This window comes from Euleptes europaea, chromosome 3 (assembly GCF_029931775.1).
Source record: "Euleptes europaea isolate rEulEur1 chromosome 3, rEulEur1.hap1, whole genome shotgun sequence".
NCBI lineage: Eukaryota > Metazoa > Chordata > Lepidosauria > Squamata > Sphaerodactylidae > Euleptes > Euleptes europaea.
Genome location: NC_079314.1, coordinates 35,079,024 through 35,149,690, shown reverse-complemented (window position 1 = coordinate 35,149,690; position 70,667 = coordinate 35,079,024). Strand labels below are relative to the sequence as shown.

The 70,667-nt window shown below is 49.7% G+C and overlaps 2 protein-coding genes across 2 annotated transcripts; one reads left to right on the top strand and one right to left on the bottom strand.

The window, feature by feature from the left end:
- Window positions 1-21,545: 21,545 nt before the first annotated feature.
- Window positions 21,546-34,368, bottom strand: UTP11 (UTP11 small subunit processome component). The gene is made up of 8 exons (XM_056846050.1): window positions 34,284-34,368; window positions 32,828-32,889; window positions 31,956-32,058; window positions 27,023-27,136; window positions 26,503-26,596; window positions 26,130-26,260; window positions 23,528-23,638; window positions 21,546-21,629 (listed from the first exon to the last, which is right to left on the bottom strand). The coding sequence occupies exons 1-8, from the start codon at window positions 34,344-34,346 to the stop codon at window positions 21,546-21,548; spliced, it is 762 nt and encodes a 253-aa protein (XP_056702028.1). The 5' UTR covers window positions 34,347-34,368.
- A 26,254-nt stretch (window positions 34,369-60,622) lies between these two features.
- FHL3 (four and a half LIM domains 3) lies at window positions 60,623-64,847 on the top strand. The gene is made up of 5 exons (XM_056846040.1): window positions 60,623-60,790; window positions 62,544-62,718; window positions 62,850-63,019; window positions 64,326-64,512; window positions 64,596-64,847. The coding sequence occupies exons 1-5, from the start codon at window positions 60,635-60,637 to the stop codon at window positions 64,748-64,750; spliced, it is 843 nt and encodes a 280-aa protein (XP_056702018.1). The 5' UTR covers window positions 60,623-60,634; the 3' UTR covers window positions 64,751-64,847.
- The last annotated feature ends 5,820 nt before the right edge of the window (window positions 64,848-70,667 follow it).

Here is a 70,667-nt window from a genome sequence, read left to right as displayed (position 1 = left end):
TAGCAATTGCCATTTTAAAAAAATCCCAAAAGCTCACTGGTGGCACAGTGTGAATGGCTGCCTCAGGAGACTGGGGAAGGGGAAATGCTGGTAAACCCACCATGTGCAAGCCTCATTGCTGCTGGACTTAATCAGCTGCCAAAGAAGCAATGAGAAAACCTCAGGAAATTATTGCCGTAAGGAACACCGCCCAACATGTGCTATACAATGCCGAGTACATCTGTTTACAACTAGAGGATACAAGTGTAGACCTGCAAAACATGTGGGGGATATCCCACGCTTTTCTGCCCCTCCTTGCTCCCTTGCAGGGCCACCAGCTCTCCAAGCAACCCACTCACAGGCCAACATGCCCATCCCCATGCAACACCACCCGCTCTGCCTGCCTGGCTCATGTGGTGAATGGGGGGGGGGGGGAGTGGGAGGCAGCAGTTCCTATCTCCTCCCCAACCCTGCTGTGTTCCACACTGTACCTGCTCAGACTGGGCCAGGTGTGGCCCTCCATTGTCTGCCTCTGCCATGAGGAGGGTGGATGAGGGGGCGTCGGGTTCACGCCCCATCTGGAGGCTTGCGTCCTCAGTTTGGGGTTACTCCAGGGCCACCCACCATGGGGGTGACCTGGTCAACTTTGGCTGGTCTCACAACCGCAAGTCCATTGTTGGTGGAAAGGGACTTGGAGTTTTTGTAAACCCCTCAATTAAAGTCTCCTCCCCTGCAAACCTGGGTAATCATCCTTCCCCCTGGTTTGCAAAAATATCTTTGTTCTGTGTACATAGCCCTAATCTGAGGATATAACAATCCACATCGGGGGCCATGTTGAGAATGACATATAGTGTATTGTTCTAGGACAGCACACTCTCAACCCAACAGAATTTTAAGATTTTGTGTTATTTAGCTCAAATTCTCATTTCAGAACCTAAGCCTGGCCAAGGCTGGGGCACTGGCTGCTTAGAATCATAGAGTTGGAAGGGACCACCCGGGTCATCTAGTCCAGCCCCCTGCACAATGCAGGAAATTCACAACTACCTCCCTCCCACACACACCCAGTGACCCCTACTCCACGCCCAGAAGATGGCCAAGGTGCCCCTCTCATGATCTGCTTAAGGTCATATAATCAGCATTGCTGACGAATGGCCATCTAACCTCATCTTAAAAACCTCCAGGGAAGGAGAGCTCACCACCGCCTGTTCCACTGAGGAACCGCTCTAATTGTTAGAAAATTCTAGACGGAAACTCTTTTGATTTAATTTCAACCCGTTGGTTTTGGTCCGACCTTCTGGAGAACAGAAAGCAACTCGGCACCCTCCTCTATATGACAGCCCTTCAAGTACTCGAAGGTGGTTATCATATCGCCTCTCAGTCTTCTCTTCAGGCTAAACATACCCAGCCCCTTCAACCTTTCCTCATAGGACTTGGTCTTGTAAGGAACCTTCTCCCCTTATTGGCACTTCTGAAATACTGTAAATGGCCTCTGCTACACACAGCCTTTGTAGCTCACTGGTTAACTGCATCCCTGCCTTCTGACGACAGCCCGGCATGCTGCTAGGCGGGGAGCTGCGTAAACAGGACGGTTTCCTGCTTCCGTTCATTCAAGGCCTTCCTCTCAAAGTTCAGTGCTTCCCTCCTGGAATGCAGCTGGAACACGGAGCGCATTCAGCTGGTGCCGGGGCAGGGCATTGAGTTGCACCCAGATGTCCAGCAGCCCGGCTATTCAGTCTTACAAGCCCCCTGTTCCTGCAAGGAAAGAGGTTTCTATCTCTGTCCCACGCAGGGGGCTAATGGGTCGAATGGCATTTGCCTGCTTGTGCCTTGGGAACAAAGCAGCCCCTGTGCCAGAGGCACTGGGCAAATTCCAGCTGCAGTTGTAAATGCTAGAGGATCTGTTGGCAGCTAGGCTGAAGGACTCCTCGCTCACCCCTGCCCAGCATGCTGCATTCGGTAGGATCTGGAATGATATGAAATTGGACTGGCATTGCTCTCGCTCTCCCCTGGGGGCCTCGGGTGGGCACTTGTTTTCCCAAAGGGCGTTCTTTTACGGGGTTGCTGGGTGGAAGTAGGGTTGCCAGTCTCCAAGTACTAGATGGAGATCTCCCACTATTACAACTGATCTCCAGCTGATAGAGATCAGTTCGCCTGGAGAAAACTGCCGCTTTGGCCATTGGACTATGTGGCATTGAAGTCCCCTCCCCCAAACCCCGTCCTCCCCAGGCTCCGCCCTCAAAACCTCCCGCCAGTGGTGACCTGGCAACCCTAGATGGAAGCCACACCTCCTCACCTGGAAACTCCACTTTTTACAGGGATAGGCTACTCTTCCTTTACGTGGCCCATGGCTGAGCACTGACTTTTTCCAAAACAAGAGGTGGTTGGGCTCCACACCTGCCTACAATTGTGGTTTTTGCTCAGGAAGCTCTTTATTCTGGCTAGATGGGATTGCTTGGTGCTACTCAGAGATTTATTTATTGATTTATTGATATCCTGCCTTTCTCCCCAACGAGGACCCAAAGCGGCTTACATCATTCTCCTCTCCTCTGTTTTATCCTCAGAACAACCCTGTGAGGTAGGTTAGGCTGAGAGTGTGTGTGACCCGCCCCGGGTCTTCCAGCAAGCTTCCATAGCAAGAGTGAGGATTTGAATCTGGGTTTTTCCAGATCCTAGTCCAACACTTTTTTACCATTAGGTCTGTGTGTGAAGAACTCTGCACATGCTCCCGCTCCGTGTCTGTTCTCATGCTTTTTAGATACTAGCCAGGGTCAGGGCTGAGAGTGACTGGCCCAAGGTCACCCAGCGAGTTTCCATGGTGCAAGTGGGGATTCAAGCCTGGTTTTCCCAGGTCCTAATCTGACACCTTAACCACTACACCAAGCTGGCTCTCCATTAATTCATAGGGCTTCCGTAAGTTGAAAGCGACTTGACAGCACTTAACACAGAGATACAAATATTTCAAGACTCCCCTCAATCTTCTCATCTCCAGGCTCACCCATGTCTTTCAACCTTTCCGCAAATAACTTGATTTCCTGACCCCCACACACCCTCCTTTGAATGATTTACCTTTGGTTACCTGGCTATTAAGCTTTTATTAATGCAGCCTAAAATGGCATTGCCCTGACCTGGATGGCCCAGGCTAGCCTGATCTCGTCAGATCTCAGAAGCTAAGCAGGGTCAGCCCTGGTTAGTATTTGGATGGGAGACCACCAAGGAAGTCCAGGGTTGCTGTGCAGAGGAAGGCACTGGCAAACCACCCCACTGTTAGTCTCTTGCCATGAAAACCCCAAAAAGGGGTCACCATAAGTCGGCTGGGACTTAAAGGCACTTTACACACACAAAATGGCATTAGCTTCTTTCGCTGCTGCATCACACTGCTGACTCTGGTTTAGTTGTGAAAGGCTATCCTCTCCAGATCTTTTTCACATGTCTCCTCCCAAGCCAAGTCTCTCCTATCCTGTACCACCACCACCTCCTTCTCCTCTTCTTTTGCCTAAATGCAGAACTTTGCATTTGTGTCCGAGGAATTTCATTTTGTCTCAGCCCAGCTTTCCAACTTATCAAGGTCATTAAAAATTACTTCTGCCTTCTAAGGCTGCCCCTTTGCTAACCTGCCCAGTTTTCTGCCATCTGCATGTCTGAAAAGGATTCCCTAAACCCATTCATCCAAATCACAGATAAATACCCACTCAAGCTCTTTTTCGGTGTCATTAACAAGCATTCTCTGAGTGTGGTTCCCCAAGCAGCAATGAGTCCACCTGACCTTATGATCAATTGACCTTACGTTCAATTAGTTTGTTAACTCAACTATCTAGGGAACTTTGTCAAATTTCTTGCTGAAATCAAGGTATGCTACATCCACAGCATTCCAATGATTTCTTATACTGAGGTGGTGGAAAGTGCCATGAAGTCACAGCTGTCTTATGGAGACCACATAGGGTTTTCAAGGAAAGAGAGGAACAGAGTGATTTGCTATTGCTTGCCTCTGCATAGCAACCCTGGACTTGCTTGGTGGTCTCCCATCCAAATACTAACTAGGGCTGACCCTGCTTGGCTTCCAAGATCGGGTGGGCTAACCTGGGACATCCAAGTCAGGGCACTGGACTAGTAATGTGCTTTTAAAAACAATTGGTTGAGTAGGATTCGTTGTCGACAAATCCATGCAGGCTTCTGCCAATCACTGCATTGTTTTCAAGAGGCATATAAATGGACTGCTTTATACGTTTAAATCTATTTATTTAAAATGATTTAGAAGCCAAACTTGGGATTAAGGCAGATCAGTAGGGTTGCCAACCTCCAGGTGGTGGCTGGCCATCTCCCGCTATTACAAGTGATCGCCAGGAGATAGAAATCAGTTCCCCTGGAGAAAATAGCCGCTTTTGCAATTGGACTCTATGGCATTGAAGTCCCTCCTCCCTCCAAACCCCACCCTCCTCAGGCTCCACCTCCAAAATCTCCAGGTATTTCCCAACCTGGAGCTAGCAACCCTACAGATCAGTCTATGAGCATCTTGGAAAGAACAATCTCTTCTATCATTTTTCTGGCTGTCGAAGTCAGGCTAGCCACCCTGTGGTTTCCCAAATCCGTCTTTCCCTTTTTGGTCCTTTGTGAAATGTAGGGAAGTCCAGTGTTGTTTCAGGTCCCCCTTTTCCACATGTGTTCTACTGAAACCTCCTGGGGATGGGGAGAGAGCGAGACCAGGCCTCTGAAAGGCAGTGTTGCCTCCTGTCTTATTATTCTTTCCTCTGTGTCGCTTTTATAAACTTGTTGTTTGGGGCTTTTGTGCATGTTCCTTGGGGGCAAATCAAAGGGGCACTAGACTCTGCCTTGGTCATCCCGGGACAACAGCCCCTCCATTCCGGCTGCCTAGAAACAGGCTGGCGCATTCTCCCCTGCTGCCCTGTCGCCCCAGCATCTCCCCCAAGAGCGCATTTCCCAGGCTCCCTTGTTGTTCACGACAAGTCATCTTCATTAGAGTCTTGGCAGAGAGAGCTGCCATCTCCCCCAAATGCTCGTTTGAGGCAGAGGGATGTGGGCCAGAACACTATGCAAGCAGAGGCTGTGTGGCAAAGGGAGAGCATTTCAACATCTCCTGTCAGACCTGGGGGAGAAACTCTGGCACTCCTTTTTCCAGATAAATGCAGACAAGTCTGAGGGGAAAAAAACAGCTTCTGCTCTTTGTTGCAAAGTGGCAAGAAACTCTTCAGGTTTGCCTGTAGGGCCTCGAGGTGGCAAAGACACCCTGCAAGTTGGGTTGCCAACTCTTGGTGGGAACTTCCTGGAGATTCAGGGGCTCGGCCTGGGGCGGACAGGGTTTGGGGAAGGGAGGGATCTTAGCAGAGCATAATGTCACAGAGTCTGCCTTCCACCACAGCCATTTTCTCCATGGGAACTGCTCATATGAAGATCAGTTGTAATTCCGGGAGATCTTCAGGCCCCACCTAGAGGTTGGCATCCCTACCTGCACTGTCATTTTCCCTTCGATCTCAAGACAAGATATAAGTAGAGCTGATGCCCTACTGGAAGGATTAATGGAAATCACATAAAATTTACTTTCTCTATGGTCTTTCAGGTGAGTAGCAAAGTCCCATGCTGGTTATTGCTAAAGCTGACCCCTTTGCTTCTTTCCCCACACCACAACAAGCCCACTGGTCCCACTGGGAAATAAACATTGATTTTTTGAATTTTTGGAATCAGTGTCCACATTGGGTCAATCATCAGCTGAAATCTGGGTGATGTTGAAGATATTTAAAGCTGCCCCTATGTTCCGGAGTGGTGGCAAACAGCAAAGTCCAGCTGGTCTAGCCCAGTCCAATCATAGGCTTGACTTCCCAGGAAGATCCCCTCTGCACTGCCCATAGCCCCAGTTGCTGGCTCTTTTCCTGTTGATATGATATACAGAACTGTAAATGTATGCACTATTCAGTTGGTTGGGGCATTAATTTGTTGAACATCCACGCAGTTCGAGTCAGGAGACTTCTTTGGGAACAAAGCCCATGTGTTGCCATGATCTGGTAAAGACAGCCCCCTGTGCAAGCACCAGGTCAATGTTGACCCATGGGGTGACGTCATATTACGACGTTTGGCAGACTATGTTTACGGGGTGGTTTGCTGTTGCCTTCCCCAGTCATCTATACTTTGTGATTAGAGTGTCAAGGTAAGATGAGAGAACCCGTTTCAAATCCCCCTTCTGCTGTGAAGCTCACCTTGGGCCAGACACACTCTCTCTCCACTTAACCTACCTCACAGTTGTTGTGAAGATAAAATGGAGTACATAAGAAAGGTCATGCAGGGTGTTAGCCAAATTGCTCGGTTATGAATATTTATGTGGGGAAATTAGCATTCAATAACTGGCTATGGGCATAACCTTCAGGATCTAACCTGTGTCGATGGGAGTCCAAACTGTGATTCAAATAATAAAGCGGAGTCAATGGATTTAGTTTCAAAGGTTTACTTATTAAAAATGTATGCACAAACACTCTGTCATATACACACCAACATCAAAGAGAGGAGAATCAAATAATCAAAGAGAGGAGTATAGAGACGTCTGCCAATGTGGCAGGCCCTTCAATGATGGGAAATATTGCACCTGTCCTGAAGCGGAGTTGCCCTGGGTTCCATAGGCTAAGATACTGAGAAAGAGGGGCAAGGAAGAGGGGTTCCTGGGGACTCGACCAGCGAGGCGGGAGGGTAGCGTGGTCAGGCTGTGCAAAACCCAAACCAACAGAGTGACGGCAAGTGTGCTAAGGGAAGACCTAAGGTAAGGTATGGATTGTGGGGACCCCAGATATACTCTTTACCGGGGCGGGGTAATGAGATTACCCTCTCGTGATTCCCATTGTAAACAAAACTTGACAAAAAGACGAATGGTCGGCTGTTGGGGTGAGGTGAGGGGGCAATTGAGAAACTATCCTATTTCCATTGATTTGCGCAATTCCGGGAGGACCGGGAGTTGCTTGCAGATGGGATTAACAATCTTGAACAAAGGCACGCATAGCTGTGGCCAGGGCGCGTCATTTTGCATAGCCGGGGGAACGATCCTTCGTTGGTATCTCAATGTTCTCTGATGGGCTATTAATCATGCTGATGAGGTTGGGGAGGGGAGGGTTGGCTACGTGCTTGACAACTCCCTGCAAGATGGCTTCTGCTGGAACGGGGCACACAGGAAAATGGATTCCCTCTGGTTCACTGGAGGGGTTGACTTGACCGCTGTTTCTTGACTGCCGGTTTCGCGGGATGAAGAGGCGCCCTTTCCTCGGCAACTCGCCGCTCGGTCTGAAAAGGCGGAGGCATGCATCTGCTGGGGTTGCCATGACCAGTCCGGGAGATTGGCAACCCATTTGCTCACAAGGGAGAAGAGGGAAACCATGGCTCATCAAGGCCAGCAGGCTGTTCACACAGTGGCCAACCAGGTGCCTTTAGGAAGCCCACAAACAAGACAACTGCAGCAGCATTATCCTGCCTGTGTTCTACAGCACCCGATATAATAGGCATGCTCCTCTGATCCTTTGGAGAATAGGTATGCATCATGGCTAGTATCCATTTTTACTAGTAGCCATGGATAGCCCCTCTCCTCCCTGAACATGTCCACTCCCCTCTTAAAGCCTTCCAAGTTGGCAGCCATCACCACATCCTGGGGCAGAGAGTTCCACAATTTAACTATGCGTTGTGAGTAGTGGCAACCATGCACAGCCCCCTAAGCTCCTTGGAGGTAGGATGGGATACAAATGTACAAAATAAACAAAATAAGCAAAGACATATTGAGAAGCCCTTAAAGGATGCAGCCTGAATAACTTAAACTAGCCCAAGCTTGTCAGAGCATGGAAGCTGTCAGGGTCGGCCCTGGTTAGTATTTGGATGGAAAACCACCAGGGAAGTCCAGGGTTGCTACGCAGAGGCAGGCAATGACAAACGACCACCTCTGTTTGTCCCTTGCCTGCCTTCAAAGGGGCTCTTGGCCACTTTTGTTGAATTCCTTGTAATGTGTAAGTGGCTTGCTTGGTAACCTGGGCAAACATGGGGCCAAACTAACAGATGTGGATAATGTTCACCTATAGTTGCCAGCCTCCAGATGGGGCCTGGGTCTCACCAGAATTACCACTGATCTCCAGACTACAGAGATCAGTTCCTATGGAGAAAATGGCTGGTTCGGAGGGTGGACTCTAAGACCTCTCCCCAGCTCCCTGCCCCAAATACCCAGGAATTTCCCAACTTGAAGTTGGCAACCCTACATTCACCCAACATTTCTTAAGCAAAGCAGCTTTGGGAGGCTGCACTTCAGCAAGGGTGGGGTGAACACATAATAGGTGAAGTTTCCTTCTACTGAATCAAACCCTTGGTCCATCGAAGTCAGTATTGTCTACTCAGACTGGCAGCGGCACTCCAGGGTCTCAGGCAGGGAGTCTTCCACATCACCTACTTGCCTAGTCCCTTTAACTGGGGGTGCCGGGGATTGAACCTGGGACCTTCTGCATGCCATGCAGATGCTCTACCACTGAGCCACAGCCCTTCCCCTCACCAATTCCTTTGATGAGCCACCCATGTTGGTCAGCAACAGAAATCCAGCTACTTGGGTCCAAAGTTTCCCTTCCCACCAAGGTAGAAATCTTGTGCTGGAGGAAGAATCAATCCATCGGAAGAAGAACTTCCACACAGAGAGGACCCTTTCCTTCACCAAGGGTGGGGGTAGAGAAGAGGGAGAAAGCTTAACTCTTTCCCCGACCTCCCATTTTCCTGCTCTAAATCTATTCTCTTCCCCTATGCTGGTGTGTGTGTGTGGGGGGGAGTTGTATAGGAAAGTGACCAAGGGGTGAAGTGTGAATGCACATACACACAACAACACCTTGCTCAAGACTGAAGCTCCTGAAGTTTTATTTGCATTAAACAATGGGAGAAAGTGAAATGCGTCTGCACAGAACATCAAGTTTGTCCTAGGGATCAAAGGCTCCAAAAGGAACTCGGCAGAGACCAATAGCCTGGTATCCAGGAGGCACCTGCTCTTCTGGCTCCGCCTGAAGGAACCCAACAGAGGAAGGCTAAGGCAGGCTTCTCTTCCAGGATTCCAGACAGCCTAATGTTTTCCTTATGCGTGACTGAGGTACCTAGCCTACTGAATGAATACCTTGAAGAGCCAGCGTGATGCAGCAGATAGAGCGTTCCAGGATCCTGGGCAACCCATGTTCACATCCCTGCTTCTCCATGGAAGCTCGCTGGGTGACCTTGGGTCCATCGCAAACTCTGAGCCTGGCCTACCTCACAGGGTTGTTGTTGTGAGAGAATAAAAGAGGGGAGGATAACATTCTAAGGCACTTTGAGTCCCAACTGGGGAGAAAAGTGGGATATAAATAAATAAATGCAAAGGCAGAGGGTTACCACAGGTAGGGTTGCCAGGTCTCTCTTCACCACAGGGGAAGGTTTTTGGGGCAGAGCCTGAGGAGGGCAGGTCTGGGGAGGGGAGGGACTTCAATGCCATAGAGTCCAACTGCCAAAGCGGCCATTTTCTCCAGGGGAACTGATCTCTATCGGCTGGAGATCAGTTGTAATAGCAGGAGATCTCCAGCTAGTACCTGGAGGCTGGCAACCCTAACCACAGGGCAGTTTCCAGTAGTGTGTCTACCAGTTTCCAGTGCTGGCAGAGATCCCTTGGCCAGGACTTTAGGGCTGCTTGGTGATTATGGACAGGACCATCAAGTTGCAGCAGACTTAAGGCAATTCAAGGCACGAGATGAGCAAAGGTGGTTTGCCACTGCCTGCCTCTGCATAGCAACCCTGGACTTCCTCGGTGGTCTCCCAACCAAATACTAACCAGGGTTGATCCTGCTTAGGTAGCCTGGGCCATCCAGGTCATGGCACTCAGGTTGCTTACCTGAGAGTATTTGGCTACCTTTGTACCAGTTCCTGCTGCCGGGTAGGACTCTGCTCCACACAGCCCGAAGTAGGCCCTAAAGAGGAAACCAGCTCAAGTTCCATTTTTAAAAAAATATACAAGGCATAGAACATTCTTGTCCAAATGCCCAAGGAGCAGCCGGGCTGCTAAGCTCTCTTTGTGTGGCCACAGCCCGCGTGGGCCGGGGCAAGGATCGGGGTCCCTTCGCCCAGGGAACACAACAGCCACCCTGTGAGCAGGAGGGACCTGGGAAGGGGCCAGCGGGCGCGGAAAGAATAACGGCTTGTTTCAGAAGGTCAGAATCCAAACATGTAGGTGGGCAGCACCAGATAAGAAGGAAACATGATCTCTCGCCAGGCAGGTCTCCGAGGCTCTTTTAACCACGCGGGCATCGGCCGTAGGGCTCCAAAGCGGCTGGCAACAAAGCGCCCAGTGTGGGGCCTCAGTGGAGCCTTTTCTTCCCTCGAGGCATTGGGAATGTTCGGCCAGAGAGGCAAAATGCATGCGCTGCGGCCGGGCACCCCACAAAGAACACTTGATCTTCAAATCAAGACCCTCACAAAAAACATTATTGTCTCTGTATCCTGAGACATTCGGGCAATCTGTGACTCTCCAAGTGGCATTTAGCACCCCTGCGTCACTTTGGAGGAAGGGGGTCGCTGGAGGACACACATGTACCCTTTCCTGTCCTAACATACTCTGGACAAACGTGGCCCTTCCTCCTCCACTAGCATTGCCAACCTCCAGGGGGAGCCTGGAGATCTCCCAGAATCACAACTGATCTCGAGATGACAGAGATCAGTCCCCCCTGGAGAAAATGGCTGTTTTGGAGTGTGTTGTATCCCACTGAGGCCCTGCCCTTCCCCAAACCCTACCCTCCACATGCACTACCCCCAAATTTCCCAGCCCAGAGTTAGCAATCCTACCCCCCTCCCAATAACAGGCTAGGAAAGGCCCTCCACAGCTGGGCACATTTTCAAGTTCACCTTCTACCAAGGAGCAGAAGTTACAAAAAAAATCCAACACAGATAGGGCATACAATGACCACAACTCAATATCAATTTTAGCATATATAATCATACGTTGGACCTACAGTATTACAAAATAACAGATAATTAATCAGTTCATATCAAAGAATCTCATCCAAGTCCAAAATAATGTTCTCTAGTCACTCCAGGACCGTCTTCCTTCTGAATACGTCACTGTACCCCCATGAAATGAGGAACTGAACTATTTTCTTTGTATATACCCGTATACTCCTGGAGTGACTAGAGAACATTATTTTAGACTTGGATGAGATTCTTCGAAATGAACTGATTAATTATGTTATTTTGTGATACTGTAGGTCCTAAGCATGATTATATATGCTAAAATTGATATTGAGTTGTGGTCATTGTATGCCCTATCTGCGTTGGATTATTTGGTAACTGTCATTATAACACAAAGGCATCATATTTTTGTTAAGGAGCTGAAGTTGGCACCCATGGCTCTCTCCTCTTTCATTTGAACATCACAACAACCCTGTGAGGTAGGTTAGGCTAAGATAGAGCAAGAACAGGCCAAGGCTATCCAGGGAGTTTTGTGGCAAATTGGGGATTTGAACCCAGAGGTCTCCAGTGCTAATTTGACACTCTGGGCACTACACCACACTGGCTGGTCCATAAACATTGGGGAGGGGGATCCTAGGGGCCCTCTAGCATACTTCAGAACACCCACCTACTTTCAGCCACACAGAAGCCATGCTGAGCAATGGGACTGCCACCTGCTTGCCCCCCCCACACACACACACAGGGGTCTTTAGGGTTGCCAACCTCCAGGTGGTGGCTGGACATCTCCTGGGATTAAAACTGATCTCCAGGTGACAGAGATCAGTTCACCTGGAGAAAATGGTTGCTTTCGAAGGTGAACTCTATGGCATAAAACACCACTGAAGTCGCTCTCCTCCCCAAACCCTGCCTTTCTCAGGCTCCACCCTCATAATCTCCATGTATTTGGCATCTGGAGCTGGCAATCCAATCCTTGGTCCATCAAAGTCAGTATTGCCTACTCAGACTGGCAGTGGCTTCCCAAGGTCTCGGGCTAAGATCTTCACATCACCTACTACCCGATCCTTTCAGTTGGAGTTGCTTGCGAGGGATTGAACCTGGGACCTTGTGCATGGCAAGCAGATGCTTTTCCACTGAGCCATAGCCCCTCCTCCAAGGGATTACAAGCTGGGCACGGCTGCCAAGGAAAGATGCGCCTTGAGCACCTCCCAGCTGGAGTGGGGTTGCCAGGTCTCTCTTCTTCACTGGCAGGAGGTTTTGGGGGCAGAGTCTGAGGAGGGCGGGATTTGGGGAGGGACTTCAATGCCATATAGCCGAATTGCCAAAGCAGCCATTTTCTCCAGGTGAACTGATCCTATCAGCTGGAGATCAGTTGTAATAGCAGGTGATATCCAGCTAGTTCCTGGATGTTGCTGAAATAAATCACACCTCTATACCTAAGGATAATGCAAGCCAACACACACAAATACCACTCTGCCATTGCCACAAGCATGACATAGCATTCCAAGATGCAATTTAGCATGTGAGCTATTGAGACTGGATATGAGTTATAAGTAGCACACGGAAGAAATGGAATTGAAATGGTCTATATCTAGAAAGATCGTCTGTGCATGCGTGTCTACACTTGGAAAGTGACTGCTTTGAAGTGGATCGACGTCCTGGAACTGACATGAATTTTTGCTCCACTGGGATCTCAACAGTTCACCGGCACCTATGTGTGGAGTTGTAGTGTGTTGCTGGGGACTTTATTGCGAGTAAATACTCTGATCCTGTGGATTTGTAGATGTAGTTATATGTATTTGACAGGATCCTTTCTACATGTACTTGTTATATACTTTTTTGTATTTAGAATATTTTGACAAACTATATGTGATATTTTGGTTATAATCTGATCAAGAGTGTTGAGTGGCATTTTTTGTCCTATACTGATTTTAGTTCCTGGAGGTTGGCAACCCTTGGTCCTGGCCTGTGCGTCATTCTGTCTTTCCCCTTCTGCCTGTACACATCAGCAGCTGCGAGGCTGGGGCGGGACTCGAGGGCCACGCCCGGCTCCCTGCTCTCTGGGAAGAGAGACGATTCCTGCACTTTTTCTCTGGAAGAGAAACCGGCCAGCGCTGCCAAAAATAAACGAGAGCGTTCCAAAGGCCCGCTCGGCTCGCACCAGCTCATTAGAGATGCATCTCGCTTGGCTCGCATCCCACACCTTCCAGCTCATTAGACGTATGCAGTCTCTGGCTGGCTCGGCCCCAATCTTCTCTGCAATCAGAGCTTTTAATTAGGTTAATTAAATTGTATCAAACCTCGCAGGGACATAGTTCTCCGATGCTGATGAGGCAGCCCAAACAGACCTTTGCGCCGGCACTCACTCAGTCCCACCCGTCTGCCTACTGCAGCCAAAGGTTGAATGAAGGAGGGGAGGACTGACTCTGGCTCTGTCTCCTGCTGGGGCATCCAAAAGGAGCCTAACCTGACTAGGGCAATCCCAGCCCAGCTGTGGAAGGCGAGGCTTGAATGGGCTGGCTGGCACTCCCATCCAGCTGCAGAGGCCTCTCCCCCTCCAGGGTGTTACTGTGTGATGATTTCTTTCAGCTGCCCGCAGGTTTGCAAAGGGCAAACAGGGAATCCTGCATGGGAAATCAATTCCATCCAAGGTGGGAAACATCCCTGGCCTGTTTGCAGAGGGTAGGGTTGCCAACCTCCAGGGACTAGCTAGAGATCTCCTGTTATTACAGCTGATCTCCAGCCGATAGAGATCAGTTCACCTGGAGAAAATGCCCAAGTGATATTGGTTAGTACTTGGATGGGAGACCACCAAGTAACTCCAGCGTTTCTACTAGGGTTGCCAACCTCCAGGTACTAGCTCACTGCTTGTCAACCTTTTTTGCTCCATTCCCCCCTTTCACCATTGTTCAGAATATAATTCCCCCCTTCCCAAGATAGTCTAACTAAAAAAAAAAAAAAAACACTACAATTTTACAGATTGTACATAATCTACAGGACATCACACTTTGCTGAATAATGGTCCCAATTTCCCCCCTGGAATCCTAAAATTCCCCCCGAGGGGAATTCCCCCCTTGTTGAGAACCCATGTTAGCTGGAGATCTCCTGCTATTACAGCTGATCTCCAGCCGATAGAGAGCAGTTCACCTGGAGAAAAATGCCCCCTTTGGCAATTGGACTCTATGGCATTGAAGTCCCTCCCCTCCCTAAACCCCGCCCTCCACAGGCTCCACCCCAAAAACCTCCCACAGGGACCGGACAACCCAAGTTTCTATGCATAGGCAGGCAATGGCAAAGCAACTCATCATCTCATGACTTCAAAACCCTATGGAGTTTCCACTAAGTCGGCTGTCACTTGGTGGCACTTTCCACTCGCTGATGCCTGGGCTGGAAGCGAAGTACTTTTGGCTGAATCGTCTCGCCAGACTGGCTAGCGGGTTGTGTTGCACTGGCATCTTGGGAATTTGAGGCGCACAACTGGCAAAACCTTCCTGCCCAATTTCTAGCCTCAGACAGGCCAACGGGAGGATTTCCTCTGCAGCAACAGCTCCTGCTTTCAAGCATTGTCAGCTGTTGGGAGTGCTGCCATTGTGGCCATTGTCAGTGGTAAGGAATGGGCAATTCGCTTGCTCTTGGCTCAAAGGTCCCTTCGACAACTCACTGGGTGAGAGTTACTGGCGACATCCCCCCCCCCCAGCATTTCCCAGATGGAAATAGGGACAGTCCTGGACATCAGTGGTTGGGGCCTGGCAGCAGACAGAACGAGCGGGTGCGTTAGAGCAGTGCTGGGCAAATGCAGCAATATTGTCGAAGGCTTTCACGGTCAGAGTTTATCAGTTCTTGTAGGTTATCCGGACTGTGTCACCGTGGTCTTGGTATTTTCTGCTGGCGAAACGTCAGAAAAGAAAATACCAAGACCATGGTCACACAGCCCAGATAGCCTACAAGAACAAATGCAACAATGCTCGTTTCTAAGTGCCCTTCGTGTGTAGGTCTAATAGCGTCCTTGAGGTGCAGTTTGAACCACCAGGAAGCCAGGCTCTGTGCTCTAAGCAAGTCCCACACGGAGCAGAGAGATACAGCCCCCATGCTATGCTCAGTGTTCTCGATTATCCAGGATAGGTGTTGCATAGTGTTGGGTAGAGGAGCCCCGTGGCGCAGAGTGGTAAACTGCAGTAGTGCAGTCAAAAACTCTGCTCACGACCTGAGTTCGAGCCCGACAGACGCCGGTTTCAGGTAGCCGGCTCAAGGTTGACTCAGCCTTCCATCTTTCCGAGGTCGGTAAAATGAGTACCCAGCTTGCTGGGGGTAAAGGGGAGATGACTGGGGAAGGCACTGGCAAACCACCCCGTAAAACAAAGTCTGCCTAGGAAACGTCGGGATGTGACGTCACCCCATGGGTCAGGAATGACCCGGTGCTTGCACAGGGGATCTTTACCTTTACCTTAGTGTTGGGTGAAGGGGCTGGTGGCTATGGAGGGATGTGACTGGCATTCTAAATTATGCTGGGGGGAGGGGAAGCTGGCGTTTTTCTTTGCATGGGCCCCCACGGGATTGACCTGAACTATGTCAGCAGAATGTTTCACCAATCTCAGGGACATAACAAGAGAGTTAGGAAGCCAACCAATTTCTGCTCCATTCACAGCATATCCAGTGTGTGCCAACGTACCAGTTCCACCAGCACAATGCTGGGAGGGGGGGGAGATTGCCACCAGAGTATCTCGCCATATGCCTGAAGAAAGTCTTTTCCTTAATCAAACTCATACTGTTGTCTGTTGCAAAATGAAATTTCACCCACCAGTACCTGCAAAAGATTATAGCAGTGCAAGATAAACATTAGATTTGCACTCTGTGAACTCAGAGGCTAAGCCAAAATTTCTTTCCCTGGCAGACCAAAGCTTGCGCATTGGAGTATTGCTGGCCAGCCTTTGGTCTGCTGGGTTAGGAGGAGGACAAGTCAGATGTTGAGACGGTTTCGCCAGCTGGGGAAACTTCCTCTCACCTTGCTGTTGTACATAATCTACAGGACTATGTACATGGGAGCCGCTTGGAGCCGCAGAATCTGAACACAGCCCCCACCCCCCAGCTGCTTTCAGAGAGGCAAATTCCTCAGCAGGGTCTGGTGGCCTTAGACCTGTGCCAGGTGAGCACGTGGCACATCCCTGGTGGTAGAACAAGGTGTGAGAGTCTCCCTGGGAATATCTGAGGCCCCTTGGGTGGCTTCCCACATCTGAGTGAGCTGGAGAAAGGACATGTTCATGGAGGAGGGCTATTCATGGCTATTAGTAGAAATGGATGCTAGTCATGATGCATACCTGTTCTCTCTAGTATCAGAGGAGCATGCCTATTATATTAGGTGCTGTGGAATACAGGCAGGATGGTGCTGCTGCAGTCGTCTTGTTTGTGGGCTTCCTAGAGGCACCTGGGTGGCCACTGTGTGAGCAGACTGCTGGACTTGATGGACCTTGGTCTGATCCAGCATGGCCTTCCTTATGTTCGTATGACAGTAAAGCTCTTGGAAGGGAAACAATAATTTAAAAGCATATATTTCATGCCAGCTTCTCTGTGGGCCTCAATAACTGGTATTACTCACACTATAATTTTTGTAGCATCAAAATAAGAGAACATATAGCTGGGGGTAGGGAGATCTAAGGGATGCCCGCTTTAGGTTTTAGCTGCCATTTGGTGTAAATGATTTTTTTTTTAAAAAACAGATCAAGAGGACCAACATCTGGGTATTTGGAAGAGGGGGAGTTTTCCCTGGTGCATGGCTTCAGATTGGGCGGGGGTAATAGAAGCACAAATATGTTTGCTCATTTGGAACACGCCAGAAGATTTGCAACAGCAACAAACTTGGAATGGGGTGGTTATTTGCCATGGGAGTGGGGGGGCTCACTTATTGTGTCTCTGGGGTTAGGAATGCATATTTGTGAACATTATTATAAAGACCCTTTAAGAGTGCAGGCCTCCTCTTCCAACAGGTTCTGACCCAGAGAGTGTGTGTTATATGCGACCCTATGAATCAATGAACTCCAGCACATCCTATTGTTAACAGCCTTGTTCAGGCTTGCAAACTGAAGGCCGTGGCTTCCTTTATTGAGCCAATCCATCTCATATGAACACACATGTATGAAGCTGCTTTATATTGAGTCAGAGCCTTGGTCTAACACAGCAATCTCTCCAGGGTCTCAGGCAGAGGTCTCTTACATCACCTACTGCCATATTCTTTAACTGGAGAAGCCAGGGATTGAACTTGGGACCTTCTGTACGCCAAGCAGATGCTCTGCCACTGAGCCATGGCCTCTCCCCATGCTGGGTCTTCCTCTTTTCCTACTGCCTTCAACTTCTCCTGTCATTATGGTCTTTTCCAGTCAGTCTTGTCTTCTCATGATGTGACCAAAGCTGACCCAGGGACCCTGCTTCTAACCTGGAAGGAGAAACAGAGTCAGCCTCTCTCTCTCTGCTTCTGACCTACACCAAGCTGAGAGGGAATAAGGACTGGTGAATACTGTAACTGTCCGATAAAGCACCCCAAACCCAGGGGACAGGCAGCCCCTGAGAATTCACATGGGACTGACCTGTTAGCCAAAAATGCTCTTTGATTGGGGAATTAGCACGCATATGACAATTACAATATTTATATAGCGGGATTCAACCAATGTATAGCAGAGCCGGTATCTGTGACCTCAGAATGACAGAGGCAAGGGATTCCAAATTAAGAGAGTTTATGTAGTTCAAGCATTCAATGCAGCAATACACACATACATATAAAGAGTCTAGGAATAAAAGGGAGGAGGAGAGAGACGGTTGCCAGTGTGGCAGGTCCAGATGATGGGTTATACAGTACCTGTCCTGAAGCGGAGGTGTCCTGAGTTCCGTAGGCTAAAGGAGGGGGAAGGGGTATGGATTCCCGTGGCTATACCAGCGGGGCTGGAAAGCTGGGTGGTCTGGCATTGCTACCCAGACCAGCAGAGTGACAGCAAGTATGGAGGGGAAGACCTAAGGTAGTATGGACTTTCAGTAGATCTCAGTTATACCTTTCTCTGGGGGCGGGGTGATTGGATTATCCTCGTGGTTCCCGTGTGACAAAAGGTGACAAAGACCCTAATGGTTGGCTCCTGGAGTGAGGCAATGGGCAATTTACGTAACCTATTCTAATTCCAGTGATTTGTGCAATACTGAAAGGGTCAAGAATTGCTTGAAGATGGGATTAACGAGATCGTTACATTGCTGGAGGAACGACTCATCGTTGGTATTAGGATGTCTTCTGATGAGCTAGCAATCATGCTGATGACTGAGGCGAGTGGGGGGGGGGAGGACTGCGTGCGTGCCTGGACATGCCTTGCAAAATGACAGCCTTCTTGAGACTGGGTCAGAGGAAAATGGTTTTCCTCTGGTTCTCTCCGAGAGGCTTCTCTGCCCATGGTTCCTCCTGGCCAGTTTTTCATTGGCAGGCACGGGAGCCTTCCCCATTGCATTTGGGGATTGGTGCCGTATGGAACAGTAGTGGAACGCATCTGTTTGGGTTGCCATAACCAGTCCAGGAGATTAGCAACCCGTTTCCTTACAGACCCCTGGCAACACTCTGGCATATGCAGAGCTGTCTTCCTATTAGCTTTCCAAGCTGTGCTCCTCTGCCCATTGCTGCATGCTGAGTTGGGTTGCCAGCCTCCAGGTGTGGGCCTGGAGTTCTCCTGGAATTACAACTGATCTCCAGTCCACAAAGATCAGTTTCCCTGGAGAAACTGGCTGCTTTGAAGGGCAGACTCTATAGGGGTGTCAAACATAAGGCCCGCAGGCAGGATCTGGCCCCTTGAGAGCTCTTATGCAGCCCACGAGTCAGCCACCCAGCCACCCCCCACTCGACTTGAGCTGGCAAGGCATGTCCCGGCCCGACCAAGTGCCATTTATGTCATATCCGGTCCTCATAATACAGTTTAACACCCCTGCTCTATGGTATACCAGTTTGTAGGTGAAATCACCCCCACAATTTTCCCCTCCACAAGCTCTTCCCCCAAACCCCCAGGAATTTCCAAGGCTAGACCGAGCAACCCTACCTAGATCCCAGGCAGCTTGTCCTGCAGCTGTACTGCCAGTCAGCAGCTCCTGGCACCGGAACCTGCCTGTTCAGTTCCTGTTGCTATAATTATCCTCAGCTACCTCTTTTCCTCCATGAATCATCCCAGGTAGGACTGAGGGGCTCAGGAACTCCACCCCAATCCTCTGTTCTGAACTCTGCACCAAGCTTGGGACACACAGATGGGTCCTGAGGCAAGGCAGCTCCTTGATCCTGCTTGGGGCTCCACACAGCATTCTGTGGTGGTGCAAAGTCGTGCCAGAGGAGACAACACCTTTGCAGCTTCCGTGATCAAGACACCCTGTAGCCTTCAAAGAATACAGGGGGAAAACCCCCAAAGTCTGAGACCCGTGGTACGAAGAAGCACTTTCTCTCGAACTGGGAGCCCAGGTCTTCAGGAGAGGCCCTGGTTCAATAGCAATAAGGCAGGGGCCAACTTAGGATAAGTTCACCCAGTGCCTCAGACTTTTAACTTAGGGGCCACAACAGACATTTCTGTTCAGGCAGGTCTTTAGTTAAGTGTTGAATCTGCAGTTTTGCCCTTGGAGTATAGCCTCAGTTAGTTTTGTTATGTCCTGCAAACTGCTTATACTGATTGCCTTTACATGCTTTATAACACTGAGTTTAACTTATTGTATATTGAAAGAAAGCCCCACCGCTTGTCCTCCCTTGAACAGCCAAAGGCGCTAAAGAACAATCTTGGAGAAGAGCAACATTTCCACACATCTGACAGGTGAAGCCCAAGGAGAACCTGGCTTCCAGGCCATGCCACTGGCAAAGGCCATGCGGTGGACGCACCTGGACCCAGGAGCCATCTCCAGCAGTTGCCCAGCAAGGACGCTGCTTTCACCCTGCAGTTGGACACTAACACATTCTCATGCAATGCCTGATGGAGGTGCTACATCAAGCCCACTTTCAGGACAAAGTTCCTCCCACACTGAGAGCCAGCGTGGTGTAGTGGTTAAGAGCGGTGGTTTGGAGTGGTGGACTCTGATCTGAAGAACTGGGTTTGATTCCCCACTCCTCCACTTGAGCGGTGGACACTAATCTGGTGAACTGGATTTGTTTCCCCATTCCTACACACAAAGCCAGCTGGGTGACCTTGGGCTAGACACAGCTTTGATAGAGCTCTCTCAGTCCCACCTACCTCACAGGGTGTGTTGTGGGGAGGGGAGGGGAAGGGAAGGTGATTCTGCCTTAAGTGGTAGAGAAAGTCGGCATATAAAAAACCAACTCTTCTTCGTCTTCCTTTCCTCTCCTTCGAGATCAGGAATGTAGTCCTGGCTTTGCTACCAAGGTCTGATGAAAGCCAAGGCAGTTCTGAGGAACCAAGCCTAACGTGGTCCTGACCCTCTGACTTTCATTCAAAGAGACATCTGTTGGGATGCATTATACACTGAGGAAACCAGAGGACAGCTCATTTCAACAGTACAGCCCCTACTTGTAGGCCACCCTGAATTGCTTATCCCCAACGCATGTGGTAGGGGTCAGCGCACACTTGGTGGTGGGAAGCGAAGGGAGTCCTTCCCAGGGCTGTTGTGCAAAGAAGCACAAGGGAGGCAGCAACTTTTCAAGCAGCCTACAGACACAAAGTGGCAGGAAGAATCCGACAGGCAGAACTGCTGAAAGTGGCCAGAATGCCACCACCTGCCCCTCCAAAACAGGAACCAAGACCCCTAAGGGCTGCATTCATGCACAGCCAGGAGGTACAGCGGCATCAATTAAACTATGCAGCAACCGGAGCCCCCATTTCTCCGGAGACCAAATCCTTGGATGGGCAAGAGATGAGATCGTGGGCCTATGCCCAGCCGGAAGAGAGAACGCCAGTAAGAAACGCTGGTCTGCTCTGAGGTATTATTGTTCAGAAGGGAGCCTGGAAACTCCACTGGTGGTCCAAGTTTTCAAACAGCCAAGTTTGTTTCTTTTCCTGCTGTGGCTGCAACGTTCTGCTCAACACAGCGTTCCACAGCCAGCAGTGGAGCAGCACTGCCCCCTGCTGGGCCCCTCAGTACAAGCCTCGACTATTTGTAAACTGAGGCTGGGGAGAGCGGGCGCAAGCTGAGTTGGCCCAGCTGTTGAGCGTCAGAAGCCAAACTGGGCCAGAAAACTGATTTGTGTGGAAATACAGGCTCTGCCCACTCTTCCAGGAAACCTTTCTGCTTGCCCCATCAATGAGTACACCTTAATCATGCAGAGGGACTACCCAGAGGAAAATCCAGAGGGACTAGCAGATTGATCTCTTTGGAAAAGAACCACCCAAGGCAACCTTTTCAGCTTGCCAAAGATGACTTGGCCAATAGGTCCAGCTGAAAGGCCAGCCAAGGGAGCAAATGACCAGTCCTTTAAATGCACCCCCTGAAATAGGTAGCATTAGAATGAATTCTATTGGGTTTATTGAAAAATAGTTATTATACAGTAATACGGCAATGCTGTTTCCAAGAAGCAGACACACAGAAGTCTCTCTCTTTAACTCATGTGGAGAGGGACCCCCCCACCCCCACTAAGCCACTGGCTGCCAGCAGCCACACCTTTCACACTTCAATGGTACAGACCCAGTTCAGCGTTTCCGTCTGAACTGGAATTTGTAAACTGCAGCTTGGTTTGCTGTTTCTTTCTTCATCTTCACTTTCTGAGTTTTGTCCTAAAAGGAGAGAAGAAAATTCTCCTGGGTCACCCTTAAGACCCGACCCAGGACTGCCCCGGGCGGACACCGACAGGCCCCGTGTCCCACTCACCTCCAAGCCCGGGGAGTGGGTGGCGCGTCGTGGCGGGAGCGTGGCCGGGCCGGAGCCGAGCGGCAGCGCCAGGTCTGGTGGGGAGAGGCGTGTGACGGGGGCCCCGACGACCCTCCCCGAGGGGAGGACGGGCCGGAGCGGCCTTCTCCCGGCCAGCATGCCGGGGCCGAGGGGCGAGGCCAGGGCCGAGCCGGGGCGGGGCAGCGCCCTGGCACGCAGACACCAACAGCTCCAGCCCTGGGCTCCCCTTGCAGCGAGGGAGGGGGGAGCCAAGGCGGGGCAGCCTGGAGTCCCGAGGGGCCAATGGCCCTCGGGACGGACGGACGGCGGGAGGACGGGCCCAAACGGACGCCAGACAGGCCTCCCAGCCCGGCCACTGGCCGGAGGAGAAAGGGGCGGGGTCGGAAACCAGGAGGGACCCATGTAAGTTCGGGGAAGGTGGAAGGGGCGGGAACGCCCGGGCGGGGGAGGTAGAAAAGGGAGGAGGAAGCTGAGGCCGAGGAGGAGTTGTTGTTGGGGGCAGAGAGCAGGCCGCAGTGGAGGTGAAGGCTGCAGAAGGCACGCTGGCTGACACGGCAGGCGAGGACAGCTCAGACTCGCCTGCCGAATGGTCTGAGGCCGAGGAGGCTCCTCCAGGGCGACCCATTGGTGGGCAAACCGGGCCAAGACCCCAGGGGAAGGGCGAACTGCTTCACAAAAATGAACCTACTTAAAACCAACACACCCCTGGAGAAGAAGAGGTGGTTTTTATATGCCGACTTTCTCTACCACTTAAGGAACATTCAAACTGGTTTACAATCACCTTCCCTTCCCCTCCCCACAGCAAACACACTGTGAGGTAGGTGAGGCTGAGAGATTGTGACTAGCCCAAGGTCACCCAGCTGGCTTCATGTGTAGGAGTGGGGAATCAAACCTGGTTCTCCAGATCAGAGTCCACCGCTTCAAACCACCGCTCTTAACCACTACACCAGGCTGGATTAAGAAGGATTAAGGCATGCCTACAGAAGAAGGCAAGGGGTTACATGATCCATATCCAGCTTCTTCAACAGAACATGGCTGGCATGGTGCAGTGGTCAAGAGTGGTGGTTTGGAGCGGTTTGATTTCCCACTCCTCCACATGAGCAGCGGACACTAATATGGTGAACTGGGGTTGGTTTCCCCACTCCTACACATGAAGCCAGCTGGGTGACCTTGGCCTAATCACAGCTATCTTCTTAGAGCTTTCTCAGCCCCACCTACCTCACAGGGTGTCTGTTGTGGGGAGGGGAAGGGAGGGTGATTGTAAGCCAGTTTGAGTCGCCCTTAAGTGGTAGAGAAAGTCGGCATATAAAAACCAACTCTTCCATTCTCCCCCCCCAAACGCCAGCGTGAAGCTATGACCACCCTCTCTGAGGCGTGAAATGGGATAATCTGTCATCCTCAAAAGCAGCCCCGCCTGACACCTTTCAATCACAGGCCCACTAATAGTTTCAGGTGGGCAGCCATGTTGGTCTGCAGTGGAAGAGTCCAGTAGCACCTTCAAGACTAACAAGTTCTCCAGCATGTCAGCTTTTGAGTCAAAGATCCCTTTGTCAGACGTGACGAAGGGAGCTTTGGCTCTGAAAGCTTGCACCCTGAAAATCTTATTGGTCTTTAAGGTGCTACCAGACTCAATTCTAGGCCCACTAACAAGGCTGCCCAGAGCAGATGCTGCACTCCTCAACATGCCCTATGCCGGGGAAAGTCACCCTTCCTGAGCCATCCCACCACTTTGAGGACCCCACGGGCAGAAGCAAGAGAGGATGACAGAGTTAGGCCCTCTCACCAAGAGGTCTTTCCGCGTCTGGAGCTTCTGGGCAACAATGAACATCTTCCGCTCCCTCTCTATGCGCTGCATCAGCAAGTTATACCGGTGCTTCCGCTGTTCGGCCAATTTCTGGAAACAACAAAAAAGAGCCTTTTAGGAAAGATGGATAGGGGAGACAAGCCTTCCAGACACTGTTCCCATAGTCAGGCATCGATCTGTCCCTTGGTTTGTGACGTGTGGTAGGCATTACGTCTCAGTGTGTCAAAGTGCCGCTCTGAGGGCTTTAGGCATAGCCTCCCTGCATCTAAACGTCAGCCAAGCCAGCATTAGCATTTGCCCAAGCATTCTTCTGCAGGCAGGCTTTCTAAAGGGAAGTCGCAGACTCATAATGCCATAAGAGCACTGCTGAACACATGAACACATGAAGCTGCCTTATACTGAATCAGACCCTCGGTCCATCAGAGTCAGTATTGTCTGCTCAGACCGGCAGCGGCTCTCCAGGGTTTAGGCAGAGGTCTTTCACATCGCCTAGTCCCTTTAACTGGAGATGCCGAGGATTGGAACCTGGGACCTTCTGTATGCCAAGCAGATGCTCTACCACTGAGCCACGGCCCCTCACCAGACCAGTAGTCCATCTAGTCCAGCATCATATCTCACACAGCGGCCAACCAGTTACTGTGGAGGGCCAGCAACAGGGCATAGAGGCCGAGGCCTTCCCCTGGCACTGGGATTCAGAGGTTTACTGCCTCTGAATGTTATATACAATTTTTTAGTCACATACAACTCTCACACAGATTGACCTTGGGGTCAATAATGTCTGTCTTTTGAAGTTATACCGCACTTCATTCTATGAATTTATTTTTCCATTTCTGGCTTCCAAATTAATCAGTGCAAGGTCGTTCGTGACTGAAGAAGACATATATCATAACATGAATTTAGCCGTTCTCCATCTTGTAAAGTTTTTTTAATAGAAAAAACTTTTTTTAATAGAACTTCCCCATTGTATCGCACAAAATATTTGTATTGAAATTGTCAATTGTTTTATTTGGCTTACATCTTTTGACAGTGTTCCTAATTGATGCCATTTTGAAACTGTGGATATATTAAGGTACAACCTTGTAATTTTGTAATCACAATAATAATCCTTTGCATTTTCTATTATATTTTGCAATTTTTGAATTATATACACCTTTTGGTAATTTTTGATGCTGCTAGAATTATTGTTTTGACCTCTGGTATTCTGTAGCCTTGGGTCCCTTTAGTCACCATGGCCAGTAGCCACTGATACACCTCTCCTCCATGAATCTGTCTAGTTTAAAGCTATTCTTCTGCAGGCAGGATCTAGAGGGAAGTCACAGACTCCCTGGAGACGGGGATCCCCCAGGTATTTGAGAATGAACTACTGAAAACAGCACCCCAAGAACGATTCACACTGACAGGCCCAGCAGAGTGTTTCACCTACATGAAGATAGCAAATACAGGCAGGCCGACCAGGAATGTGTGAACGGGGTCTTTGTAGAAGCTGAGCAGGTGCAGAGGGCGCTCGGGCCTCTCCCCTTGGCCAGGTGCCAGCCCCGGGGAACAGGTTTCCTATTCCCACAGTACCCAGGCCCCAGGCCGCCAACCTTTCCTGAGCAAGCCGGATCACAGCAGGTGTGAGCTAATTAGCACTATCGAACAGGATGGATCCAAACTTGCACCATCTGGAGAAGATGACTCAAGTCTCCTGGAAGAGGAGGAATTCTACCAGTCTGAACTAGCCCAGCTGCTTCAGCAAGAAGCCAGGAGGAGGGGAGGTGGGGAACTCAGCCAGAAGATCTACAGCAGTCTAAAGTTCTGGACATTTCTCAGTTGCAAATTGCTCAACCCATACTGCCTGGCGAATTTCAAGGTGATTACTGCTCTTTGACCCAAATTTGCCTCTCTCCATAAGAAGGTGGCATGGTATAGCCTGATCTTGTCAGATTTTGTAATCTAAGTGGGGTTTGTACTTGGAAGAGAGACCAATGATGAAGGCTCTGCAGAAGAAGGCAATGGCAAACCATTTCTGCTTCTTGTTTGTTTTGAAAGCCCCTTGCTGGAGATGCGATAAGTTGGTTGCCATGTGACCTACGCGTGCTATCCTGAACAGGTTAACTTACCAATCTTGCATCCACGGGAAGAAGAAAGCATTCCACTTGAGCATCTCAGATGACACTAAGACGACAGTAGTTCCTTCTCCACATCACAAGACAGAATTCATAGCTGCTTAAATAGCCCAAACTAGCTGGAGCTAGTTAGACTAGCTGGAGAAGATTACTCTAGTCGGACTAGCTGGAGCTAGTCAGAGCTCAGGAGCTAAGCAGGATGGGCCATGGTCAGGACTTGGATCGAAGGCCACCAAGGAAGTCCAGGGTTGCTATGCAGAGGAAGGCAGTGGCAAACCACCTCTGCTCATCTCTTGCCGTGAAAACCCCTTGAGGTGGAACTTCACGGCGTCACCAAAGTCAGCTGTCACTTGACAGCCCTTATTTACTAGCAAAGAGCTTTGCATACAGACAGCTACACAGAATGCTTCTAGCAAACAGAAAGCAGGGAGGGGGTTATGAATTGTGACTTCAAAAAGAGCAGCTGTACATGCCTGTAATTGGTCAGGCTGAGTGGTCCCCTGGATGCTTTTCTTCTGCAGTGTTTCAAGAGTCGGTCGGTTGTACGCTCTTCCCATCAGCTCTGGGACTGTGTTCAGATGGGCGGCAGGGTCAAACCTTTGCACTAGCAAAAAAAAGGAGAGGCCTTTGTTTTCGTAAAGGTGGGACAGGAATGCTGCTCACCAGAAACACAACACTCATGTTTAGTAGCCCAGACGAACAAGATGGGGCACTTTTATCAACACTTGCCCACACACATGGCCCCAGTCTCTATCACTTTCTAGTGCAGGGTAAAAAAAAGACTTTTATTTTAATGAAAGATGGGTCAGACATACTTCCTTCCTCTTTGACAGGCGGAACTCTTACCTTCTTTCTTTGAATCAAAAAAGAAAGTGTGCTTGTTGGGCTGCTTTCCCTCAGCTTCCAGAAGGTGGAGCTCTGATTTCAGACTTTCTATTTTCTGAGAGAGAGAAAGAATTCAAACCTTTAGCTTTTGCTGTGGATCAGCAACAGAGCCACAGGACTGCCCGACTTGCGAGTGACCCAGAGGCATTCCAGGAGAGCCTCCTAACCAGAGGCCTGACCACCCACAGCCCTCGGCACCTTCCTGCAACTCAGGCCACGAAGTGCCACAAGCACAAAAACGAAAGCACTGCCAACAGTTGCCTGAATGGCAAAACTCAAAATGGGAGAGCCACGGCCATTTTGTTATAATTAGCCAAAAAAGGCCCTCATTCTTAATACCTGGAAGCACCATGCTGCTTAAAAAGGGGGAAGTCATCTAATAATAATGAGCTATGGGACAGCAGGTACAAGGCCAACAGTTATTTAGCAGACAAAACAACTAACGTGGGAAAAGCTACAGGCCAAAAGAATGTGCTCCAACCTTGGCTTCAGCTACTCGCTTCATTTCAATGTATTTCAAGTCCTGTGTCTTCATCAGCTTCTGCTGTTCCAGCGTCCTTTCTTCTTCCTGCTGCTTAATCACGTGAACTCCATCCTGTCAGGAAACGAAAACATGCATTGATCGCTGTGAGAATACAGTGCTGGGGCTTAACTTGTAAAATATGTTTATCTGATTTAAAAAGTTGCACCCACCTTTCCTAAGGCTGGGGGTGGTTTGCATAATGAGCATTAAAAGCATAATGCACAAAGGCCCTGACCTGGATGGCCCAGGCTAGCCATCTGCAAAAAGAGGTAGACTATAAATAAGTCTCTAGTTTGTAGATTAACCTCGGTAAGTGAAGCAAGCTGGGAGATGATGCTGAAGGCCTCTGAGTTGGTGGTGACAGCGGGAAAGGCTCTACTACCTTTGCTGTATCTGCTGAACCTCATTCAGTAAAATCATTCAGGATATTTTTGAGTCTTAACACCTAGAAGATGGGGATGGTGGCTGAAGCACCGTTCCTAGGTACTTTGCTGACTGGAATATCTCTCACATGCTAGATTTGACACAGTCTGTTTACTGGAGGTCTCAGAAGTATTTGTCTGCAAGAACTTTATGGACGCTTTCAGAGTTCTCCCTCTGATAAGGGTACTTGAGGCAAAGTACACCCTTGACCTTCCTGGCTTCTTAAATCTTGCCAGGATAAGAACAGGCTCCTTGGCCTAGGATGCTTCATACCCCTCTTGTAGACAGGACACAGTTGCCTCAAGCAAGTTTCTGGAAAGGCGCCATATAAATTTCCTAATTTAATAAACTTCCAGGTTCCCTGGAGACAGATATTAGGCCACTGTGTGAGAGGGTGGAAAAGCCCTACAAATTAACTGGCTAATTATAGGCCAGTTTCAACCTGCCTTCTTTGAGCAAAGCAAGCACATGGTGCCAGAGCTGCTGCAGACACACCTGAACGATGCTTCTTTTGACATCATCAGGCCCAGTTTTGGGATAGAGAGCTCTGGTGGATGACCTCCATTTACAGATGGACAAAGTGTTTAATCACCTCTTACAGGACATAAACAGTGCAGTCAGTCAGCATAAGACAACCAATGAACAAAGCAATAGGGCTAAGCTTATAAAATTAGAGAAAAAGACAAACTACTACCTAAGGCAAAGTACACTATAAACAATACAGAAAGCAGATACCAATAATAGTCACTGCACTGGATTGCAATCTTATTCTATTACAAAGATATTCTCCTGGGCTACTTATTCTACTAGATTCTAATCTTTTTATAAAAATGCCTTTACGGAGGAACAGACTTACAAGCCATGTTCCCTCCTGGCTCTGGGATATCAGAAAAGCTCCATAGCCATCCCAAGTCTGTGCTCAGGAACTACGCCCTTTCCCTTATTCCCAGGGGAAATCAGACTACTCTTTGGATAGTAACTGCTGCCATTACCAAATCAAGAGTATCCCCATTAGACGGATTTGCATGTTCAGCACTCTGTATTTGCACGGCAGTTTAGAAGCTCTGTCTAATTGCCACATCTCCCTCTTTCCTGGTTATCAGCTAACCTGGGGATGATCTATTGCACATTTGCCATTTCAAGATATTATGCTCAAGGGAGGGTAAGCTCACCTGCTGCCCCTCCCCTTTTCTGCTCTTTGGAAAGCAAGACCCAATAGGCATAGTGTGTTTACAGAGATCAGGCTTCAAGCATTTAAAATATAAGAAGTTTAATAAACATAAGAAGAGTATACATAGTCTCTACAAGCATCAGACTGAGCAATGATACAAAGAAAAGGTTAACACATGCAACCATCTCATAGTACACTCAGTACTTACCCTGTCAATGTTTAACTAAGACTGGCTATCAGCCTGAACAGCCAAGCTTAGCCTGAGTTGTCAGAGCTTGGAAGCTAACCCGTTGGCCACGGTTTTTACTTGGATGTTAAAACCACCATGGGAGGAATTTCCAGTAGAAGTTGATCCGAGTAAGATGTCCCCCGAGATCTCTCGGGAGAACCAAGAGGCGTTTTGAGCTGGGGCGCCTTTTCGTTTTGAGCTGGGGCAACCCCCTGCTGCCGAAGAAGAGGAGCAGTTGACTCCCACTCCTCCCCCCACAAGAGTTGCTTGCACGGGGGAGGGCTGATTGAAGCCCCGCTGGTTGAGGAGGACTTCATCGCCATGAACGCCTCGCGGAACCAGGCTCCGATCTCTTCTATCTAATGCTGAATATCGAACAAGATAATTACAAAGAACCCCGACCTCCGAAATCCGCGTAAGTTACAAGAACTCTCTTTGTTTACAAACTTATTTACAACTACCGCAACTTGGAAAATCGACTAAGGGTTCTACACCCCTCCGCCCTGGACTGTAATTGATCCTCCGACTGAAACGGCTACTTAATTAACTTTTAAATCGAATTACCAGGCAAACAAAACAATCTTAAAGAATTGATTGACATGAATAGCTACCAACCGGAGGTTGCGGCGTAGAAGGGGAGGAGAAATTTTTCACTTTCGTTTCTCCGTGCATTCGCCTTAAGATAGTCCTCCAGTTACGCTTTTAACCAGGAAGATACCTATCTAGGAACACAGGAAGTTGCAGTGGGTGGATGGACCGGATGTGCCTTACTAAGTGTAGCATCAAAACAAATCCTACCCTTTTGGATTATAGAGACGGAGCAACAGAAAAGCCACTGCTCTATAGTTCCCTGTAAGCTTCCTGGAAAAAGATTTAAAGCCAAACCAGAGACTTCCAACTACTCTGTAGCTATTCTATACTGATTTGCCTGCTTGTACTTGACTCATTAGTCTGGAGAACACCATAGATACGATAATTATGGAGACTAATTGCCAAGGAACGCAAGAAATGTTTGCTAAGCAGACTCAACTAATCAAGGAGCATTTTGAACAGATCTCTAAGCAACAGGAACAATCAGCCAGACAAATGACTTTATTTATCTCTCAAAAATTTGATGGTATGATAAATGAAATTAAGGAAACAAAAGACCAAATCACAGCAATTAAAAATGGCATGAATAAGATGGAATTTACAGTCAAAAATATTACTGAAGAATTGAAGGAAGCTAAAATGGATATGAAATTTCAGGCTCAACAAATTGAAGATCTACAATCCCAGGAAAAGAGAGTGAAAGATCAACTGGAAGTTTTGGACTTGCAACTGAGAGAATCTACTCTACGCATACGAAATTTGCCTGAAAGACTAGGGGGTACCAGACAGACCATCATCAAGTCACTTGCTAATATATTTCAACTAAATGAACAAGAATTGGACTATGCAATAAATAAAATATACAGAATCCCCCTGTCAACTCAAGCACAGAATGCAAAAGCCAGAGAGATCCTGATCTCCTTTTATGACATCAGGTTGAAAAATATCATCATGAAACTCCATATGGAAAATCAGTTCTCTATAGAGAATATACCGTTAATAATTCTTAGACATCCCACGCCATTTGATTGAAAAGAGAAGCATCTGCAAAGATTTTACTGAGATACTGAGAAAAAAAGGAATAAAATATTCCTGGTTGTTGCCACAAGGACTTACCTTCACCTACAAACAGGTTAAATATTTTATCAACTCATCTGAAGATGCTAAAAACTTTTTGACAAGAAATAATAAGCTGACGGAACTTACTACAGGACCACAAAAAGAAGAACAGACAGCCCAAGGAGCAAAGGGTGAAGATTGCCACAGACAAGAGATCAAGTTGAGAAAGTCTACAAACAACAGCAGGAACTCCAGTCAGAAGAAAAAGTCTACAAAGAAGGGCTAAGAAAACCGGAAGAATACCAACTGTTTTTTTTTTATATATATATAAAAATATATATATTTTTATATATATACATATATATATATATACACACATATATACATATATACATACATCTACATACATCTACATATACATACATATACATACATATACATACATATACATATACATATACATATATATATATATATATATATATATATATATATATATATGGGAAAGGGGGGGAGTAGAACCATTATAATATTAATTAGCTTTTTTCTTAGATAATAAAGTTTTATAAGATCTAATTCATTATAACTGACAGAGATGAAGCCTTGGAAAATAATGTATTAACATATTATGTGTAGTCTGTTTCTTTTTTCTTTCTTAAGGTTTTTTTTATTTGTTTCTTTATTTTTTTCCCTGCTTATTAATATTATTATGTTATTACTATTTTTGAAGAGGTATAATATAAGGGGGAATTATAATATTAAAATAATAATGTAGCAGGATTAGAAGTTATAAGTACAAAGGAGATACCAATTTAATGCTGGGAGAGAGGTGGCCGGTGGGGAAGTTCATATTTTATTAGATTTAATGTAGAAGACAAAAGCCTAAGAATTTGTTAATAATTTTAATATGCTATATGGGTTGTATTGTCAAATGAATATATTATTTGTTGAAAAATAATAAAAATATATTTTTTAAAAAAAACACCAAGGGAGACCTGGGTTGCTATGCAGAGGAAGGCAATGCCAAAAAACCCTCTGCTTGTCTCTTGCCTGGAACGCCCCATGGATGGGGTCACCATGAGTCGATTGTGACTCAACAGCCTATTTTTCTTCAGGACTGGCTAGTAATTCTTGAAGTTGCAGAAAAGGCAGGGATGGATTGTCCAGCCCTCCAACAATACGCAGGAACATGGGATTCAGACCCAAGCAACAGCATCTCTTACTACCATTCCATCAAGAAAGGTGTCATCAATAGCTAGGCCACAAGCATCCATCTCCAACTCATGCGCAGACAGAATGCTTCCCTAAACTCTAGCCCATTCAGTATGCCTTACAAATTACTCATTTTTGTGTGAAACAGATAGCAAGAAACAAAGCCCCATCTACGCAGTGTTGTGCCCCCCAAAGCAGACTGTTACCTCAAGCTGTACACGGGTCATTCTGAAATAGAACTCATCTGGGTTCTTCTCCTGCGCCTTTTTGCGAAGCGCCTGGAGGACATTCTGCTTCTTGTGGTAGTCACTGCAGGGTAAAACCATCGCATTAGAACAGCCTTTCTATACAACAATGACCTCTCCAAAGATGGGCAGTGAAACTCAACACAAAGAACATATGAAGCTGCCTTATCCTGAATCAGACCCTTGGTCCATCAAAGTCAGTACTGTCTACTCCAGCCTGACAGTGGCTCTCCATGTCTCAAGAATACACCTTCACATCACTTACTGCCTGGTCCTTTTAACTGGAGATTTAGAGGATTGAACCTGGATCCTTCTGCATGCCAAGCAGATGCTCTACCACTGAGCCCCTCCCCAAGGAATACACTTTCATTCAATGGCAGAACTTGTGACTAACCACTGCCATACACACAGCATATGACAAAACGAGTCATTTTACAGATAACGCCATGCCCCTCTAAAATAGTAACTAACAAGTTAAACTTAGTTCCAGAAAGACACAACAAAGTTCTCAAAGCACAGCTATCCCATGAGAATCCATCTCAATGCTTAGGCTGCCTCAACATTCCTAAAAGCTAGGAGTGGGCAGCAAAGAACAGCATGGCCCCAAGGTGGCAGTTCCCCGCTAAGGCATAACAACAGACTTCAAGTCTAGCTTCAGGAGGAGGCAGGACATAGTGCTGGATAGGCATTGTCTGACACAGACCATAGAGCATGATGTTTCTCAATAAGCTGGTCTCTACTGTGTTGACAACAAGGCACAGCCACGTGGAAGTAAAGGACCCAAGCTGTAAGACATGCACCGTTGTGGGCCCTAGCAAGCAGCAATGACTTACTCAGCTCGGAGCTTGTAATCTTTCTTCTTTTCAAGAATCCCCAGATGCTTCCGGGAGCCAAGCTGGTTGGGGGGGGGGGGGGACAAGAGAGGCAAGAGACACAGTGATTAGAAGTCAGTAACAAGAAAGTTTATCCAGGATACCAACATGCCTTTTTGAAAGAAGCAAAGTCTACACAAGACAATCTTGTCATACCACTGATTATGAATATACCATAACTGATAGTCTGGAGGCAGTGTGGCCCCGCCACCAGTGTAAGCAGCCTCTTATCACAGAATAAGAGGCACTTGCAGTGGGGGGGGCAGTTACATCAGCACCCTGGGTGCTGCAGAGCTGCATGCCACTCCTCCGACACCGCAGTGTCTCTGGGACCTAAATCCCAGAAAAGAAATGTGGAGCCGGCATTGGGGGGGGGGGGCATACCCAGTTTTGTTGCTATATCATAACTGAGTACACAAAACAAAGTTTCAAGGACATATTTTACATTTAAACCATTGCTGTACTCTTGGGAAACAATGTAGGCCTTTTTGAAGAGAATGATGGCCCCCAATCTCTATCCACCTACAGATCTAATGAAAAGATCTTTGCTAACAAGCCTTCCTCTGCCAGCCCAGGATCTTGCCAATTTCATGATGCAGATGACTGACACAGACCTGGCACACAACTTTGAACTGGGGTGTGTGTCACACTTTGTAATGGCTTCCTTCTATCAAATCAAACATCTGCAACTAGAAACCCAGGAGGGAGGAGATACCTCCCCATCCTAGTTTTCAATTTGGACAGAGATTTTTAGACAAGAGTCCAATCAGGGGTGGCACCCACCATTTCCCTGCCCCTCCATTCATTCTCCCACTCTTCTGACCCAGGCCCCATCAGCCTTTGCATTGCCCATCAGGAGGGCGATTTAGTCCCCCGGGAGACCTCCCCGCGCCTGGGGAGGGGCGTTCTGCACCTGTTTCTAAGGACAACTGGACACTCTGTCGCTTTTTCATCGCAGAACAAGCAAGTTTCCAGAACACCGAAAAGCGCTCCAGGGAGGCGTTGCGCACAGCAGGCTCCGGCGCCGAAGGGAGGATGGAGAAAGGCTTGTGGTCAAGACGAAGCTCCGAGTAAGGACCCCCCCCCCCACTAGGGTTGCCAGGTCCCTCTTCACCACCGGTGGGGATTTTTGGGGTGGAGCCTAAGGAGAGCGGGGTTTGGGCAGGGGAGGGGCTTCAATGCCATAGAGTCCAATTGCCAAAGCGGCCATTTTCTCCAGGGGAACTGATGTCTGTCAGCTGGAGATCAGTTGTAATAGCAGGAGATCTCCAGCTAGTACCTGAAGGTTGGCAACCCTAACCCCAACGCGTCTATCTGAACACGCGTTCTTCCACACCGTGCTATCCACACGTTCGGCACCGTTTGACCCAGCGCAAGGGGGGAAAGGCCTCGCCACGGCGTCACCTCCCTCACTCACCTGGGCTCGCTCCCGGTGCTGGCGCTGGCCCGCCTTGGCCGCTTTCTTGAAAGCCGCAGCCATCCCCGCGCTCTTCGCCCGCCAACCACTTCCGGGGCAGCACGGAAGCCGCTTCCGGCTTCCAGACGCCTCCCCTCTCAAAGAAGTGGGCGCGGAAGTGCCGCGGAGGAAAGACGCGGCAGCCAATGATTGCTAAGGGCTATGCAAATGAGGGAACGAAGGCAACCAATCAGTCGTCTCCGTTGCGGAGACACAGAAAGCGGACGGACGCCAAAGGGAGGAAAGCCTCGCGGCTGCGGCTAAAGACAGCGAAGGGGACCGGGAACCCTCTCCGTTGCAGAGGCGCAGCGACGGCAACCGGGCTAGGCTTGCTGGAGAGACCTGGTAGTTGAGGATAGTGTTGCCAACCTCCAGATAGTAGCTGGAGATCTCCTGCTATTACAGCTAATCTCCAGCCGATAGAGATCACTTCCCCTGGAGAAAATGGCTGCTCTGGCAATTGGACTCTATGGCATTGAAGCCCCTCCCCTCCCCAAACCCCGCCCTCCTCAGGCTCCACCCCAAAAACCTCCCCCCGGTTGTGAAGAGGGACCTGGCAACCTAGTGGAGGATCAAGAGCGGGCAACTGTTGCTAGTTCACTAAGCAGACCATTCTTCGCCAACCAGCAAAGCAGGAGAATTCTAATAAAAGTGGGCTCAGAGCAACCGGTCTATTTTCTAAATTTTGTTTTAAAAGCTGGAGAAGAACAAGCATGGAAAACGCAAAGCTATGGTTATATATGCGGATGGCTAAATTAACAGATTCCCTGCACGGGAAGGATGTGGAAGAATATAAAATTAAGTGGTTAAAAGCCTTCCAATATTGGGATAAGCTGCCAAAAATGAATTTTATTGATAGAGTGAACAAGTTGTAGATACAATTTGGTAATATAAATTATTGTTAAAATAATCTATTAATAAACTGTTTAGACACTTCTCTGGAAGTTTAACGTGGTGGTGGGAGGGATTAAGGGTACACTGGTGGAAGGAGGTGGGAACAAAATGGGTAAGACGATTGTAATAAGAATGTAATGATTGTATTTTGAATCTTTTTTTAACCTTTTTATAGATATATCATTCTTGTTATGTAGTTCTCTATATTGTAATACTTTTTTCTTTTGTATTTGTTGCTGTTTGTATTTTTTTCTTTTTGTTTAAAAATTTAATTAAAAAAATTTAAAAAGGAAAACGCAAAGTGGTCTTTTATGGCATTATTTCAGGTTCTCTGACAAGCGCTCTCTCTCTCTCTCTCTCTCTCTCTCTCTATCTCTATCTCTCTAGTCTATCGTTTTTGTAAGATGAAGTTCTCATGTTGAGGCTCGCAGTCCAGCAGAATTTATGTAAGCAATTCCAGCCGAGCAAGGTTGACTCGAGTGGGCATCCCAGTCTCAAGCACAACACTGGAATCTGTTCTATAAAAATGCAGGCATAGTTCATCAAGCCGAACCCCTCGGTCACAGTTAAAAACATAAATTTCTTAAGGCTTAGACAGGCTAATAAAACATGGTTGCTACAGCATGTGCCCACCTGGAGGCAAATGGGGCTGCTGGGCCCAGCCTGATGGCTCCCTTGTCTCAGGCAAGCTCTTCTTAGTGTAGAGAGCCCTGGGGCATGGTCAGGAGGTGCTCTGCAGATGTGGATTCAAATCCCCTCCTGCTAACAGTAGAAGCAACACACTCCTTCAGCAAAGATTGGTTTATACAGTAGGCCAGCTGTTACTTGCACAAGGATTCTGGACTCAGGAGCATCTGCGTTTTGCCAGGCAACCAAACCAGGCGGTCGCTGGCAACAGTGATATGTGGGTTGCCAACACCAACTGGAGAAATTCCTAGAGATTTACTGAGAGGCAGTACCTGGGGAGAGTAGACTTCAGGGAGAAGAGGGAGTTCAGTGGGGAGAGGCAGTACCTGGGGAGAGTAGACTTCAGGGAGAAGAGGGAGCTCAGTGGGGACATAGTGTCATTCTAGGGCTTCTGTTGCTCCTAGATACTTGGAATACTGTGTACAGTTCTGGTCACCACACCTTAAAAAAGGATATTGCAGAGCTTGAGAAGGTGCAGAAAAGAGCAACCACAATGATCAGGATACTACAGCAACTGCCCTATGATAGAGGTCTATAAAATTATGCATGGTATGGAGAGAGTGTCTCATAATACTAGAAAGCAGGGTCATCTGCTGAAGCTGGAGGGTGAGAGATTGAAAACAGATAAAAGGAAGTATTGGTTCTTGTAGGTTATCCGGGCTGTGTGACCGTGGTCTTGGTATTTTCTTTCCTGACGTTTCGCCAGCAGCTGTGGCAGGCATCAACAGAGGAGTAACACTGAAGGACAGTGTCTCTCAGTGCCAAGTGTGTAGGAAGAGTAATATATAGTCAGAAAGGGGTTGGGTTTGAGCTGAATCATTGTCCTGCAAAAAGTATCAAAGGTAATGTGCTAATCATTGTCCTGTAAGTATCAAGATAATGTGCTAATGAGGGTGTGGTATGTTAATATGGAACCATTGTATCCTGAAGTGATCTGTTAATGCGTGAAATCCAAAGCTAATCTGCATGGCTATTGTGGACTGTAGTCTGACTAGCACATTACCTTTGATACTTTTTGCAGGACAATGATTCAGCTCAAACCCCCCCTTTCTGACTATATATTACTCTTCCTACACACTTGACACTGAGAGACACTGTCCTTCAGTGTTACTCCTCTGAAGATGCCTGCCATAGCTGCTGGCGAAACATCAGGAAAGAAAATACCAAGACCACGGTCACACCGCCCGGATAACCTACAAGAACCAATGAACTCTGACCGTGAAAGCCTTCGACAAAAGGAAGTATTTCTTCACACAACGCATTGTGAAACTCCCTGCCCCAGGATGTGGTGATGGCTGCCAACTTGGAAGGCTTTAAGAGGGGAGTAGACATGTTCATGGAGGAGAGGGCTATTCATGGCTACTAGTAAAAATGGATACTAGTCATGTGCATACCTATTCTCTCCAGGGTCAGAGGAGCATGGCCTTTCTTATGTTCTTATGACTCTGTGGTGTACCGTAGAGTCTGCCCTCTGAAGCCACCATTTCCTGCAGGGGGCCCAATCTCTCTATTCTGGAGAGCAGTTGTAATTTCAAGAGAACTCCATGCCCCACCTGGAGGTTGGCAATCCTAGTGGGGACTCACAACAGCCTCTTTATAAAAGGCATTCCTCCAGGCATCCATGTGGCTGTAACAGGAGGTGTGTACATGACTCCCGCTACTGAGAGCTTTGCCAGAAGGCGAAGCTCTGCTTTTGCCTAGCAACAGGCCTAGCATGGACAAAAGAAGATAAAAAGGCCAAGCCCCACTGGGGTGGTGGATGTTCTCTTCTAACCACCCCCATCACATAGCTGGATAGACAGTAACAAGACACAGCATGGGCACCAGCGCACAGCCATATAGGCCATGGCAGGCTGCAGGGAAAGGCACTGCAAGGGCAAAAAACATAGGCTGACCATCATAGGGAGCTAGTTCCCAGAAGCAGTCTGGACCAGGGTCCTAAGCAGAGCTAACATTTTGCCCCACCAAACTGAATCACATGGAGTGGGCTGCTAATGCAGACTGGTTACCCATCCTTTTGGCCAACAACCTCCTCCCCACACATGCACAGCCATTTTCTTTGCATGTTCCCCCCCAATCAGGCTGCCTGGCTTATCAGATGCCAGGAGTGATCTGGGGGAGTGTACAGCCTGGAGACCGTCCCCCTACCCCTTACCTGTGCCTCTTGCAGACCCTCCCCTCAGCCCGAGGTGTTTGCTAAAGACATCTGAGTTTAGGAGTGAGCAGGGGGTGGCACCCCAAGCAAAGACAGAACACACATTTATCGAGCAGCATCAGGAATACTGAAAACAAGTCAGATGAATGGAGTTGTCATCTCGTTCCTACAAGGCCCCTGCGCCTTCACCCGCTTCACTAACTGGTATAGCTGTCCCAGTCACTGAATGCCCATGACAGGAACCACTTTGCTGGTCTTCAGCATGCTGCTCACCTGGTAGGGAGGAACAGGATTCCCAGATCTGGCATCTGAGAAGCCACAGAGCAGGGCTTGGGGTGGGATGAGTGGAGCAAAAGTCTGTCAGGCCCAATGGAATGGGTCCCCCTTCCCCCAGTATGAGCTGTTCTCCCCCCTCCCCCCAGTATAAGCTGTTTGTTGAAGACAGCCAAGGTTGTTAACAAGCAGGAGCCAGAACCAATTCCCACCTGGCAAACCTCAATCAAACACACCAAGTTTATTGAACAACATCAGCAACCAAAAGTATCAGAGGAATGGGGTTGCCAACTCTCTTAGCAAGGCCTCCCCTTCCAAGCCTTTGCAAGCTGCACTGACTGACTGCAGGGCCACAGGGCTGTGAGAAGAACAACCATGTGGGCCAAACAACTGTTGTTTGTGCACCTTGCAATGATGCAGGAGCTAGGCTAGAGCCCATGGTGTGCCGTTGATGCCGCCCAATTCTGTGTCAGTGTGGGAGTTGCATTAATGTAACTCTGAGATATGTGTGGATAGGGCTCCAGTTGGCCTCCTATCTAACTTATCTGGAGACATGACTTAGAATGGCGCTGTGACTCACGCTTTATCTCTTAAACAGTGAGCCAACTCTGCTTTTGGCGATGTGATACCCAGGGCTACAGCGAGAGGGCAACAGAGGATCCAAACATTACTTGAAAGATGCACAAAAGAGAGGCTGAAGCCTGTCTGGCAGAGCCTGGTTCCCAAGGACTTGGAAATCGCCTGTAGCTCGTGAAGCACCACCTCCCCTCTCAGGGTGCCCCACCATCCTTGAGCAGATACAGCCATACCAGTGGGTGGAAGGATAGACCATTGTGCCGGAATGGATGCACAAGCGTTTCCCTTTTCCTTATGGATGGTCCCTGGGAGGCTATAAAAATCCTGCAGCTGTCCCAAGTATCCGCTTGGCAACATCCACCTTTCCCCTCCCTCCCCATGGGTTCCAAAAACAGTGATCCCGAGAGAATCTCAGTGTGATAAGCAGGCATGGTGTAGTGGTTAAGAGTGGTGGTTTGGCACGGTGGACTCTGATCTGGAGAACTGGGTTTGATTCCCCATTCCTCCACATGAGCGGCGGAGGCTAATCTGGTGAACTGGATTTGTTTCCCCACTCCTACACATGAAGCCAGCTGGGTAACCTTGGGCTAGTCACAGCTCTCTTCTTAGGGCTCTTTCAGCCCCACCTACCTCACAGGGTGTCTGTTGTGGGGAGGGGAAGGGAAGGTGATTGTAAGCCGGTTTGATTCTGCCTTAAGTGGTGGAGAAAGTTGGCATATAGAAACCAACTCTTCTTCTATCTCCAGCTAAACAGAGACATACCTCTAGCAATCTGTAGCCACGTTGCTGTTTAGGAACTCCACCGAGTCGCTGTGCCTCCCACTACATTCCTACAAGCTAGAGCAGGACCCAGTCCATTGCAACTTCGAGCTATTGTACTCCAGGGATGGTGAGTTTCCCTGCTGCCCCTCCCCATTACCAGACTTCAGATTCTATGACCAAGTAGGCATGGTGCATTTCCAGAGATCAGACTTGGAGCATTCAAAATATCAGGAAGTGTAATAAACAAAAATAAAAAGAGTATACATGGTCTGTTCAAGCACCAAGCTGAGCAAGGATACAAAGGAAAAGTGACCTGGAAGTTATTCTTAACAATGTTTAAATAAGACAGGCTAGTTCTACCTGGGCCCTGACCTGGATGGCCCAGGCTAGCTTGATGAGATCTCAGAAGCTAAGCAGGGTGGGCCCTGGTTGGTACTTGGATGGGAGACCACCATGGAAGTCCAGGGTTCCTACACAGAGGCAGGCAATAGCAAACAACCTCTGTTTGTCACTTGCCTTGAAAACCCTATGGGGTTGGCTGCAACTTGTCAGCACTTTCCACCATCAATTTTACCTGATGTTTCAGTAGTTTAAAGTTCAGCCGTACCTTACTTCTCATCATTGGGACTTCTCCCCATTGCCCCTGGCCAAGTGGGCAAGATGGGAGTCGCAAGGTAAAGGTTTAGTCCTTCACAGCTTGTGCCCCCAAGTGAAAAGCAAGATACAAGAGTCTTCTCGGTGTCCTGAGGCTTTGTAATCTTTCCTTGGGAGAGTCCATCCACCCCTGGCTTATTTTGATCTTCCTGCCTCAAGAGAAAGAGAATACATTCTAGCCATTTGGCTGTGTCTCTGTCTGTTTGGGTGTCAGCTTCCAGCAGAGTGTGGGGTTATAAACTATTGTCCTGCTTCAGCCACAGTCATTAGCATAAACAGGAGTTTAAGTGCTGTTTGCTGAGAGCTCAACAGCTCCTTCTCCCCAACTCCCTGAACAGGAATCTTTGCTGATAAAGGAAGTGCAGAGGTCCCAGCTCATCTTCTGCTCCAATGGGAGAAAGGTGGGGTATAAATGAATTAAATAACTACCCCCCAGTAATCATGTACCTTCTGTGACTGACTGAGAACTAAGATTTTTCCACTATGCCTGATCTCAGCCAAATGGAGGTGGCAGCCATGAGCAAAGAGAACCTGCTGTCAGTATCTGAAGGCTCCTGGCCCAGCCTTTCTTGCTTTGGCAGTGGCTGTACTTGCAAGACAGGACAGGGAAAGCATCAGACTGGAACGCTGGCCTTTCTACCTTGGGTTGTCAACCTCCAGGTGGGGCCTGGAGATCTGCTGGAATCACAACTGATCTCCAGACTACAGAGATCAGTTTCCTTGGAGACAGTGGCTGTTTTGGAAGGTGTACTCTATGGCATCACATCCCTGCTGAGCGCCCCAGGTACCACCACCCCAAATCTCCAGGCATTTCCCAGCCTGGAGTTGGCAACCATCCCCTCCCAAGTTAAGAGGCGTCTGGCTCGCCCTGGCTTTCTGGTTTGACTCCGAGACAGCGGCTGTATCCAAGGGCTGCTTGTCTCTAACAGCAGGCAAGCGCAGCACAAAGCCATCTCTTGGCTCTACCGGCCACCGCCGTCCTCTCCGTGGCCCCTGGCGAGTGTCACCGGCGGGCACGTCGGATAGGGTTACCAGGTCCCTCTTCACCATGGGCGGGAGGTTTTGGGGGCGGAGCCTGAGGAGGGCGGGTTTGGGGAGGGGAGGGACTTCAGTGCCATGGAGTCCAATGGCCAAAGCGGGCAATTTCTCCAGGGGAACGGATCTCTGTCGGCTGGAGATCAGTTGTAATTGCAAGAGCTCTCCAGCTCGTACCCGGAGGTTGGCAGCCCTAACGACGGGCTCAGACGGCGTCCCGACCGGACCGGCTCGGAGCCTGCCTGCAGGGTCGCTGGGGAGCGTCGAGCCCCGTCCACGAAGCTTTCCCTTGGCACGGAGCCCATGTGGCAGCGGCGCGCCGGCCGCCCCTCCAGCGCGCCCAGCCGGGCGGGTCGCCTCGTGGGCAGCGGCTCCGCCCTCGCGAGGGCCGGGCAGGCGGAGGGCGCGGCCACTCCGACTCGGGCCGCCTGCCGGGCTGGAGGGAAGGCGAGAGCCGCCGCCGCCGCCAGGAGCCGGGCACAAGCGGAGCGCCGACGGGGCGCGGCAGGTGGGCGAGGCGCCGCGGGGGAAGGAGCCCCCTTCGACGGCCTGGGCTCCGAGCGCTGGGCTGGGCTGGGCTGGCTTGGCGACCTCCCCCCCCCCCCCTGGGCTGGGCATGGCCAGCGGGGAGGGGAGGCTCTTTCCGACTCGTCGGAAGTTTCTCTCGGGCCGCCTCTCTGGGATCGGGGAGGCTCGTGGGCAAAGAGCCGCCGGGCAAGGGAATTGGGAGCGACGTCTCCTACCAGGCGGGGCAGCAAAATAGCTTGGGAGGGGGCTCGGTCCCTTTCGTAGCTGCCTGTCTGGCGAGTCGGCGCTGGGGTGGGGGGAAGGCTCCGTCGGCTCGCTTTGCCCTTGCATGCTGGAACCGCTGTTGTGGGACTCCCCTCCCTCTTTTCCCGGGTGGAAAAGAATAGCGAGTCGCTACTAGTAACTTTATGGGGCGGAGGGACAAACCTCCAGAAACTGCGTGCAAACGAGGCGGCAAAGACTCCTTTCCCCCCCACCCCGGCACGTGTGAACGCGCCTCTTAGTCGAACTCAGACTGTTGCTGGGAAATGGACCCGAACCGTCGTCTGACTAAGGCGCCGTGCTTAGAAGCCCAGTGCGGAGGGGAGGAGGGGCTTCAAAGGAAGGGTGGTAGCAGTGGCAGGCTGGGTCTGAAAATATTGGTTGCCAGGAGACAAAGACCCACAACTATAAGGCTATAATTTATTTTTATTAATTTTTATTTTAAATATCTTGTCTAACGTTTAAGGGGCCCCACTTCAACAGGGGCCCACTTGCCATCGGGCAAGCGGACACCCTGGCCAGTCCGCCACTGGGTGGTAGAGTCCAGCTTTGAATGTTGCTTTGCCTAAAAAGAAGAGAACCGGCAGAGCAAGGAGAAAGCCGGCCAGCCCCTCCGTGCTTGCGGTGCTGCTTCTCTGCTTTTAGGGAGGGCAGGCCAGAAAGGGTCTTTCCGCCCCCTCGTTCTCCTGCACGGGCGAGCCAGGCCGGACGTCGGAAATAAGAAGACCCGGCTGCTCCAGAGCTCCAGCCTTGGCTTGGCTTTTGTCCTCTCTCCTTGGCATTTGGGTGCCGGAGACAGAAGAAGCCAACTGCCTTCCCGAGGGCAGGTGAGAGGATAAAGTCAAACTGGCAGCTTCTGGCGCTTTCATCGTACCCCAAAAACTGGGAGCCGGAGGCAAGCGGCTTCGCCCTGCCTACTAGTAGGGCGAGCCCTGCCTCCTGGAGAAATTCCCTTCCGGAGGAATTGCTGTTCAGTTTGCAAGACAAATAATCTTTTGAAACTTCTCTGATCCCCGACTTTCCCTTCTCTGCTATGAGTGGATGGGTGGGGTTGGGGATTCTGCCTCTGTGGGCTCCGTTTTGAAGACTTGAGGCCATTTATGCATAGGAAGTTTTGCCTTGGATTTGCTGCTGTCCAGATGCACATTTCCCCCATCCGAATTCTCAAAACTCTGCATGGGGGCTTCTTGTTGAGTTTTGACAATTTCGACGGGAAAAAATGTGCATCTAAAGAGTGGCGAATCCAAGGCAAAACCTCCCATGCATGAATGGCCTGAGATGTATGCTGAATCTGTCCTTGATGGTCTTCAACCTAGCGAATGAAACTCGGTCCCTTGTTGATTAAGCGTTTGTTGGAGTATTTGTGCATATTCACCTGGATTTATAACTGAGCATTAACGATTTACATCTTATGACATGGCCTCATGCCTTCCCCCCCCCCCCTCTCTGTGTGTGTAAGAGCCAGGAAGCTGGGAAGTTGCTTCACTCTGAAGGTGAGTGAGATCTTGAAGGGCATTTGTGGTAAATATGTGTGAAAGCAACACAGCCCTTAGATCAGCAGTCCGTTCCTGCTACCAGTATGCAACTTCTTGCTCTGTTTGGTTTCCAAACCAAAGATAACTGTAATGTGTTCTGAATGGATGTAGCTCAAAAAATTAAATTGAACAGACTCTAGACGGTATTCTTGAGAGCTAAATTGTTTAAAGGCGCCCAAAACTGTGTTCATAAGAGCTGGCAAAAAGCTTTTCCTTCCCTTTTAAGGGAGAGCGCCAGTGTCAACCTGGGCTTCACTGGAACTTGGATGCCAGGATTATTTTATTTATTTATTTCCTGCCATCTCCGGCACTGTTGTATATTGTATCTCCAGATGCTAACCTAGCAAAAGTTCTTTCTCATTCCTCTGTTCAGTTAATCAATTAGTTTGTTGATAGTTGGCCTTCAAGTGCTGATTTTTTTTTTTAATGTGCTTTCTCTCTGGAATTTTAAAAGAAACCTGTTATATTTTCTTATGCATCAGTGTGGTGTAGTGGTTTGGAGCGGTGGACTCTGATCTGGAGAACAGTGTTCGATTCCCCACTGCTCCACATGAGCTGCGGAGGCTAAGGGGGCCTAATGCACTCAGTATATACTATGTTTAAAAAAACGTGTTATCCAGGTTAGATCGCACCTCAGACCTCACATTTCGGCTTGGAAATGCTTTGGAAGCGCCAGACATCTGTTTTTCCCCAAAACGCCTATACCAGGATGTATTTCGTTATGTCGTTTCAAAACCCGGCAATCCAAGGGGTGCGTTCAGTTACATACGCTATTCAGTTCTCCTCCCCTCTTTTTGCAACACCCAATGAAAAGCCTTTCTCCTCCCATCCCATCTTCCCCCTCCCCTCCCGTTTGCATCCACCAATCATTATTGTTACTTAATCTCTCCCCCCCCCCCCATAAGTGCTTGTGGTCTTACAAAGGAACACGGGGACGTTGGAACATTAGATCAACCACTTTTATTTGTGCAGGGTCCCAATCAAATATTTCCCTCATATGGAATGTCCTTGAAGTGGATTTTATAAACGGTTCGTGGGCTTGAGGGGGAAGGGATGCAGAGGAGGGCGAGGGCTGGAAAAGTAGCAAAATTGCTGCGAGCAGCAGATGGGGGAGGGGGAAGCAGCAGGAGGAGGAAGGGAGAGAGACTGAGGGATAGAGAGAGCACCTGCACACACACACACACACACAAGCCAGGGCTCTCCTGCCGGCAGAAAGTTTCTCCCCGCCTGTTCCTCTCTTTCTCCCGCTGCCGGGGTTGAGCGTGCCTCCCTGCTCTCAAAAAAATTTTTTAATGTGCTCGTCCCAACGAAAAAATGCAAGATCGTTGGACCAATGCCCAAAAAGACGGCAGCTTGTGATTAGCACTGTGCAAGGAATGGCTCATTTTGTTTTTTGTTTTTTTTTGGGCGGGGGGAATGCCTGCATAGGTTGTGATTAGGGTTTCCCTGCCATGCAAATGAGGCAATTCTTAAAGGCGTACAGCGCTCCTTCAGATCAATGATATTGCGCATGCATGAAAAAAAGGGGAGGGGAGGTGGGGAAGCATCAGCAACGTAGACATGACGCAGTGCTCCCCCACGCTCCTCCTCTCAACTTTTTGGACTATTACTTTGGAGGTGTGATATGACGATAAACCATCTTGGGAGCAGTCTTAACAGGCACAGTGCGATCGGAAATGAAGAATACGCATCCAAAACACACACACCGAGCACGATGATAATATGCTGTAAATTGTTGGTGCGTTAGGCCCCCTGGTGAACTGGATTTGTTTCCCCACTCCTCCACATGAAGCCTGCTGGGTGACCTTGGGCTAGTCACAGCTCTCTTAGCGCTCTCTCAGCCCCACCTACCTCTCAAGGTGTATGTTGTGGGGAGGGGAAGGGAAGGTGATTGTCAGCCGGCTTGAGTCTCCCTTAAGTGTAGAGAAAGGTGGCATATAAAAACCAACTCTTTTTCTTCTTTTACATATATATATATATATATATATATGTATGTATGTATGTATATATGTATGCCTTTCATCTGAATAACAAGTTTCCAGAGTCTGCAGATGTGTTAAATTGACAGCACTCCCTTTGATCTGCTTTTTTAAAAAGGGCTATTTTAACTTTTTGAGGGGCAGCTGGATGACTTGTGACCGGAAAAAGGAGAAGTCTGCCCCTGGTTTTTTGTTGTTGTTGTTTTTTGTCTGGCCTCTTTCCACTGCCTCCGGAAAGAGCTGGGGGGGAGTCATTCTGTGTGCAGCATCTGGGCCTGCCAGCTGTGCAGAGGAGGAGGAGGGACTTCCTCTTGACTGTCTGGTACAGATCTGGCTTTTGATGGTGAATCACAAGGACATCTGTTTTTGTGTCGGGTCTGCAACAACAGATTTTAACTTCCTCCCATTAAGATCCCCTTCCTACATATCGGACCCATGATAGTGTCCTGGGGAGGCCCCAGCTTAGAAGGAAGGATTTCCTTTGCCATGGATTCTGTGAGGTGTGATCACTGTGTTGAATGAAGAGCAGCTAAATGGTGAAACCACTGCAAACAGAATCCTAGGCTGTCTGGAACCGGAGGCCTCCTTTGTTAATGCAAAATGGAGAAAGGGAGAATTACGTGAGCTTCTTTGGGTCCTCATTGGGGAGAATGGTGGGGAGAAGGGCTGTGGCTGAGAGGCAGAGCATCTCCTTGGAATGCAGAAGGTCCCAGATTCAGTCCCTGCAACCATCTAAAAGGATCAGGTGGGAGGTGATGTGAAACACCTCTGCCTGAGACCCTGGAGAGCAGCTGCCGGTCCGAGTAGGCAATACCGACTTTGATGGATCCAGGGTTTGATTCAGGATAAGGCAGCTTCATGTGTATAAATGAAGCAAAATAAATAACTCATGCCCAGCCTTGCACTGGCTTTGTCTTTTGAGGTGGCAGGCAGCAGAGACTGTAGACAGGGAGAGAGCCACTTCTGAAGCAACAGGGTGGTAAACTCAAACCTCCCTTGCCCAATGTAGACCCTGCTAACCTGCTCTGAGCAGCAGCTAGAATGAAATGTGGCCCCTTCTCATGTAGCATTGATGCTCCATGATTGGATAAAGAACACATGAAGAACCCTGCTGGATCAGACCAGTGGTCCATCTAGTCCAGCATCCTGCCTCATAACAGTGGCCAACCAGTTACTCTGGAAGGCCAACAACAGGCCATGGAGTCCAAGCCCTTCCTTCTCCTGATGTTGTCTCCTGGCATTGGGATTCAGAGATTGACTGCCTCTGAGTGTGGATTCTGACTGTTGCCTCTTCCTTTGCTTAAAGACAGGCTGCTGGGTCTGCTGGGGAACGTTTTTGCAGAGATCCTGGCCACTCAAGCTTGTGGGCAGCAGAGAGGTTCCTCGGATGAAGGATTTGGTTGCTGCTGACTTGGCCAATCTCTTTGGGATAGGGGCAGGGCTAGCGACTAGTCTGATTTGATTCTCAATCTCGGTGAAGCTGCAAAAATCCTTTCTGGAGTGGGCAGATAATGCGTTTTACAAGGCTGCCCTTGTAAAACGCCAAGCTGTGGAACTAAGACTGAATATTATACTTTAGCAGCTGTCTCTCCTGCAGATAAACAAACAAACAAAATTGCATGAGGAATAGCCTATTTTGAGGGTACCCGATTGGGACCTGAAGATCTCATATCACTCTGTTGCCCTTTGAAGAAAGAGAAACTTTGCCAGATTCTTGGACATCACATTATGGCTCTCAAAGGCTGGAAGAGAAGCAAGTCAATGCTGATGACCTTCAGAGGCAGGAAGAGTTGGCAGGAAGCTTTTGTACTGTAATGAAATGTGTGTGTGTGTGTATATATGAGTGAGTGAAGGAGACCCTCCGCTTGTTGTGCCTTTCAGCAATGGCACCTCTCCTTTCGAAATGTGGACTTTTCTTTTGTAATCACAGGGTCTGAATATGAGAGTCTGAGATCCGGGGGACTTGTTTCTGTGTCCTTCGGGTCCTCCTGGTGCAAAAGCTAACTGCATGGGACATTTCTATTTATTTGTTTGTTTATTTGAATACATTAAGCTGCCTTATACTAAATCAGGCCATTGGTCCATTAAAGTCAGTATTATCTACTCAGACTGGCAGCAGCTCAGGCAGTCTCAGGCAGAGGGCTTTCACATCGCCTACCTGCCTAGTCCCTTTAACTGGAGATGCCGGGGATTGAACCTGGGACCTTCTGGATGTCAAAGGCCATTTATGCATGGGAGGTTTACCCTTGGATTTGCTGCTCTCTAGATGCACATTTTCCTCATCCAAATTCTTAAAACTCAAAAATAAGCCCCCATGTAGAGTTTCGAGAATTTGGATGGGGAAAATGTGCATCTAGAGAGCAGCAAATCCAAGGCAAAACCTTCCATGCATAATACACAAAACAGAACCTCTTCCACTGAGCCACAGCCTCTCTCCATTTGGATAATATCTGGGCTACCTTTTTGTGGACATGCTCAAAATTGTGGACATGCCCAAAACGACTTAGAAATTAATCTGCTCCTGCAACAACAACAACACAACTATAATGTGCCATCAAGTCACAACCGACTTATAGCAACCTCCTGAAGTTCCCCCTTATGGGGTTTTCAAGGCAAGAGCAGAGGTGGTTTGCCATTGCCTTCTTCTACATAGCAAGCCCAGTCTTCCCTGGTGGTGTCCTGTCCAAGTGCTGACCATGGCCAGCCCTGCTTAGCTTCTAAGCTTGGGCTAGTCTGGGCTATTTAGCCTGCTACGATACAATTATGAAAATACCACAAAACAAGAAAAGTCACAATGCAAAGCAGCTTAGTAGAACCAACCCAATGAAAATGTGTAGATAAAAGCTTAGTTGAGCTTTAAGGCCATCCAGAACAAATGAGTTTTTAATAAATGTTGGAAAGCTTGTGATGAGGGGATGCAAGGAAGCTCTCCCTGGGATGTTCTTCAACAGCTACTGGTAAGAGCTTTCTTATTAATCCCCACTGTGCTTCTGAGATAATGTAATGTGTACCCATAAGAGAGTTCCTCAGCTGATCGGAGAGCATGGGCAAGAACATGCAGGCATTTAAGTACACAAAGCACATTGTGGGATGCATCATTTCCTGCCCTAAAGGCTTTTTGCAGAAGGGTATATAATAAATAATTTGACTGTGAGGATGGGCACAGATGAGGTGTAACATGCATGCATGCATCAGATTCCCTGAATCAGGGCCTCCAAGTCCCAACCCAAAGCCCCTCGGGGATGGGTCCTTCATGGAAGCACTTGAACCCGGGGCCAATTGCAAGATCCAAAGAAGGCTGCTCTGAGTGTAGGATCTATTGGAAATTGCCCTTTGTTGCTGATAGTTGAGGAACTCTACATCTTCCATCCAGACACAGTTGTATGTAGAATGGGGCCATCAGCAGTTTGCAAAAAGTGAGCAGCAGAGAGAGGCTTCCTGCATTTGAAAATCTCAGGAATCAAATGGTGAAAAGGAGGTGTAGGAGCACAGAACCCTGCCAGGCCTCCAGTTGTTTCCCAGTTGCTTATTAATATTGATAGGTACAGTGCTTAAAATGCACTTGGTGGTCCAGAGGCAACTGGATATCGCTATTAGGAAGTTCCAGGCTCTCTGCTTTGCTGATTGTGCCAGGGGGGCACCCAAAGAGCAAGAGAATAGCCCCTCTCTCCTCCCAAGGAAGCAAAAACATGCCTGATCTGGTTTGGCAGTCACCTTAAAGAAAGTAAGTTGCCATGGCTCAGTGATAGAGCATCTGCTTCGCGTGCAGAAGATCCCAGGATCAGTTCCCGGCATCTCCAGTCAAAAGGACCAGGCAGTAGGTGATGTGAAAGACCTTACCCCAAGACCCTGGAGAGCTACTGCCAGTCTAAGAAGACAACACTAACTTGGTAGTTTGATTCAGTATAAAGTAGCTTCATGTGCTCAAAGAAGCATTCCACCAAGGACAGGGTAGGAAGAATTTGCTGCTTCCCAAGACCAAACCTGTTTTGAAGTCCAGGATCACACCTGGGGACATAATGTTCTGAATAAACCCTTGTACCTTCAACATTACTGAGCAAATGAAATCCCCCCACAAAGCAGCTGGACTCTCCTCCAGCTCCAGATGTTGTCCCCGCCCAAGTGGCCTTCTCTCAAGTCAGGCTTTGCCCCTTCTACATGAATGGCCTCCTGAACAACTCAGTTTGCACATTTTATGAAATGATAGATTCATGTATGTGTGGGGTAGGGTTGCCAACCCCCAGGTACTGGCTGGAGATCTCCTACTATTACAACTGATCTCCAGCCAATAGAGATCAGTTCCCCGGGAGAAAATGGCCGCTTTGGCAATTGAACTCCATGGCATTGAAATCCCTCCCCTCCCCAAACCCCGCCTTACTCAGGCTCCGCCCCAAAAACCTCCCACCTGTGGCGAAGAGGAAACTGGCAACCCTAGTGAGGGGGAAGATTTCTAATAGCTCAAGTAGACTGTTCCACAATGTAGGAGCCGCCTTAGAGAATGCACATGAATGGGCAGTTGGTGGTTTTACTTGTTTGCAGGGTGGCACCTTCAGAAGGCTTTGCTCAAATGAGTTGAGCTGTCACAGTGGAAGGTAGCAGGAGAGGTGGTCCTGCAGGCACACGGGACCAAGGCCATTAAGGGCCTTGAGCTTCCAAGCAAGGGGACTCTTTCTGTGAGCCATGACCCTTCACCTCTGTGGATGTCCAGTGGAGCAAAGCATTTTGATGACATTCAGTTGCATTTCTGCAGTGCAGGGCCAGGATTTTCCTCTCTCTGGTTCAGTAGATGCTACTTCATCTAGCCAAGGCAAATGGAAACTTAATAGAGACAGGATGATTAAAAAGTGGAATTATTGTGGGGCAGGTGAACTGCATTGGGCATGGGAAAGGGGCAGGGCCGGTTGCCAACTTGCACTCTATACAAGGTAGTGTTGCCAGGTCCCTCTTCACCATCGGCGGGAGGTTTTGGGGGCAAAGCCTGAGGAGGGCTGGGTTTGGGGAGGGGAGGGACTTCAATGCCATAGAGTCCAATTGCCAAAGTGGCCATTTTCTCCAGGTGATCTCTATTGGCAGGAGATCAGTTATAATATAAGGAGATCTCCAGCTAGTGCCTGGAGGTTGGCAACCCTAACACAAGGCCTAGTGGTGAGCTTGGAATGGCACAGCAGCATGCATTCTCCATTGGACAGGTTTGAATGTAAGAGCAGCTCAGTCCTAGGATTGGTATTCAAGGCTAGCTCCTAACCTGTGACTCTTATAGGTCAGGGAGCGGCTTGGGATATGCAAAGTGGCTTGTCCCTGGGCCTCCAATGTTATGCTAGTGCCAGCAGCTCACAGGCCAAAGGCCATGACTCAAGGGCAGTCTTGAACCCGGACACCTCCCTCTCTATAGAAGTCTAGCACTGCTTCTAGAGTCCCTTTCAAATCTCCTATTTGCTAGCAGGAATTCAGCCTTTTGAACCCCACCCCCGGGCCAAGGGTCTTTGCAGGTCAAAGCCCCTTTTCCTCACTGGTGCCTGCTGGCCTGAGCTCGACACGCCCCTTAACGTAGGCTGGGGCACAGTGGGAGGCTGACTGTGGGCAATTGTGATTGTCAAGGACCTAGCCAGGAGCTTCTGAAAGGGCTCTTTTCATCGCCAGTCAGGTGGGGCCTCTGGTGGAATCCCCACTCCCCACTTGTCTGCTTGCTCTGACATGGATGGCCCAGGCTAGTCAGATCTTGGAAGCTAAGCAGGGTTGGCCCTGGTTAGTACTTGGATGGGAGGTCACCAAGGAAGACCAGGGTTGCTACGCAGAAGCAGGCAATGGCCAACCACCTCTGTTTGAGTCCTGCCTTGAAAACCCTATGAGGTCACCAGAAGTCGGCTGCACCTTGAGGGCCCTTTCCGCCGCCACCACCACCAGATAGGGAAGGGCTGTGCCCTTCGCTTCCTGTGGCCCTGAAGCAACTCTGAGCTCCCCAGGGCAGGGTCCTTGCCACTTGGCAGGGGGCTTCTAGGGGCTATTCGGACGGCATGTCGGAGGTGCCTGCCTTGTGGTCCACCTATGGTGCTGTGGTTGGGAAATGGCACCCAAGGTGGCCAGTACAGCGGTCAAATCCGCCCTTTCAAGATGCCAAAAACTCATCACTATTGGACTCTTTTGTTGGACAGACTGGGAAGGGGGGGTCACTCTGGGGGGCTGCAGTGGCGCTGCAGAGAGAAAGTCATCCAAGGGCTTAACGTTTTTCATATAAGGCTTGGGTTGCGCTGTGTACCTAACCATTGACTGCTTGGACACTTCCGCAGGGATCATGGAGATATGGGGAAAACCACCATCCTTCTTCTCTTTGGAGTTAAAAAGAACATTGAGGTCCTCAGGGCTCAATGCACCTATTGATACTACTTGAAGCTGCCACATACTGAATCAGACTCTTGGTCCATCGAAGGCAGTGATGTCTACTCAGGCTGGCAGCGGCTCTCCAGGATCTCAGGCAAAGGTCTTCACATCACCTACTGCAAAATCCTTTAACTGGAGATGTCAGGGATTGAACCTGGGACCTTCTGCATGCCAAGCAGATGCTCTGTCACCCAATGCAAAACTGCTCACAAGTAGCCAGTTAGCCCTGTGCCATTTCTTCTTTTCTGCATGTCCTTGGAGAACTGGTGTGTGGTGTGATGTGAACTGGAGGCTCTGAAAACATCTCCCTGCGTGCATCAAGCCTTAAACTGGTTCTACTGTGGTCACTTGGTCTGATGAAGGAGCCCTTTAAAGGACACCTGGGAAAAGGTTACCTTCTATATGAAATGGCTCTGCCTTTTACTCTGGCATCCTATTATTCTGGCATGACTGACCCATCCTGCAGCTTTTCCTGTGTGCGTGATACAACCCCCCCTTCCCTGGGCTCAGCTGTATGCAAAGAGCAGCTGCTTCCTCAAGGTCTTTGCTCTTGTTGAATGTTTGGCATCTCCAGACTAAAAATACAGGCTGCAGAATAGGGGTCCCCCTTGTGTCCTGTCACATGGGTGTCCCGGACGCCCCAGGCAGCTGGCCTCCGTCTCAGTGTCTTGCACGTGTTACAGGATGCCCTTTCCACCTGCTGGCACTAGGTGCCTTCCCATTCTTTTCCCAAGCGGTGACAAAAATAGACTAGAGGACTGTCACATCTGCCTCCGTGCCCCACGAGAGCGGCTTCATCCCTTTCTAGGCCTGGGCTCAGTGGAAGACCCTCTTCTTGGCATGCAGAGGGCCCTAGGTTCAGTCCTCTAAATCTCTGCTTAAAACAGACCAGGCGGTAGGTGACATGAAAGACCTCTGCCAGATACCTTGTAAAGCCACTGCCAGTCTGAGTAGACAAGACGGACCTTGGGGAGGGGAGATGTGGCTCAGTGGTAGAGCATCTGCTTGGCATGCAAAAGGTCCCAGGGTCAATCCCCGGCATCTCCAGTTAAAAGGACTAGGCAAGAAGGTGATGTGAAAGACCTCTTCCTGAAACCCTGGGGATCCGCTGCTGGTCTGAGCAGACAATACTGACTTTGATGGACCCAGGGTCTGATTCAGTATAAGGCAGCTTCATGTGCTTGATGGACCAATGGTCTGATTCAGTATGAGGCAGCTTCATGGGTGTGTGTGTCATGTTTTTCAATTTGCAGAGACAAGATGCGCTCTGTTCAGGGTTGCGCCCTCTTGCCCTCCCCCCTCCACTTAAGAACATAAGAAAAGCTATGCTGGATCAGACCAAGGTCCATCAAGTCCAGCAGTCTGCTCACACAGTGGCCAACCAGGTGCCCCTAGGAAGCCCCCAAACAAGACAACTGCAGCAGCACCATCCTGCCTGTGTTCCACAGCACCCAAGATAATAGGCATGCTCCTCTGATCCTGGAGAGAATAGGTGTGCATCATGACCAGTATTCATTTTAACTAGTACCCATGAATACCCCTTTCCTCCATGATAGTGATAATGGCCCTTAATCCCATGACAACCAAGGTTTCCAGGGCTGTCCCATCTTCTCAGATAGGGGAGCTCCTGGTGCTGTCTTTGCTCAGGACTTGAGGGCAGCTGCTTTGCACAGCTGCCTGCCTTTTGCACACCGTTGCCTCTTTCCTGCTCACTACCCACCTAGGATATTAAGCAATCCTCCTGGAGAGCGGGCCTCTGGCAACCGGAGCAGCTTACCTCATCCTGGAAAAATGCTTTGTTACTGAGACTAGGAAAACTGTCTGAGGTTTCTGTCTGAGCCGGCCGGGATGGCTGGTGTCTTTTGGAACCACAGCACAGCAGAGAGCAAAACTGCAGCTGTCGAAGAGCCATGGAGAAGGGCAGCCTTCAACAAGGAACTCACTGGTCGGGCAGCAGGTGGCTAAAAGGGGACCTCGGGCTCCTACTGCCACCGACCCTTCTGTCGCTAGCTCGGAGGATTGCCAGAGGATCTCCGAGAAAACCCTGGGTGACTCACCGACTTGTCAGCAGTCAAAACTAATCTGGGTTCGGCTCCAATTGAATCCCAAACTTGCTGAGTCTTTCTAGTTGGACAGGAGCCTCTTCTGATAGTCGGGAAGGATAAAGGAGCGGTGAAGGTCAGGGCAGCCAGTGAGATGGGGCCCAAAATATCAGGCGCGTGGCTCCCTTTCAAATGCCTGTCTGCTGCCAGATTGTCCTTGAGCATTCTGGGAAGGCAGGAGTGGAGCCCCCTGGGAGCTCTCCATCCTCAGGCAAGAAGGCTCAGACCGAAATCGGGGGGAGGGGGGAGTCCCCTTCTCCCCTGTGACAGGCACATAGAACTGCCTGTGCATGGTGTGCAAAAGGAAAAAAAGCAGTTTACTGCTGTAACTGACTGTGCCTTCCCGCACCTGGTCCCAAGACAGTGATCCTGACGTGTGCTTTCATGCACGTTGGACAATCCACTTTCCATGCACTTTAATGATAGTTGGCAACTGGATTTTCCTGTGCAAAACAGGAAAATCAGCTTGCAAACAATCACTAAAGTGCCCTGAAAGTGCGAAACAGGAAAATCCAGTTGCACACAATTGTTAAAGTCCATTGGAAATATATTGCAAGTGCATTATCCAACATGCATGAAAGCCGCTCCAGAGAGGCAGCAGGAAGATGACGGGCAGCCAGCAAACTGAACACTCTTTTCCATCATGCTACCGTTTGAAGACAATTCCTGGCTTGCCCTAACGTGGCGGGGCCAGGGAACAGCAGTGGGTGTCAACTGGTCCCAGTAGATTGATGTGTAGTGGAACACCTGAAGTAACAACACCTTGCCACCTGTCAATAGGGGAGACAGTGGGAGATACCAGTAACATTGATGTGGGTTGCTTTCACTGAAGCAAGCAGAACTGCTGTGGCTGCCGCTGGGGCTTTCAGGGAGAGAAGGGGACTGGGGCACTGTTTCCTCTCCCAAGTTTGACCCAGCATGTGTGTTTGACCCTGTTCTAATATTTTCCGCCACTTGAAAAAGAAAGCAGACTTGCATGTGGTTTCAGCAAGCTTTTTGCTCCATACCAGCACAGCAGGGCTTCCATGGGCTCTTCTGTTCCCTGCTTGTTGCACCAGAGTGTGGCATGTGCAGGTATCAACTAGCCAGCCGACTGTTGCCCTTTTCTGCCGTCCCAATGAAATCCACCCTTTTGTAAATGTAGCCTCCATGACTTGTTTACATGGTCCCAAACTGGAGTTTGTCTGACAGGGGTGCTGCCACTGCTATAGCTTTTGTTTGCAAACCGGGTCAGGATAGACCCGGTTTGCAATCTCTCTTTCCAGAGGAGGATGGCCCCCAAGACCAGTTCCTGGCCCAAGGTCCTGGCCACCAAACCCCGCCCCACTCCATTAACTCGGTATAACTTTCAATAAAGAGTCTTGAGATTTTCAGTGGCTGAAGTGGGGCGGAGGGGTGAGGAACTGAAAAGGGCCCAAGGGTCCCACTTCAAACGATAAACCCAAAGTTGGGATTTTGGGGTGCAAAAAAACCCCCACAGCTTCTCTCTGGCTGCATATCATTTGTTTGCTGATGTCGCGTGTGGACTGCGCTGAGTGCCCTTCTTCTCGGAAGGTCTGTTGCAACCACAGATCCGCTTGGATTTTCCAGGCTTGTAGCTTCTGCGGAGCGGTTCCTTCTAAAAGTACGGCAGAGTGCATTGCCCTGCAGACTGCTGAAGAAGAGGCAGTCTGCTGTCTCTCTCCCAAGGAACTCCATGGGATCACTGACCTTCTCCTTCAGGCCTTTGCTCTTTCAAATCTTGCCGGGGGTGGGGGGTGGGGATGTCTTTGCAAACAAGAGCTCATCTCTTGCTAATCTTCTGCAGCCAGGACTCTCAGGCACCTTTTTGGAGTCTTTGACTGACTTCCCAAAGGAATCAAATGTTTTGACTTGGGCCAACCGAGAGGTCAAAGTCTATGTTTGCCAGAGAGCAGCTCTTCAAGGAAGAGGCAGCATTCAGGACAGCTTCGCGGATTGCTTATTAACGCATGAAGGCGAAAAAGTATGAACCATCCCCCCCCCCCCCATGGGACTTCGGGAAAGAACTTGGCAAGAAGGGATCTCCGAGCCCCACGGGAAATGTTTGCGGTGGTACAGAGGGATTTGCACTTGGCTCAGGCTTGCCCCCGGGAGTGTAATTGATAGCAGATGGAGCCTGCCCAGCTCTCTCCAGGACTGGAACCCTTTCTCCACTGTACAGATGGCAATGCCATCTAGTTTTACTCTGCTCCCTTCCTTTGATGCCTGCAGGACCCGCTCAAGTTGTGCTGCCTCTAAAAAGGGGTGTGCCTGCCTGCCTGCCCACCCCCAACAGATGGTCTGGATTTCTCAGCCTGCAGTGAAGCACAGTAACCCGAGAAGCATCCCTCTGGCTGGATAGGAAACGTTCCCAGATTGTGAAGCGTGCGGAGAGGGAACTGCAGTTCTCTCCCCCCCCCCATTATACGCATGGAGATTCTCTTCCCCCACCACCATGTGCCCTCCCTTGACCTGCTGCCGCGGTGGTGTCAGCTGAACGGAGTCCAAGTACGAAAGGCGCCTCTAGCCCCCAAAAGCCACAAGCGCCTTCGCTCTCGGATACCTGATCCATGTCCCTCCCCTTGGAAAGGCTCCCTCTGGAGAGGCAGCTCTCCAAACAAAGAGCCGCAAGCGAGAGCTACGATTTTGACCAAATTTGGGGAAAAAGAGTTCCCTTTCGCCTTAGTGCAGACATGGAGAGCAACGGCTCCACAGACTTTCTCGGGCCAGCAAAATTCAGCAGCTGCCTTATTTATCGCCCCAGTGTGTGAGGATTCACAATTGCAACACACCAGCTCCCGCACGCACAACTCGTCCATATAGGGTTGCCAACCTCCAGGTAGTTACTGGAAAATCTCAGGCACTTATGGCAAGAAGCAAACACAATAGTGCATATATCCAAACTGTATTCTATGCAAAAGCATAAGCACAAACAGTAAAATAAGCAAGCACAAAGTCAATCATACATTTTACACTGTCACAAATATCAGAAATTGAACCTCATACAGTCCTGAATGAGTTTACAATGATGGTCCGTGGGACTCAGAGTCCTTGAAGCAGAATGAAGAAAGCCAAAAGACTCAACAGGTCCTTGCAGCTAGATGGTGAAAGCCAAAATAGGTCTCCGGTAAGTTCCTATTTCGCATTTGCTTTTTCATCATTGGCATTCAACTTTATAATCCTTCAGAACATGTGTTCCAAATCGTAGGCACATAGCCTTTCTTAACATACGGATGGCGCAGATTCGCCATCCGTCTGTTAAGAAAGGATTATGTGCTTATGCTTTTGCATAGAATACAGTTTGGATATATGCACTATTGTGTTTGCTTCTTGCCATAAGTGCCTGAGATTTTCCAGTAGCTACATTTTGGGCACTCGTTGTTGTTTTGATTGCCAAAACCTCCAGGTAGTAGCTGGATATCTCCTGCTATTGCAACTGATCTCCAGCCGATGGAGGTCAGTTCGCCTGGAGAAAATGGCCACTTTGGCCATTGGACTCTATGGCACTGAAGTCCCTCCTCCTCAGGCTCCACCCCAAAAACCTCCCGCCGGTGGCAAAGAGGGACCTGGCAGCCCTGCGTCCACAGCCAGTCTCAAGCCCTGTTGAGCTGAGGAGGGTTTCCAGAAATGGCTCACAGGAAGCGCCAAATCTGATTCTCAGTTCCTCAGTTAGTGATTTGCAAGGGGAGAGGGGCCGTAGCTCAGGGGTAGAGCATCTGCTTGGCATGTCCCAGGTTCAATCCCCAGTTAAAGGGATCAGGTAGCAGGTGATGTGAAAGACCTCTGCCTGAGACCCTGGAGAGCTGCTGCCAATCTGAGTAGACCATAATTTGATGGACCAACGATGGTCTGGCTCAGTATAAGGCTTCTTCAGGTGTTCAATGTAGAGATTGTCATTCTGGCAAAGGGCTGGGAAATCATAAACTGCCTGCTCCATCTCTGCATGGTCCATTGAGCCTGCAAACTAATCCACACACACCCCAGCTGTGCGGCACACAAGAAATCCTAGTCTACTCCCAGGGGTTGACATATTGTCCCCCCTTTTCTTGGGACTGTAACCCCTCCCCCATTGTATATGGGTTTATGCGCAGGAGCATGAGAAACCCAGAGCAAGTTGTCCTCTGATTTAAGCATGGCCATCAGGACCACCCACACCCATGCCCTGTATGCAAAAGGCATTGTGGGGTGATGGTGTTGTGTTCTGCTAGTCTCTCCTGCTTAGAAGCCAATTTTCCACAATTTACTTCCCAATGGGCCATGCTATTCTGGCGGGAGCCGCTGGAAGACAATTTGCTCTTGAGCTTGGGTGTGAACCTGGGACATCAAGTGCCCCCGATGCACATTCAGCAGTGCCAGAGAAGACAGGTGAGCCGGTTCTGAGTCCCAAAGCCAAGACCAGCTGATTGGGTTTGCTTGATGTAAGTGTTGCTTGAGGTCATCTTCTGGGCATGGAGTGGGGGTCACTGGGGGTGTGGGGGGGAGGGTAGTTGTGAATTTCCTGGTTTGTGCAGGGGGTTGGACTAGATGACCCTGGTGGTCCCTTCCAACTCTATGATTCTATCTGCAGGGAGTCAAAGTGTTGGGGGGGGGGGACATCCTCTTACCCAGGAATGCATTTTTCTTGTGCCCAGGAAGTTGTTTTCTCCTGTCCTCCTCCAAAAACAGCTGCTGGCCCTGGGGGATGACCCATAGGAATAGGTTTTCAGAAGTCTACGATGTTCAGCTTTACTGACATACTCACTCCCCCCTCCCGGCACTGTAAAATTCTCTGCCAGATATTTGTATATGTGCTTATGTTCGGTAGCATAAAGCAGACAGTTGGGGTGGGGGTCCCCATCGAGGGGGGAGGGGCTGCACAGCCCATTGCTCAAATCCCTGCCTGGCAGACTCAAGGTGTGTCCCTCTGCCTCGCTCTCAGCTACCTTTGCTCCACAAGGTACGTCACAGGCTCATTGACATGGCAGTTGTCATAGCAAGAGCCAGACTGGCGTTTGTCTTGTCCTCCTCCCACACCAAAGGATCACCCTCCCGCTTTGGCTTTATTTTCAAAGGGCCGCACCATTGCCGTTTCCCGCTGACCTGACTCGCAGCTTGCCCTTGCAGGTCTCCGGCGGGCTAGTCTGGGCATGTTCTGCAAGCTCTTTGCCAGATCAGCTAGACGGAGTTATAGGCTTTGCCGGTACAATGAACAGGGAGATGCCGGAGGCTGCGGTTGGGGTCAGGGGGTGGGGTAATGAAGAGGGCTCCCTTCCGGCTCTGGGCAGAGGCCCCATCATGCGGTTGCTGATCAGGGACAAGAACACGCCTTCAGAGTCTTGCCTGGCAGGGAAGTTGACTGATCCCCTGCTGCAGGTGGCTGGGGGGGGTCTGTCTTCTCCTCCCTCCTGACCTGTGGCAGGAATCACAGTTCTTGGGGGCAGCACCTGGCTGGGATTCGTAGGCAATGAGAGTGAAGAGCACAGAGCGCGTCTATGTGCTGTCACGGAGAAGCGCAGCTCAAAGAGGCCCCAACAGAGACCCTCCATCCTAAGCAAAGTTGGGGAGGGGCCATGGCTCAGCGGAAGAGCCTCTGCTTTGCATGCAGAAGGTCCCAGGTTCAAGCCCCGTCATCTCCAGTTAAAAGAACCAGGTAGGAGGTGATGTGAAAGACCTCTGCCTGAGATCCTGGAGAGCTGCTGCCAGTCTGAGTAGACAATACTGACTTAGATGGACGGATGCTCTGATTTGGTATAAGGTAGCTTCATGTGAATGCAATGGTTCATGTGAATGCAATGGATGGGTGTGATGAAGAGGCAGGCAGAGCTGTGGCTGAGCCTATGAAGCCAATCTTGTGCTCTGCACTCTTTCTCCCCTCCAGTCCCTACTACCCATGAAGCTGCCTTACACTGAATCAGACCCCTTAGTCCATCAAAGTCAGTACTGTCTACTCAGACCGGCTGCGGCTCTCCAGGGTCTCAGGCAGAGGTCTTTCCTATCACATACTTGCCTAGTCCCTTTAACTGGAGATGCCGGGGATTGAACCTGGGACCTTCTGCATGCCAAGCAGATGCTCTACCACTGAGCCACATCCCCTCCCAGTGTTTTTCCCCCAGTGGAGTGTTCTCTCTCTCTCTCCTCCTCCATTGGACTTCCAGTGGAGTGGTCTCTCTCTCTCTCCTCCTTCATTGGACTTGCTGTGTGTTGCAACGGTTGTCCCTGGCAGTTTCTGGTGCTCCCAGCTGAGACCAGACTTTGCTGGGGCAAAGAGCTACCATAAGAAGAGGGTGGCGCAGAGCTGCTACAAAATTGGCGAAGGGGAAAGAGATCTCTTGTGCGATTCTTTTCTTCCTCCAAAAGATGATATCTATGCAACATCAGGTGTGGAGAAGCCAACGTTAGTTTAGAATCTGTCCCTAGCAGACTGTCGGTGATCCTCCCGGGTGGTTTGGCGCTCCTGCTGACGGTGGTACCTTCTCTCCCCAGGAGGCGTGCGTGCGGCATCTCAGTCGGTAGCATGACGGAGGGGTTCGATTGCGCGAGCTGCAAGGAGACCCTGTATGGGCGCAAGTACATCCAGGTGGACGAAGGGCCGTTCTGCATCCCTTGCTACGATGCCCGCTTTGCCAACACCTGTGACGAGTGCAAGGAGCTTATTGGGCATGACTGCCGGGTAAGCCTGGCCCCAGCCCCACAGCTGCTGAGTCATCGTTGCCCCCCTAAGCCCCGGCCACTAATTAACAAATAATAATTAACATGAATATGCTAGCATATTCATGTTAATTATTATTTGTTAATCAGTATTATGTACTAATTTATGATATAGTGGTCCCTGAAGAAGGCGTCAATCGCCGAAACAGAAAGATCACCGGGCTTCTGTTGAGAACAACTGCAGTACTGAATTGCTACTCTCAAGAAGCATATCTGTGGAAGAAAGGGAGGTTGGCACCCCCTTTCATGGACTTACCTATAATACTGTTATTTGTTTGTAACAAGGCATAGTCCTCTCTTCGGCGTTACTTTTAAGGCAATAATTAACAACACATGTTTTTGCCTACATACTATCAGTGGTGGATATGTTATTAAATACCACTACTTTATAATCATTGTGTCTAGCTTTGTGAAGTGCTGTTTCTAGTTTGCTGAGCATCCTACAGCATGCTAACCTTTGTTTACCAAACCTCTAGGTGGTGGCTGGAGATCTCCCGCTATTACAATTGATCTCTAGCCGATAGAGGTCAGTTCGCCTGGAGAAAATGGCCGCTTTGCCAATTGGACTCTATGGCATTGAAGTCCCTCCCCAAAGAGGTCAGGCCAAGCCTCCAGGAAGTGCACAAACAGGGCCCTCCCTGGCTGCTCCCCCCTCCCCCACAACTGATCTTCAAAGAGACACTGCCTCAGGGTTGCCAGGGATGGGGGGGGGGTTAGGATTGCCAGCTTCAGGTTGGGAAACTCCTGAAGATATGGGGATGAAGCGTGGGGAGGACAGGGGACCTCAGTGGGGTACAATGTCATTGAGCCCACCTTTCATTTTCTCCAGGGGGATTGATTTCAGTAGTCTGGAGATGAGCTGTAATTCCAGGGGATCTCCAAGTCCCACCAGGAGGCTGGCTAGTTTTGCCAGGTCCCTCTTTGCCACCGGCGGGAGGTTTTTGGGGCAGAGCCTGAGGAGGACAGGGTTTGGGGAGGGGAGGGACTTCAATGCCGTAGAGTCCAATTGCCAAGGCGGCCATTTTCTCCAGGTAAACTGGTCTGTATCGGCTGGAGATCAGTTGTAACAGCAGAAGATCTCCAGCTAGTACCTAGAGGTTAGGAAAACAGTATAGGAGCGAAAAACATTTACAAACAAGGTGCAATTTTTATATAAGCTACTGAGATTCCTATAAACATACAATGTACAAATACAAGTAACCACTCTATAACCAACACATAGTATGTACAAAATATACAATAAAGGAGCAAAAAATCTTTCAAAGGTCTCAGCAGAGTACCAAGTATGTATAAGTTCAAGTTCAATTTTCAGATGAATAAGAAGCCACAATCTTCAATAGGAATATAGTATAGAGGGATATAGTTTAGTATAGAGGTGCCTGTTTCTCCCCCAGTACCTAGAGGTTGGCAGCCCTAGTTCCATTGGAGAAAATGGCAGAGTCGGAGGGTGGATTCTATGGCATTGTAGCTCGTTGAGGTCTCTCCCCCAAACCATGCCCTCTGCAGGCTATACCCCCCCCAAATCTCCAGGAATTTCCCAACCTGAAGTTGGCAACCCGAGATTGCCTCCCTGACTTGGAGTAGCCTACTATAGGGAGCCCGGGGGCGCCCCGTCCTGCCCTGCCGAGTGGGCTGGGTCTTGGTCCCTGTGCTTCGGCTGCCGGAGCAGGCAGGGAGGGGGGGCCCTCTTCAATCATCTCCTCTCCTCCCCGCAGGAGCTCTACTACGAAGACCGCCATTACCACGAGGGCTGCTTCCGGTGCTTCCGCTGTGACCGCTCATTGGCTGACGAGCCCTTCACTTGCCAGGGAGAGGAGCTTCTCTGCAATGACTGCTACTGCCGGGAGTTCTCTTCCCAGTGTGTTGCCTGCCAGCAGATTGTCATGCCAGGTGTGATGCTGGGCCAACCTTTTTTCCGTTTGGCCAACCGGAACGGGCAAGGGGGGGCCAGGATCTTCCGGGCGGCCGGGAGCCCGCTGCCTACCGGCGTGCCCTAATCCCCGGTCCTTCCTGCCCCACAGGTTCCCGGAAGCTGGAGTACAACGGGCAGACGTGGCACGAGCACTGCTTCCTCTGCACCAGCTGCCAGCAGCCCATCGGGGCCCACTCCTTCATCCCCGACCAGCAGGACCACTACTGCGTCCCCTGCTATGAGAGCAAGTTCGCTCCCCGCTGCACACGCTGCAAGAAGGTCGGTGGTGGGGTGAGAGTCTTCCCCCCAGGCCTCCTGGGGGAGAGGGGAGGGTTGGCGGAGGGACACAGCCCCATGAGAGAAAAACCTTTAAGGAAAATACAGCCTCGTGTACTTAACAGAAGTTCATTTAGGAAGTGACGAAAGGGTCGCTCTAGACAACCATAGAGTTTTGGGCGATTTCCTGAGCTACCCCAGAAACTCTATGTCAGCGTGGCGTAGTGGTTAGGAGCGGTGGTTTGGAGCGGTGGAGTCTGATCTGGAGAACCGGGTTTGATTCCCCACTCCTCCCCATGAGCGGCGGAGGCTCAACTGGTGAACTGGGTTGGTTTCCCCACTCCTACACACGAAGCCAGCTGGGTGACCTCGGGCTAGTCACACTCTTTCAGCCCCGCCTATCTCACAGGGTGTCTGTAGGAGGGGGGAAGGGAAGGTGATTGTAAGCTGGTTTGAGTCTCCCTTAAGTGGTAGAGAAAGTCGGCATATAAAAAAACAACTCTTCTTCTTCTTCTCCTTCCTCTTATAGCAGGGGTCCCCAACATTTTTGAGCCTGTGGGCACCACTGACACAGTGTGGTGGGCGCAGCCACAAAATGGTTGTCCTATAATGGCTGCTGCAGAAGGCGGAGCCAGCCACAAAATGGCTGCGGTGGTGTATTGTGGTGGCAGCGGCCGCTGACGGAACATTTTTAAAAATCTGTACCGCTAATCAAATCTCAATGGCCAATAGCCCCACCCGCTTTCTAAAAACACTTGGTGGGCACCACAAAAGTCAGCGGGTGCCACGGCGCCACAGGCCCCACATTGGGAACCTCCTGTATGAACTTTCGGTAAGTACATGAGGCTGGGTTTCCCCCCATTAATCCCCCCCACACTGCCAAACCAAGAAGAAGAGTTGGTTTTTATATGCTGACTTTCTTTGCCACTTAAGGAAGAATCAAACCGGCTTACAATCTCCTTCCCTTCCCCACAACAGACACCCTGTGAGGTAGGTGAGGCTGAGAGAGAATGACTTGCCCAAGGTCACCCAGCTGGCTTCATGTGTAGGGGTGGGGAAACCAACCTAGTTCACCAGATTAGCGTCCACCGCTCATGTGGAGGAGTGGGGAATCAAACCTGGTTCTCCAGATCAGAGTCCACTGCTCTTAACTACTACACCACGCTGGCTCTTGACCATTACACCAAGCAGCAGTGGGCAACAGGATCTGGGGGTGGGGATTCCCAGCCCCCACTGAGGGTTTGGCAGCCCTAGGGGAGAGGGAAACTGTACGGAGTTTATTCTGTGACCGCTGCTCCTGTACCCGCAGTCGTTGACCAAGGGAGGAGTGACCTACCGGGACGAGCCATGGCACAAGGAGTGCTTTGTCTGCACCAGCTGCCGGGCGCCCCTGGCCGGGCAGCACTTCACCTCCCAGGACGACCAGCCGTACTGCGTGAAATGCTTTGGAAACCTCTACGCCAAGAAGTGCAACGCGTGCACAAAGCCCATCACGGGTGAGTTGGGGGTCCCCCATTCCTACTTGCTAGCCGGGCAGGCAGCTGTGCCTGGGCGGCCCGCTGAGCGTTCTCTTCCGCAGGGTTCGGAGGGGGCAAATACGTCTCCTTCGAGGATCGGCACTGGCACCACAACTGCTTCAGCTGCTCCCGCTGCGCCGCCTCGCTGGTGGGGAAGGGCTTCATCCCCGAGAACGAGGAGATCCTGTGCCGCGACTGTGCTAGCGGCGACCTCTGAAATGCCGCCAGGCCACCTGTCCTTCAGGCTTTGCATGTGCCCAAATCCCTTCCTGGAGCAGCGGGGCAGGAGGGGGTGGGCGGGTGCCCTCCCCAGGAAGGTGCCCCCCCCCCGTTCCCTCTGACCTGCATGGCCGGTCCTCAGGCTTGCTCATGCAGGCTGTTCCCATGATATGGCACTCCCTTCCCACCTCACCCCCCCACCCCCACCCCAAGGGCCGGCAAGGCATTCTGCAGGTCTATGCGGGTCTGGGAAGGTCTGTGATTAGCGGTCCTGGCTGGAGGGGGTGGGGGGTGGAATGTCCAAGATGGGGGGGGGGGGGCGCTGTGAGCCAGGCAGGACTTGGCTCAACTGTCAGAAAAGCCCTCTGAAATCAAAAGCTGCTCCAGCTTTTGAGGATTTGGCACAATGGTCCCCGGCTGCCGATCCTTTTCCCACAGTGAGAGCCAAACCTAGCTTGCTTGGTTTGTGGGGAGGGAGGTAAAGAAAAGGAAAGTCTATGTCCATCCCCCCCCAACATTTCCCAGGGTACACTTAGGGAGAGAGGGCTGCTTCTCCTTCCACCCCTCAGTAAGCCGAGACCAGAAACCTGAGGACCCCTGGAGGGCTGGGCCCTTCTGTCTGGGCCCCTCAACACAACCTCTGCCCTAAAGGGGAGCAGGCAGAGAGACCTTTCCACCCAGAGGGGCAGGGGCCTTGGCCCTGCAGTAGCTTGGGAGTCCATCCTTGGCAGCTCTGCCATACCAGGAGGGTGTGCAAAGCTGAAGCGCCTGGCCAAGAGCTTCTGAGGTATCTGCTCTGGGTTGGGTTTGCTTCCTCTTGTTGGGGTTTCCCCTTTCTTCCCTTTCTCCTGGTTGTGTGGGGGAGAAGCAACATGTCCCCTTCCACTCCTCTGGAGGTTGTGGATGTCACCATCCCTCAAGCCTTTGCTGGGGGGGGGGGCGGGGGGGAAATCAAGCACCAGCTAATTGTTTCAAGTTTTTTTTTGGGGGGGGGTTGTTTCCTGTAGCCCTGTTCACTGCCAGTAATTGTATGTGCCTCTTCCCCTCCCACTTCTGTCATTGAATAATAAACCATGTTAATGGACTGTGGATGTCATTGGTGTTTTGTTTTTTTGGTGGGGAGTGGTGGAGGTGGCTAATGTTACCTTTTGTTCATCTGAAATTTGCAATCTTTTACTGAGTTCTTACTAAACCCTCTGCCTGGGTTTTGCTACAAGGAAGGAAAATTGACTATCCTCTCCTGTTTCCTCCCCCACCCTCCGCTTGTCCAGTCCAGTCAGCCTGGTACTTTCTGGGCTTCCAGACAACATCTCTCATGAGGCTCTGGGGTCTCAGTTGCAAACAGAAGCTGAGCTCCTCTTGAAATCCCACGCCTGCCTGCCCTCCCATCAGCCTTGCTATGAAACGAATTCCAGCCAGCTGAGCCCCTCCTTCTTGCCATTCTGAAAGCCCCCCCCCATGTTGGGCAATACCTTTTGCTTCCACCAGTGTGACTGTGGCAGCCCCCTCCTTTCGATTCTGTTCCTGAGCCGCATTCCCCTTTATTCACAATTGCCTTTCCAGATGTGGCTGCTGTTGAAACTTTTCGAGGAGGGGGGAGCGCTTGGCCCAGATCACAATCTGCTCCCCCATCCCCCAGCTTGGCTTGCAATTTTTGCCCCTGGGATCCAGTAACTGGTGTTATTCTCCAAAAAAGGAAACTGCCCATCTGCATGTGGCCGGCAACATCTGGATTCCATCCCAGCATGAAGGGGCAGTGATTCACTTAATGAAGGGGAGAGGGGTGAGCTCATGCACTGGAGGCCTGGAGCAGTGGGGGCGGACTCAGCAGAGCCGTTGGGTGAGGGAGCCAAGTTGGAAAGGGGCCCAGAGCTGCTGAGTGAGAAAGCCAGAGTGGGGGGAGTGGCAGGATGAAAGCTGCACTAGGCATCAAGCAAGCCCTTCAAGCATCAGAGCCTGCCCCACATTTTCCCCACCCCCGTCACCCAGCAAGGGGTTGGAAGAAGCCTTGTAGCCTGAAGCTGCCTTCTCCTTCCCACTTAGAACTAGGCCAGACCAAAGGCTTTGAGCATTCCAGGATCAGGCTCCATGCCCATGGGACCCACAGCAGGGGGGAAGGGGAAAAGTTCCAGGCCTTGCCCCATGCTGCTCTGGGGCATTATTTTAGGGTAGGAATGGCACAGGGGCAAACTTAACCCCAGTTTTTAATGAAAGTCAACCGCAAAGAAGTTTTTCGTCCTGGCAAGTCTCTTTACAGGCAAGGGATTTGCTGTGCCTTTCCGGAAAGACAGAGAGTAGAATTCAACCCTGCTCTTCCTGGGCCTAGCTGGGCAAAGGCAGTGGCCTCCTGAGCCAGGCCTGGGGGCAAAAGAGAGCTCAGGTGTAACAATTGCAACCCATCCAGGGAGAGTCCGTTTTACAACCAAGGCTTCTTGTGCTCTTTCTTGGCAGCACCAGGCTTGGGGACTAGGCAGCGCCACCTCCTGGCCAGATAGATAAGTAGAAGAGTTGGTTTTTATATGCCGACTTTCTCTAGCACTTAAGGAAGAACCAAACCGACTTACAATCACCTTCCCTTCCCCACAACAGACACCCTGGGAGGTAGGTGGGGCTGAGAGAGTTCAGAGAGAACTTTGACTGGCCCAAGGTCACCCAGCTGGCTTCATGTGAAGGAGTGGGGAAACAAATCCAGTTCACCAGATTAGCCTCCACCGCCCATGTGGAAGAGTGGAGAATCAAACCCAGTTCTCCAGCCCAGGGTCCACCACTCCAAACCACTGCTCTTAACCACTACACCATGCTGGCTTTGCAAACAGTGGCAATGGACAAAAGGGAAGCAGGAAGGGTTTGGTAGGGTAGCATATCTCCTCCTGATAAGGCAGGCTGTGATAGTATCATGACTCAGAAGTGTCAGGGCCAGTCTGGTCCTTGGGGAGAGGCAAGTAAGTAGAGCTTTTGTCTCCTTGGTTCTTGCTGACAGGATTGTATACTTTTAGCCAGCCAAATCCCTGTTTCCCACCCTCATTGGATGGACTTTTCAGTGTCAACTGATTCTAAATAGGTTATTTCTTTTATTCAATTTATACCCTCCCCTCAACCAGCCACTTTTTAAAAAAATCCATGTGCTTTGCATCCCTAAACTGGTGCAGAGTATAACTCTGGGCCACTCTTTTAAGTACATAAGTGCTGTTGTTACCAACAACAGCAAGCAGCTTTCAAGGCAAGTGAGAAGCAGAGGTGCTTTGCCATTGCTTCCCTCTGCAGAGTCTTCCTTAATTGTCTCCCATCCAAGTACTGACCCTGCTTAGCTTCCGAGATCTGACTAAACCATACCATTCCACATCCCGGCCCACGCTTTACTTGGCTAGAAAATTAAGATGAGGCCTTCCCACTACAGATGGGGGGAAGGGGAAATCAGGAGATTGGAAGGCAGTGAGTGGAATCTCCAGGAATGTGAACGGGTGCGTGCGGGAAGCCAGCCCAAGCTTTCAGAAGGAAAGATGCTTTACTATGGCTGTAACATTATGGAGTAAACCCACTACTCAGTGTGACTTCTGCATAACCATTCATGGAATCTGGCTCTGAGGGAGGAAGAAATTCCAGAGAGGTAGGTGAGTCACAGCACAATCCTATGCAGATTTACTTACAAGTAAACCCCACAATATTCAATGAGGCTTACTTCCACATTTCATGGCATTAAAGCAATGCACTATGTGAGAAAATAAAGTTATTGAGTGTTGAAGGAAACCATCGTTAAGAGATTTTTTTTAATTCCAGGACTCAGCCTTAGTACTAGCAACAATATCCAGCAGGGCTATGCCTTGGTGAAATTTTAGCACAAATTAGGTAATCGCTAAGTTCCAAGAACCAATAGAGGTAGGTAACCAGGTTAGTAAAAACAAAAAGGAATCTTGTACCAGTTTAAAGATTGAGGGATTTAGTGCAGCAGAAGCTTTCCTGGCTAAAGCCTGTTTTCATCAGATGAAGCATACACAGCTACACCCATGGAAAAAACTATGAACGGGGGGGGGGGGTCTGTGCAAATCTCTTGGAGTACAACATAAGCACAGTGATCATTCTCAACAACCATTAACTATGCTTAAACCCTGGTTAATTCAATTAAGTTTATTGTTAAATCCTAATTCAGCAATTATATGTATTTCAATAAATCTTCATTTTTACCATAAGGAAGAAAGGCAATTCTAACATTCACCAAAGTATTTTGGCCACAAAGCTATGATCCCTTGCAATATATACACACACTAATGGATACCATGGACTGTCAAAAAGACAAATCGGTGGGTTTTAGATCAAATCAAGCCTGAACTCTCCCCAGAAGCTAAAATGACTGAGGCAATTGTACTTTGGTCACATTATGAGAGGACAACTCACTGGAAAAGACAATAATGCTAGGAAAAGTGAAAGACAGTAGGAAAAGAAGAAGACCCAACATGAGATGGATTGATGCCATAAAGGAAGGCATGGCCCTCAGTTTGCAAGACCATAATGCTGTTAACAATAGGATGTTTTGGAGGTATTCGTTCATTCATAGGGTCGCCATGAGTCGGAAGCAATTTGACGGCACTTAACACACACATGGATATACTAAAGAAGCTTTAAAATAAAAACATCCCAGAAAGTGTAGGTTATTTTCATGAACCCGTTTAGAAATTGGGTTGTACGTGTAAGACAAAATACCTTGAGCTGGTCTTCTTTTTAAACAAAGCTGGGGCCTCAGATACCCCAATGCATGCTATATTGTTGAATGATATTCAATTGCCAATAAACACCCCCTCACACACACTGTCTCAGAAGGAGGTTGAGACTGGGCAGGGCAGCCATGAAAGAGCTAGAAAAGATTCTGAAGTGTAAGGATGTGTCACTGACCACCAAGATTTAATTCAAGCCATTGTATTCCCTATTACTATGTATGGTTGTGAAAGCTGGGCATTGAAGCTGATAGGAAGAAAGTAGATTCCTTTGAAATGAGTTGGAGGAGAGTATTACAGATACCGTGAACTGCCAACAAAAATAAATCAGTGGGTTCTAGATCAAATCAAGCCTGAACTGACCCTAGAAGCAAGAATGACTAAACTGAGGCTGTTGTATTTTGGTCACATTATGAGAAGAGTCACTGGAAAAGGCAATCATGCTAGGAAAAGTTGAAGGCAGCAGGAAAAGAGGAAGGCCCAACAAGAGATGGATTGATTCAATAAAGGAAGCCACAGCCCTCAATTTGCAAGACCTGAGCAAGGCTGTCAAAGATAGGACATTTTGGAGGGCATTGATTCATAGGGTCGGCGTGAGTCGGAAGCGACTTGACGGCACTTCACACACACACAGTGGCAGGAGATATTGTGTGTGTAAAGTCGCAGCTGACTTATGGTGACCCCTTTTTGGGGGGGGGGTTCATGGCAAGAGACGAACAGAGGTGGTTTGCCAGTGCCTTCCTCTGCACAGCAACCCTGGACTTCCTTGGTGGTCTCCCATCCCAATACTAACCAGGGCTGACCCTGCTTAGCTTCTGAGATCTGACGAGATCAGGCTAGCCTGGGCCATCCAGGTCAGGGCGGCAAGAGATATTAGCTGCACGTAACACAGCTTCTGTAGGGGCAGGGAAACCCAAACTCTCCCACCCAGCCAGCAACCATCCAGGCTTTGCTATGATCTCCCTCCAAGCTTTGCAGAACGCAGGTTCGGATGTAAACCCGGGAGACAGACCACTATACTGCAGAGAAGCAGGCAAAACCCCGCTTTCCACCCCTAGGGAATAACCCCGTGGACAGGGGGGGGGCAGACTAGGCGGTTCTGTGCCTTGGAGCCAAGCAAAACAGTGGGGCCAGGTGTGCGTCAGGGCATGTCCGACCGGCTTTTAATACTGAGACAGCAGGGTAGACTTCCCCTGACTATGGAAG

Excerpts from the sequence above, each read along its gene's own strand:
- UTP11 (XM_056846050.1), bottom strand. The coding sequence starts at position 34,346 with ATGGCTGCGGCTTTCAAGAAAGCGGCCAAGGCGGGCCAGCGCCAGCAC. Across the intron at positions 32,059-32,827 it reads GATTACAAGCTCCGAGCTGA|TGACTACCACAAGAAGCAGA; the intron begins GTAAGTCATTGC and ends TTTACCCTGCAG. Across the intron at positions 21,630-23,527 it reads AGACGCGGAAAGACCTCTTG|GACAAAACTCAGAAAGTGAA; the intron begins GTGAGAGGGCCT and ends CTCTCCTTTTAG.
- FHL3 (XM_056846040.1), top strand. The coding sequence starts at position 60,635 with ATGACGGAGGGGTTCGATTGCGCGAGCTGCAAGGAGACCCTGTATGGG. Across the intron at positions 62,719-62,849 it reads CCAGCAGATTGTCATGCCAG|GTTCCCGGAAGCTGGAGTAC; the intron begins GTGTGATGCTGG and ends CCTGCCCCACAG. Across the intron at positions 63,020-64,325 it reads GCTGCACACGCTGCAAGAAG|TCGTTGACCAAGGGAGGAGT; the intron begins GTCGGTGGTGGG and ends CTGTACCCGCAG.